General features: G+C 41.5%; 2 protein-coding genes across 2 annotated transcripts in view; both read right to left on the bottom strand.

Annotated features, from left to right (window-relative positions):
- Window positions 1-35670: 35670 nt before the first annotated feature.
- On the bottom strand, window positions 35671-47439 carry LOC309703096 (serine protease 27-like; the record flags this gene model as incomplete). Its single annotated transcript, XM_082527798.1, has 8 exons — window positions 35671-36294; window positions 36581-36729; window positions 37565-37827; window positions 38334-38496; window positions 39499-39519; window positions 40186-40269; window positions 47161-47229; window positions 47310-47439. The coding sequence occupies 8 exons, from the start codon at window positions 47437-47439 to the stop codon at window positions 35959-35961; spliced, it is 1215 nt and encodes a 404-aa protein (XP_082383924.1). The 3' UTR covers window positions 35671-35958.
- Window positions 47440-66623: 19184 nt separating this feature from the next.
- The window catches only part of LOC309697782 (serine protease 27-like), a 9687-nt gene continuing 4221 nt past the window's right edge, over window positions 66624-72089 (bottom strand). The window contains exons 4-6 of the mRNA XM_082519914.1: window positions 68601-68863; window positions 68367-68515; window positions 66624-67467 (exon numbers count right to left, since the gene is read on the bottom strand). Coding sequence (XP_082376040.1) covers window positions 67084-67467; window positions 68367-68515; window positions 68601-68863 — 796 coding nt within the window. The 3' untranslated portion in view covers window positions 66624-67083. The remainder of the gene's footprint in view (window positions 67468-68366; window positions 68516-68600; window positions 68864-72089) is intronic.

The following is a 72089-nucleotide window of genomic DNA, read 5'->3' as shown; positions in this document are numbered from 1 at the left end:
GTATATGCCAAGCAAACAAGCAGTCTAAATTAGAGATATTACGTATCGGTATCGGTCTGATACTGACGTAAATTACTGGATCGGATATCGGTCGAGAAATAAAAAAAATGTAATCCATCCATTAAATATCAAAAAAGCACCTCACAAAACTTGTGAAAAGGCGTAACTCGGCTCATAACCGTAGCACGTAGGAGCAGTGTGCTCACGTGATAGAGCGGCTGTGTGTTTTTGGAGCCTCGCTACCAAACCAGCATTTCATCTCCGAGGAAGTTTTCCCAGAGAGAAGTAAAGCAAGTGTGTAAGTTCATCTCTGAATGTTTGTAAAGCATTCCCGCGTTAAGCTTAACAACCGATATATGGAGCGACTGCCTCTCTCTCCCTCTCTCCTGCTGCCACTTCAATCATGAAACTGATCAATGATCAGCTGATCGGCTTTTCTGTCGTGACTCCCGTCTCTTGTTTGTTTATCGCTCACTTCAAGCCAGAAAGAGGAAACCAGCGGCTGAACAACAGCAGCACGTTTAAGCTTGATAAGCTGTTGTTAGAATTTATTTAATATCACTTTCTACACCAGGATCTTTTTCTAAGTAGCTGACGGCTGGTAACTGTGCAGGGGCGGATCTAGCAAAGTTTAGCCAGGAGGGCCGATAGGGCATTAACAGGGAAAAGGGGGCACAAAGACATAGTTTTCTTTCTTATTCTCATTTAAAATGTCGAGCTTTTAATAAATAATTATCTGAATCTTACACCCAAAGTTTTCATCTGAAGTAAAATGTATAGAAGTCCATTACTGTATATAGTAACTGTTAAGTCTAATATACCCTAGTTGTCATGGTCCTGGGTCGTGTGACCCAGTGTGTTATGTTTAGCCTATTTTGATGTTTATTGTTTGTTTAGGTTCTCTAAGGTAGTCCAGCCATTTGTATATATTACCCTTGCATTAAGTCTCCCTTGCCCTTCGTGTGTTTATGTCTGTGTGTCTTGTACTGTCAAGTTCATGCTGTCAGTTATGTCATCTCCCCTGTACTAAGTTTCCCTGGGTCATGAGTCCTGTATGCGTGGTTATGTTTAGTTCTTGTCATGTCTAATTTCCATGTTTCCTGTTTTACTTTGTAAGTCTGTATTCATTGTCAGTGTATTCAGTTGCACCCTCCTGTCCTGTCGTTAGGTTCATGTGTGTCAGCTGTGATCCCATGTGTGGCCACTTCCCCTGATCATCCCTCATGTGTATTTAGTCTCTGTGTTTCATGTAGTCTGCGTCGCGTCGTCTGTGTTATCTCCCCTACCCCTTGTCATAGTTTCCCAGCCTTAACTAGTCCTAGTTTGTACTTTGTTTAGCCATAGTTTTCCCAGTCTATGTTCAGGTTTTCCCTCAGTTGCTTTGCTGCCTTGTTCCTTAAGTTTTCGGCCCTAAATAAAGGCTCGCCTTCTGTTAAGTCCAGTTTTGTGTCCTCACCTCTGTTTGCTCTTGGGTCCTCCACTCACTCCACACGGTCTGCCCCGGCGGTCCGTGACACTAGTAAGCTATAGTACTTTTTCCTTTGGGAAGATACCATCTGTGCAGTCTGCAATTCTGTTGAAGAAAGATGTTGAATCTATTTAATTATTCTTGAAAAATAATTCATTTCTGTGCATTTTTTTTTCACGCTGCATCAAATTAAAGTTGATTACGTTGATTAAGCATCATGAGGTGGAGGGTGGGGTGTGGTTCCCTATTTTTTTTTTTTTTTTTTTTTTTTTTTTTTTTTTTTTGCTGGAAGCTTGCAACCCTATTAGTTAGGTTGTTTAATATTTCTGCTAAGGACTCTTTAAAATACCAGAATAGGCAGGATGGAGCAGGTTTAAGTTTATTAGATTGATCAGTGTTGCTGAACTATGAAATATTTTGGGTGCAGTGTATTTTTTACATACAGGTATAACAGAATAGCTTTAGTGTTGTTGTTATTTGAACTTGAGTATGAACTTATACAAAATGCAGCAAGATATTAAAAAAACAGTTTTATTGATTAAAAAACACTTTATATCGGATTCATTTCGGTATCGGCAGATATCCAAATTTATGATATCGTATCGGACATAAAAAAGTGGTATTGTGCCATCTCTAGTCTAAACACAGCATAAAGATATGTACAGCATGTGATGCCAGGAAAACTTATGCAGGTTTATACTGGAAAACCTGCAAGCGGTGTTCCTGAAAAGACCCAAGTGAAGTTTGTGGTTCTGGAGATGGTTGGAGGTCTCAAGGGACATAAGATAATGTGCAATTTCTTCACATCCTAAACTCTTGGTGAGGATCTGTGTCAGAAGTAAATGTAGTTTTGTGATGAATTCCTCTGCATACAAAATACACACATACAGGTGTGTATTTTACAAATACACACATACAGGTGTGTATTTTACAAATACACACACACACACACACACACACACACACACACACACACACACACACACACACACACACACACACACACACACACACACACACACATTCAAATCGTTGTTCCCAACCAGTGCACAGCCTGAGATTCTCAGGCAGAAACCAGCCAGCTGTTCCCACATCATGCTTAAAGACAAAATGCAAGCTAGTTTTTGCTGTTAGGGCTTGGTTTGTCTCCGTGTGCTTTGAATTCACTGCCAAAGATTTATTTACATACATCAGGGTTTTTTATACATCTTAGCAGGTTTTCTTTTAAAATGTTTTAACATTCTCAGCTTAATACCATGTTATTTTTTTAGCTTTTAGAATTTTATGTTCATTTTTAATTATTTGTAACCATGGATTCTCAGTGTATCTTATTTTTTTTTATCCCTATTCTGATGTTGCACTTGAGTTTTGCATGGGCTATTTAAATTAATATATGATCTGTTTTTATCATTTCCTTTTAGTTTGTTTTATAGCTTTTGTAAAATTATGATATTATTTTATGCCATGTTATACCCCTAATTAAAGATTGTGAATTATTATGTAGTTTTGGTTTGCATTGTTCTCCTGAATTGGAAGAAGCTGATAACTATTGCATTAGTTAAGCTGATTTGCATTACATTGAATTGCTGACTTGTTGTGAATGAATGATATTGTTTTATGATGCATTATATTGCTGAGTTATAAGAAATACTGTTCGCAGAAGGTTATTGTCTAATTTGTCTGAGTAGAAGAGAACAGAGTGTGCTGGAGTTTTCTGCCCCATTTCAGCAGGAGCAGATAAACAGGGAGCCAAGGTCGTAGCTTAGGCGCTGTGTGAGAGAGAGCATGTGAATGTTTAGGCTTTTTATGATAAGGTGGAGGCACCAGAGGTTATAAAAGTTTGAGCAATGCTCCACCATTTTGAGATTTTGAGGCTGTCTGCATCAGTGTCCATCTCCCACGTGTGTGATCATTAAATCATCGTTTGACTCAACCCGGCCGGACCAGTGTTATTCTTTGTGGTTTTTTCGTAACACTTGTTTTGATGATTGCTATATTTGAACTTTATTCTTTCAGATTAGATTTTAAGATAATTAAGAATATAAGATAATATTTTAGGATAATGAAAACATGATTTATTGTCTGCTTCTTAACACAGAGAATACCATCTACTTTTGCAGCTTATTATAATCTAAAAGTTAATTTTTCCCCCCAACGTTAAAACTGTGAAAAACAGCATTTTGTGGGTTCAAGGGAAGGTGATCAAAGACTCACCCCAGAGCCCTTTAGATCTGCTATTACTCGGTGGGGGATCCCTCTCTCACTTGGCCTTTAGTGATTTTTTTCAGATCACCATAAAGACCACTGAGATGCATTTGTTATAAATCATTAATCGGCTAAGTTTAACAATTATGGGAACACCTAGGGAGATTTTCTGTGCAGTTGAGTTGCTCAGCTGAACATGCTTGTATTTTACCCAGGTTAGTTTTCAACTGCTACCCTTAAAAGTGAAGGTTATTAGAAATTAACCCAAAATGCTGACTTTAATTAATTACATGTATATCTTTTCATGTAATTTACTTACATAGTGTAAAATGTTACATTTAATGGAATCTGGTCAAATGGAATTTACTTGATTGGTGCACAGTCAGTTTACAGTGTACTGATTTGAGGGAGGCTGTGGAGCTACATGTGCAGCAGATGGTGTTGCATGTTCCGTCATGAGCTAACCTGTACAAATCAAATTAGCTTTCATTGTGGATGCAGTTAGCACTAGCAAAGTCTATCTGTTTCTTCACATTTCTGTCATTGTGTCTCTACCTCTCGCTTCTATTTTACTGTCCTGGACTGAAGTTCAGAATTGCAGAAACAAAAGCTAGACACTACCAATTGTTTCCTTTTATACATGGGCTTCAGCCTGCAAGTGTGTATTTCCTGTTGTCCATTGACGCACAACATGTTTGAGTTTTGCTTACGCCATAGTATGTGTGTGTGTGTGTGTGTGTGTGTGTGTTTACTGGTTAATTTTCTTGGCCTCGTTGCATTGCCATTAGCATTCCCCAGCTGGACAAAAAGGAAAGGGCAACCTCATCCTGTCTGAGAAAAGAGGGATAGAGGGTGGCAAGACAGAGCAGGAGGCGGAAAAATGAATGAGCCAAAACAATGGAGCCTTCTTGGTTTAGGCTGTTTTTGAGCCCAGCGATTGTGTTTGTGTGTGTGAGTAAGTGCCAGATGATTGAGAACCGAAACAAGCTGCATGAATATGGATGCAGCAGTCGGAGCTGCAAGGCCAACGGATCTATCATCAGAGACACGACTGATCGAGTGAGTTTAAAAATTCAACAATATCTTTAAAGGTCACTTTAACACTTCTTAGCGGGGAAAACAAAGACTGCGGGGAGGCAAAAGGTGACAGTGAAGGGGAATAATAATTTCCTGACTTTTGGAACTCTGATCTTTAGCTAGTAATGAAAACAGTCTGTAAAAAAAAGTCCCCGTGTGAAGATATTAAGTCTTCATATCTTGCCTTGTTATGTTTCGGTTAATTTTAGAGGTTCTGTGTTTTGCAAGCGCCTTGTTTAGCATAGGCTCATAGGCTTAACCCTGCCTCTCTGTCTTTGCATTTGGGTCCTCACTCCAACATGGCACGGTTGACAAATTGACAGTTCAAACTAGCATACAACTTCTTATACCATCTTCTCAACTTGGTGACATACACAGAGGAGGCTAACTGAATACATGTTTCAACACTAATACACAAAAGTAACACAAAAGCACATCACAGATGCACAAGTACAAATGGACTTTATATAATGGCAGAAGCTCTCAAAGTAGGCGCTGTATGAGGGGATGATCCTGAAGAGATCAGTTATTTTTTCATGGGAAGACCTTCATCATATTAGCTTGCAGCATTTTGTTTGCTAATACTTCATCTGACCTATCAGGTAAACTTCACCTCCATTCCTTTTTTAAAATTTGTAGCTAACAAAAAACCCTTTTTAAAAACTGCTTCTGCTTGAGCACACATTTTACACTTAATGGACTCATGCGTTTAAACTGCTTTACTGTGCTAATTTCATTCATTGTTCCTGGACTTCTTTAGAGCTTGAATCGACCATTACTGTAGAAGGCAAAGACTGTAATTGATCCATATTTCAGCTTTTTAGTCCTTTGACTTCTATTGATTTTTTAAACTTTTTTTTCAGAAATTGAATTAATTTTGGAGTACTAACTTGAAATATTTCTTCCATGCAAATCCAAATTTACCAGTCCTGATGATAGAAAATGCAATTTTTCAGGTTATAAACAAAAGGCCATTTGAAGTTGGGTCTATCAGTGAAACAAATACAGAGAAGATTAATATGCAGATTTTAAACATAAGGGCATCAGAGATCTATTCCCCATGTCAACAAATGTTTTTTTTGGATGGTATGAAATTAGTTTGGGGTTTTTAGCCCTTCATTAGTTTCCCTTAGTCTCATGTTGACAGTCAACAGTTTGTTCCTGTTGAAATAATTAGCATATGTACACGTGGAGATCAGCCACTCCCAAATCTTTTGCCTTCCAACTGCATCACCACTGAATAAGAATATTTTAACAGAGGGACCTGATGGGACTCATTAATCAGAGTGCAAAACACTTCTCATTACTGCCCCGTCTTTTCTTTTTGTTGTTAAAGTTTTCTCCACCAGCTCTATCTGGCCATTTTAAAATCTCACCAACTTACATTTTGGTGAAAATGATTAAACGCATGCACATCATCCTGGGAGCGAGGTAATTCATTCTGAGCTCAACATTAATCAAGTCATCTGTTCTTGTCATTCATCTTTACCAAACAGAGTGCTTTGTCTCACTTCTCGCCTCTGTGACTACATCTGCAAGATCCTTTTTGCTGTGTACCCAGACATATTGGTTTTACTGCCATTTCTTAGCTTTCTTTGTTAGATGCTTTTGAACAGACCTGACCCTCTTCATTTTATCGCTGTTCTTATTTACTTAACTCTACCTTTGCACCAGCTCATGCTGTAAAGGATGAGATTTGGGAATTCAAAAGCATTTCACAACTTCAGTATTCCACTCTAGTTCTTTCATCTAGCCTCCGAATATTTCCTGTCTTGGCGACTGATTTTGAAGCCCCTGAGTATTTTTTCCCCAGTTATGCTCACAGTTGATCTCTACATAAATATCAGATTTACTGATACTTTCAGTGAATGTGAGAAATGCTTCCCAGGCTGCCTTTTTAAATCAATTTACCTGCCCTCTCTGCTTGTGTTGTATAAAGAACAACTGACCGTATTTTTTTATTATTACTTCAGTCAGCATCTTTAATCAAAAGAGATTTCTTTTTTCTCTCTTTTTACTACTATCTTTAGTCTTTTCTGGGACCAGCTCACCCTTTAGTGAGGAAAGCAGAGAGAGCAGCAAGTACTGGGCAGGGATCGAAGACAGTCACAACAATGAATGTTAGAACATTAAGGGTTAAAGTGGAAGTGGGTTGCAAAGCAGCTTGCAGAGGGAGCAATTGTGCAAGCTGAACTTGACTTTTTATGAAAACCTTTTTGATTAGACATCTTAAAACCCAGAGGAAACTGTCAACTTGCACTCATGTCCATCTCATTCCAGATGTTGATTATCTGATTGTGCATGATTATGATGGATGACTGTGTCAGACTAAGACATTACTCAGAGAAGTATTTTCCTTTCCACTTAGATGCTGCAACTATTATTATATGTGTGCAGCAGCAATACATCAGGTGGCTGCAAAGAGCAACTGTGTGTTCATCTGAGACGGAATCAGAGTATGTGCAGATGAACATTTGTTCCTTTAAGCTTTCATATTGCTTTAGGTATGATTGTTGTGCAGGAACATTTAAAAGAAAAGAAAAAAATACATGGCAACTAGTGCAAACAAGCATACAAGGAAAAATACTAGAATTTCACTCACTAAAACTAGAGCGCAGACTTTTTAGCTGGGCTATATCTCACAGCAACATTGCATAAAATCAAGATTTGGATTGCAATGGCAAACAAAGCTTTCTCTGATCCAGCAAAGATTTTCCTTTAACTTACAGACACATTACACCTATCCTCACATATTGAGATTGGAAAATGAACAACAGCATTAATGCAGCAGAGATGTGGTTCATCATGAAGATGATGGCAATCATACACCAAAAGACTAAGGAATGTTTTAAAAAACTTTGATATACAAAAAAGAGCAAACAACAAAAGATCAGTGTATAAGAACATCAGAGATAAGATTCTTTAGAGAAGAGGAGGATTGGAATATGATGTTACATTAGGAAAAATGAAAGTGAAAAGAAACAGAGGCAGAAGGAGCGAAACCATCACTGCTGGAATGAAAGACTGGATGAAGAAACGGCATTTTTGGAGGACCATGTTTGTCAACACCATTCGGCAAGGGACTTAAGAAGAAGAAGAAGAAGTGCCTCACAGCAGGCATTATTATCTTTGAGATGATTTCATTCAAAATCGTCCAAACAAACAACAAACCTATATTTGTCACACAATCATACAGAGTACAACATGTAGTAAAATGCTTGAGTCCAAGCGGTGGACGTAGCCGCGCCATTCCAGGGCTTGGTTTTAGCATGGGGGTTCTAACCAGGACCCTTACTGTATACTGGGTGGGAATCAAACTTACAACTCCCTTTCTAAAGGTGTGTAGTCTTGCCACTACACTGTCTAGCTGCCAACGTTTTGATTTCATTCAAAATCATCTAAATGACACCAATAACAAAGCTCCAAATCAATGTCTTGTCAGCAAGGGATACTGAGTGCATTTCAGCATCAAAGAGTGGGTTTTATTCAGGCTCAGGTGGGTTAGCTTTCAGGCTTTAAAAAAGTCTGTATGAAACTCTTACTTGCAATCATTAGCAACATCTTTGCAAATAAACTTTATGAGGCAATAATGCGAATTTAATAGTCTTCCACTCTGCCTGCGTTCACGTCATACTCACACATTAATGTGTTTTACATCACATTGGAGCTTTGTCGGTTCCTCAGTTATTCACTGGTGGTTTTGAACTTCAGTGACAGTGACCTGTGCGAAGTTCACTGTGTGTGTGTGTTAACATATCAGTGTGTATGCTGTGCAAGTGTGGGGTTGCTTTTTTCACTTTAATACCCAGAGGCTATTCTTTTTGTTACTTTATCTTTTACCCTGACACCCACACATACACATACTGTGTTATAATGAAAATGTTCTCTTTTTCAAACAAAAAGCTTCTCATGCAGATGAATTGATTTTTGTTGCATATCTTTTGTCAGATATTTCAATATGGCACTGTTCACTTCCTCCAAAAGAAAGCTGCTTCTGGTTTTCCTGTGTGGATGTTCACAAATCATTCGGTGAATGAGCATCAAACCCAGAAAGATTAGCCGGAATGCCAGAAAACTTGGTGAAGGCTTTAGGAATGTGACACAGAAACAACAACTAAATATACTATAATAATAAAAGAGACTATAAGTCAGTGTAATGTCCTCCACATTGTGTGTGTCAAAGATTATAGGTTGCCTTTTCAAGAAAAAACATCTAATTACTATTCCTGTACAGAATAATTTATAATGCTTGAATGTCTTTGAATAGAGAGTGAACAGAGAGACTCAGAGCAGATCTCTGTTTAGGGGACTTCTTTATAGGGCTGGGTATCGTCACTGATTTCTAGAATCGATTCGATTCGATTCGAATCGAATCTGGGAAATTTTGCCTCAGACAGTCAGAAATATTATAATTCAGATCAGTACATTTACATATTTTTGTATCTATAAAAAGGAAGCTGACACTTTCCAGACTTTATCAAAGGTGTGAGCATCACAGCAGAGGCCTTTGTGCCAAAGTAGCTGAAGATAAAACAGAAAAACATGAAGGTGATTTTCCTGGCCTGGGTTTTATAAAAATATTCTGCAGTACATCAAAAACGAAAGAAAACCATTAATCAACATATGAACATTACCTCTGAAGTTACAGCGGTTTTATTAGAGACACGGTTAAGAGTTTTGCATTTTGAATAATTTTAAAAAGTTTAAATTTGTTCAGTATTGAACAGCAGAAATTAGGTTTTCTTTTCGGAAGTAAGTAAAAGGGAAAAAAAAACGTCGGCCGACCGCGCTGTAAACAACGGTAGACTTGTGCGTAACAAGCAAGCGAATAATGAAGAAAACAGATTTTCAGACGGGAAACTGTTAGAGAGAGAGAGAGAGAGAGCGAGAGAGAGAGAGAGAGAGAGAGCTGTGCATGAAGTGTGATTTTATTGTGGTGGAAGCAAAACAGCAAAAGTCAGAGTGAATTCATGACGATGTTTTTGTGAACTGCTGGTTCAGTCAGTATTGTTTGGAGAGAGATCAAACTAACAGCTCTAGAATCAGCGCAAAAGACGTAAACACAAAGCGCGGAAACATCCCGCCGAAACATCAGAATCAGCGAGCTGTCGGCTTTCAGCCCCGACCGTGTCCATGCCGTCGGGTGAGAAAGGCGACATCTCACTGATTCTGATCCGCGGGTCCGCGCTTTGTGTTTGCGTCTTTGTGTAGAATCTGTGTACCTGCTCTCATTTACTGTTTTAGCTGTTTGGGTGGTTGTCGAAGTTTATGAGGTTTCACCAGAGATTCTGGCATTTCGGGCAAAATAAATTTATATTTAAAAATCGATTCAGGATTTTAATGAATCGATATCACATTATCGAAGCCAGAATCGATTTTAATCGATAAATCGATTATCAAAACCCACCCCTACTTCTTTATAATTCTTGTCGAAGAGTCACCGACAGAAAAATGCGATTGCCCATACAAGAATGAGCCGAAATCTGGCTTCTCTGGGTGTCTGGCCTTTTTCTTCATGGGGTGAAGAGCTCACTAATTCCAGATGACCTCTGCTGTCCCTGCACATCAAGTGGTGATAATGGAGATGGGGCCCAGCTTTCAGGTAATGGTGATTGAAAGTTGGACAAGTGAAAAAAATCTGAGTGTATCTGGGAGTGCGATTCCCAGAGAGAGGAGGAAAGACAGGCCTTATGGTTAATAAAAAAATACCTCAGTCGAAAGAATATGAATCTAAACCGTGATATCTTCCTAACCCAAGGATTTTTTCTGCTTTTTCAAGCAGGCCTAGTTGAGGTTCAGCTTGACACGGGTGCGGCACAAGTCCAGTGGGACAATCATGTCTGGTCATGCTACAAGGCAACTGCATCGAACACTGCTGGTTTTCTTAATGAGAACAAATCCCTGAGGATGGTTTAAATTGTGAATGTGCATATATGTAAACTACAGAAGCAGTTTGTGTGTGTGCGTGCTATTTATCCCTTTTTTCTTCACTACCTTTGGTCTGTCCCAGTCTCAGCTTTCTTTCAAAATCTTGCCATCCTGTCCCCATCGCTCGATGCATCATCTCCTGAAGTTTCCATCACCAGCTGTCAGGCCTGCCCAGATTTTGACATAAAAGCCAAAGCATCAAACAGTTTGAGCTCAAGCTTCTTGACTGATGTGGCAGTATGTCATCAAACCTTCAGGGCTCAGTGAGAGACAACGGCTTTAAATCTGACCTACAAAACATTTTTCTCATAAACAATAACAATGTGTACTTTTAGTTGTCATAGATATGCTTTTTAAATTCCTAACTAGACAAGAAATGTCAGGATGAAAAGTGATCATTTGTGTATTTAACAAAACAGACACACAGCAACTGTAGGAATGCAACGCAAACCATTAAAAATTCAATTTCCTGCTAGTATTTTATTTTTTCTCTGACAGTGTCAAAGTGTCTTTGTTCTGACTCTTTTGACTTTGTCTCCTAAGCAAGTCTCACAAGTACAGAGTATCAGCACCAGACTTTAATAAATAAGTCAGAGGTTGTCTTAACCAGCAGGACTTTGACACAGATTTCCTGCACACACAATATAGCTACCGTCCTTATTGCTTTCATATTGGCTAAATCTCTCCCTTTACCAATTAGAGTCCCAACTGTCACCTCCTGATCTGGTACAGAAATATTTCCTAATGATCCGCACGTTTGGTTGCCCTTCCTGACACAACCCTCCCCATGTATCTGGAATTGGGAGTACACTGAATTTGCTGTGCTGTGATTTTATTTGCTTTTATTAGATATTGGCTTTTCATTTTCATTTTTACACAGGTTGAAATCATCCAAGACATCTGGTCATGATTCTATAACATATAGAAAAAGCATGACAGCATTTACTTTAATCATCTATGACGATATCTATCTATCTATCTATCTATCTATCTATCTATCTATCTATCTATCTATCTATCTATCTATCTATCTATCTATCTATCTATCTATCTATCTATCTATCTATCTATCTATCTATCTATCTATCTATTTTTTAATATATATATTCTGTGCTCCAGTTTGAACAGACAAATGATTCCTTCATTTTAGGTTGTAAGAAGCAGCCTAGGAGCAGGATGGTTTCAGCTGTCTGGGCTTTAAAAGGAGGGAACAAAAGATTACAGGATGAAGATGAGGGATGAATGAGGAGGAAGAAAGGCCTAAATCCTTAATCCAGAATTTAATTTCCCACTTTAGCCGATATTTAAAGAGATACATTCACACATATCATCCGTTTACTGTGAATCTAAGCGGATGTGTCAGGCCTTTGTACTGTGGGATGATGTAAGCAGCCTGTAATGACAGGAAAATCTGCACCAAAGAAGGAATCGAAGAGTGCTAGGGGTAGAAAGTCCTGAAGTAACTGAGAGTCACTGGTTCACAAGAGAAAAGTTAGGGAAAGAAAGGTTTGAGTTAAAGTGTGAAGTTTTGAGTGTAAATACAATTAACAGACATTTAAGAGATTACTATATATAATATTTCTATTTTAACAACAGTTCAAGCAACCATGTTGGTCTCCACTTCCTGCTCATCCAGCCTCTTCCTCCTCCTCATTCTTCCTGTCACGGTCAAGGCAGTCCTGTGGGTTTTCCTGCCTCTATTTTATCCAAGCTTCAGCTGTCACACCCTCTCAAGGGCAATGATTGCACATTCTGAATACTCCAGCAGTAGAGCAGTATTTAAAGACTGGCTTGTGTATCCATCCTCAGTAAGACTGTGGTAAGTTGGCTTCTGCATGTTAAAAACAAAGCTTTGCTCTGTGCTCCAGGTATCCTTGCTCTCTTGTCTGCTTCCAGTAATTCCTGAAGTTTGCCTTGGTTTGAGACTGAGGCTGAACCTGCTGTAATTCCAACCAGTAATCACTAACCGGCTAGCTCTTAACCCACTTTCCATTACTCTTTTTTTCTGGTGCAGGAGAGTAATAATGTCTAATATTAGTGTCTTATCTATGCTTAATGTTTCAGTTTATCCCATGGTCAGCCCCATGGGGGTAGATGAAAAATGGGAAAAATTTGTATTTCCTGACTAGTTTCAAGTGGTTGTTGGCAGTTGTTGTGAAATTTATTGCTAAAGCCTCATTCATAGAGATCTAGAGATTGGTCAGTAACCCTCTGAGCTCCATCAGTCTTTTATGAAAAATAAACCTTAGGGACTGATGTTACTAACCAATAAGGTTATAAAACGTTTAAAATAATATTGAATTCAGCTTATCGGAACGGGTCTACACAACAGTCCGAGCTTCTTATGTGGACCCTTGGGAAAACCGATTCCTCGTCAACTTTGTCTCTGTTCAACTGCAAGTTGTTAACCTTACCAAAAAAAATTATGAACAAAATTCAGTGTTGGCATTTCATAATGTAACCAGGCTTCATTTACATGAGTGTGGCTAATGTGGAGTTATGTTCAGTGAAAGGGCAGGCAGGGGATTTTCTGAGAAATCAGAAAATCAAGGGCCAAACAGCCTTTTTCTGAAATCTGTTCTACAAAACAGCAGCTGAGGAATGTCAGACATGAAGCAAAATGATGGTGCTGAGCATCTCACTTTACAGCAAAACCAAGGAGGCATTCATCACAGCAGGAGGGTACAAGCGCGAAGGCTCACGGCATCATGTTCACCGTCATTAGGATCCTCATATGGGTTTCGAACACAGGGCATGCCTCTAATGAACATGCCATTAAAGCATAACGGAAATAGTTCATGCATATCTAAAGGTTTACTGTTGGTGTGCTGACTTACACCAAAATAATACATCATTAGGTTGAAAAATGAAAAAAGTTCCGCAAACAGCACACTAGTTTTGCATTAACAGGAGAAGAGCAGAATATATATACCACAGAAAATAGCGATGGTGCAGATTTATTGAAAGATGTGCTTTAGCTGCCACCTGTCTAGGCTGAAACCCATGAGAGGGTGAAATACACAAAGATCCTTCTAGTGCTCAACTGGTCGGCACAGTCAATGTTATACACCAGAGTTCCCTCGTGGCTCTCCTGACCTTGCCAGTGCAATGTTTGTCAGAGGCTGTTACTCACCAGATGGTGACTTCATTGTAGAAACTGTCCCCAGTCTCATTTCATCAGTCCCTGTTGTGCAGTGTGTGCTTCAGTGCTATGTGCACTGGGAAAATTTTGGACTTACTTCTTTAACCCCGACTAAACAGGACATCATATTTCATTTTTAAATTCTTGGAAGTTATGGAAAAAGCAAACAATCTGCTTATTTTTCCCATGTAGATGCTTTATTTCTTTTCCACTGTACTTTTTGAGGGAGGCCAATGTGGACTTGAGCCTTTCTGGACTTGTATTGCGTTGGTTGGGAGACTGTGGAAAGCATGGATTCCTTATCACTGTCTACGCCAGGCTGGAGGTGCATTTTTGAAAGCTCTTTATACCAAGAGGATGGGGCTTAAGCTGCAGTCTGACTGTCATTATGCTTTCCAACCACATTCAGGTATTTTCCATTTCCTCAACACTGCCTGTGCCTGTTGTGGGGACTGCTAATATCAACATACATACTGAAAACCTTGATGTCACAGCAACTCTAAATGTTACAGTCTGCTACAGACATTACTTATAACTTGTTGCTTCAAATAATAAATCGTTAATTAAATGTGTAGATAACTAATTAATTCTATATAGGAGGTTTCAGTGGTATGTCTGCTATGCCACTTTTATGTCAAGCCTAACAACCTGAACAGAGTCTGTTTCACTAATATTAGTTGGATATTTTAAAATTTCCTCCATCTGGCAAATCTGAGATTTGTATTATTTATTTATTTATTTATTTATTTATTTATTTATTTATTAAATTTTTAATTTCAAACTGCTGTTTCAGTTTTATCTCAAATATGAAAAAAAGTTTATGATAGGTTTGTAGCTTAAACCTATTCGCTGGAACGTTCAAGATAATTTAATTACACAGCAAAGCAAGACACGAGTAGGCAAAGTTCGTTATGTTTCTCGTGCACGGGAGAGAACTGGACAAACGCCGTTCCTTTGCTCGACCCCAGTCGCTCTTGTCCGCTCCCCCGTAACACTGCTTATTGAGGTTACATGAATATACATAGGTTCATTAACATATGACGTCTACATACAAACAAAGGGTACCTTGCCTGTGCGTTGTGTAAGTATGTGTGTGTGTGTGTGGGGGGTCAGAGTGTGACCCCATAAACGACTTCCCTAACCCTGCTGGTTTGGAAGTCCAACAGATCATCTAAACAAAAGGCACTTAGACTAAAACAGATATAGACAGTTTATCCTACCATAAAACAATAAGAGAAGGTATGCCCTCTCCCATGCTCCCAGAATGTGGGTCTGAATGCCAGAACACTCTGGAATGCACACCAAGCCTTTGCAGACTGCTAAAGATCCCACATCCTATCACTACACAATCGATTATACACCTCTAAGCATATATGGTTAAATATTTCTAAGCATAAATGACAATAAACAATACAAATCTAACAGTTTATAACAAATAACATGAGTGACTCTGATGAAACACTTGATTGTGATCAAAGTCAAACCTTATTAACACAAGGGTTTGACATAATACTAAAAAAGGTAAGTGACAGAAGTGACAGACAAGGTAAGCGACTCATGTTGTAACTGACTTCAGACGCCGGAGATTTTGGCGGAAAATTAAAGCAAATGGTAGCTTAGAATTAAACAAATTCCTTTAAGCTTCAGTATTACCAAATACACTTATCAATTGTCTTATAACTAACAACATTTGTCTAAATCATCTCCAACACCCTGGAGAACAACGGGGAGAGTTTAGAGGCTCTCCAAGATGACATTGATCAGTGCTTCCATGATCTCGTAATGAAGAAGGCTCAGAGTGCATCTTCCCCGGCCAAATCTGAGACTCCGTCGTCAAAAAGATGTCGCCCGGCAGATTCCCCCGGCACAACATTGCCAGCCGGCAAAGATATTGCTGACATACTGGAGTCAATCGACAAACGATTGTCCAGTTTCGATGCAAGGTTGTCCTTGGTAGAGATTCTTCACCGGGAATTTAAATCCTTGCGAGAATCCCTGGAGTTCAGCCAGCAGCAGGTGGAAACGCTCGCTGCTGAAAATGCCACGCTAAAGGAGTTGGTGAAATGTCTCAAAGACAACGTTACCCAGCTAAATATAGAAAATAAAAAAATAAAAGAGACAGTTATTGATCTACAAGCTCGTGGCATGCAAGGTAATCTTGTATTTTCTGGTATTCCAGAAGCTGCTGGACAAGACAGTGAAAAGCTTAATCAAAACTCACCTGAAGCTACCGGAGGACACGGTGAAGAACATCGCCTTTGATAGAGTGCATCGCATCAGCCCCATGCTGGCTGCGACCGGGAGACCACGTCCTATTGTGGCCAAATTCGGCCACTTCAAACAAAAGGAACAGGTGAAAAGCCGCGGCAGGGAATTAAAAGGAACGGACTTCAGCGTGAACGACCAGTTCCCAAAAGAGATCCTGGATCCTCTTTTTCCCCCTCTTGTTTTTATGCTGCTCACCCTTGTCCTTGGTTTCTTTCTTTTTTATTTTCTTTCACTGCTTCAATCACCTGCTTCCAGACTCATCCACAAACAACATCCTTTATTTCGACATTATACGCACAGCACGATCACGCAAAATCATGCCCTCAACGGCAGCACATTTACATCAGTCAGACAGCACACACAGACATATAGGATACACACACTTAAGCCAAGCATACTCATATTAGTAAATATGCAAACACATAGTCAGACTCAGGGAGCATCTTGCCACACATTTTTTCTCTCTCTCCTTCTCTTTATTTACGAACAAGTGATGTATTCTCTCCACCTGTCTAAGCATCGCACACAGTGTGCACCCCTAGTTATACACAGACATCTATGGGTACACTAAGGTTTGTTACAAGGAATATAAATGGAGCTGGCTCCAGAGAAAACAGGTTAAAAATATTTAACCAACTCAAAAAACTACAAGCAGATGTTGTCCTTTTACAAGAGACCCACAGACCTCTTAGAGGTTCGAATGAACTTAAAACACCTGAGTTTCCTAATGTGTTCTCAGCTTGTTATAATTCTAGACAAAGGGGAGTAGCAATTTTAATACATAAAAATATTAATTTCACAGTACTCGATACAGTCATAGATCCAGAGGGCAGATTCTTAATCATTAAACTATCTATACTTGATAAAAAGCTATGTATTGTAAGTGTATATGGTCCAAATGTTGATGATCCCTCATTCTTTCACGGTTTTTTCAGTGCACTCTCTGAACACTTAGATGGCACACTTGTTCTTGGAGGCGACCTCAACCTTGGACTAAATGAAGACATGGATAGGCTCAATACAGCGGGAACTCAGCGTAATTGGCAGTCCACAAATATAATCAAACAGTATATGAGCGACTACGGCCTTTGCGATTCATGGCGCTCCCTTCACCCCACCAGTAAGGAATATACTTTTTTCTTACATGTCCATCACTCCTACTCTTGTCTGGATTATTTTTTGGTCAGCAGCTCACTGCTGAACGACATTTCAGACACTGAGATTCACCCTATACAGTGGGGCAAAAAAGTATTTAGTCAGCCACCGATTGTGCAAGTTCCCCCACCTAAAATGATGACAGAGGTCAGTAATTTGCACCAGAGGTACACTTCAACTGTGAGAGACAGAATGTGAAAAAAAAAATCCATGAATCTACATGGTAGGATTTGTAAAGAATTTATTCGTAAATCAGGGTGGAAAATAAGTATTTGGTCAATAACAAAAATACATCTCAATACTTTGTAACATAACCTTTGTTGGCAATAACAGCGGTCAAACGTTTACTATAGGTCTTTACCAGGTTTGCACACACAGTAGCTGGTATTTTGGCCCATTCCTCCATGCAGATCTTCTCGAGAGCAGTGATGTTTTAGGGCTGTCGCCGAGCAACACGGACTTTCAACTCCCGCCACAGATTTTCTATGGGGTTGAGGTCTGGAGACTGGCTAGGCCACTCCAGGACTTTCAAATGCTTCTTACGGAGCCACTCCTTTGTTGTCCGGGCGGTGTGTTTTGGATCATTGTCATGTTGGAAGACCCAGCCTCGTTTCATCTTCAAAGTTCTCACTGATGGAAGGAGGTTTTGGCTCAAAATCTCACGATACATGGCCCCATTCATTCTGTCCTTAACACGGATCAGTCGTCCTGTCCCCTTGGCAGAAAAACAGCCCCATAGCATGATGTTTCCACCCCCATGCTTCACAGTAGGTATGGTGTTCTTGGGATGCAACTCAGTATTCTTCTTCCTCCAAACACGACGAGTTGAGTTTATACCAAAAAGTTCTACTTTGGTTTCATCTGACCACATGACATTCTCCCAATCCTCTGCTGTATCATCCATGTGCTCTCTGGCAAACTTCAGACGGGCCTGGACATGCACTGGCTTCAGCAGCGGAACACGTCTGGCACTGCGGGATTTGATTCCCTGCCGTTGTAGTGTGTTACTGATGGTGACCTTTGTTACTTTGGTCCCAGCTCTCTGCAGGTCATTCACCAGGTCCCCCCGTGTGGTTCTGGGATCTTTGCTCACCGTTCTCATGATCATTTTGACCCCACGGGATGAGATCTTGCGTGGAGCCCCAGATCGAGGGAGATTATCAGTGGTCTTGTATGTCTTCCATTTTCTGATGATTGCTCCCACAGTTGATTTTTTCACACCAAGCTGCTTGCCTGTAGATTCACTCTTCCCAGTCTGGTGCAGGTCTACAATACTTTTCCTGGTGTCCTTCGAAAGCTCTTTGGTCTTGGCCATGGCAGAGTTTGGAGTCTGACTGTTTGAGGCTGTGGACAGGTGTCTTTTATACAGATGATGAGTTCAAACAGGTGCCATTCATACAGGTAACGAGTGGGGGACAGAAAAGCTTCTTACAGAAGACGTTACAGGTCTGTGAGAGCCAGAGATTTTCCTTGTTTGAGGTGACCAAATACTTATTTTCCACCCTGATTTATGAATAAATTCTTTACAAATCCTACCATGTGAATTCATGGATTTTTTTTTTCACATTCTGTCTCTCACAGTTGAAGTGTACCTCTGGTGCAAATTACTGACCTCTGTCATCATTTTAAGTGGGGGAACTTGCACAATCGGTGGCTGACTAAATACTTTTTTGCCCCACTGTAGCTGTCAGCGATCATGCTCCTGTATCTTTAACACTAATGAACAAGAATAATACTACGCCAAGAAAAAACTGGAGATTTAATATATCACTACTTAAAGATGAAGACTTTATTAAATATTTTAAAAAAGAATGGACTCTATATGTAGACTATAATGACACTCCTGGATAGGAATGGGTATTGATAAGATTTTCACGATTCCGATTTCATTTTCGATTCTGTTTAACGATTCGATTCTTTATCGATTCTTTATCGATTCTTTTTAAAAAAAGAGAACACTGAAGTCGAATAGCTTAGAACTTTGTTTTATATCTTCTCTTTGAACAAGATAGAAATTTAGGAGTAACATGGCCTTGCAAACCCAGCAGTGAGATCTTAAGAGATCCACAGCCTACGGTTCTTCAATGGGGTGTCACAGGGTCCCCAGGAAAAAAAATATGTAAATGTAAAATAATAAAATATATATTCTTCTGTAGCAATAACAAAGTATAACATAAATTATTCTGCAGCAATTATACAAGGATATCCAGTAATGTCCCTGCCTACAATTAAACACATTCACTTACTGAAAATCGGGGCATCTGCTGTGGCAAATGGGTGCAAGCCTTTTACCACAAACTTAGTCACTGCTCGGTGACATTCGTCTATCCTGGCCTGAAAGGAGACGCTACCGGCAGACTGCAGCGAGAACTGCCAGCATCTGAGCCAGACTCTGTCTGTCTCTCTCATCATGGTCACCTAAATGCACAGTAATGGCAGGTTTTGTAATAAGGCAGATCGCGCTAACATAATATGCACTGTTAGTTGATTATTTACCTGCCGCATTAACGGGAGAGGACGTGCAAACGTTACCACCGCTGCTGCTGGGTTGAGATTCACGAGTCCGGAGCGGAATTAAAAACACGACATTCATTTAAGGTCATCACGTGTTTTGTGAGCAAATGCTTTTGCATATTCGTAGTGTTTCCTCCCTTAAATGAAATATCTACTTTGCAAGTATTGCAAGTTGCCCTGTTGTCATCCGTTCTCGTAAAGTATAACCAAACTTATGAGCGTTTGAGGCGCCATGTTTCCTGCCAGGTAAATGATGCTCTGCAATGTGGTGACATCATTCAGGGCAACTGGAATCGATTGCAAAAATGGCAAACAATTCCAAGGAATTGAAACAGTGGGAACCGGTTCTCAACAAGAACCGGTTTTTGATACCCAGACTTCCATCAAATATGAATTCTGCAAACATTAATCTCCTGCTAAAACCAGGCCCTGTATATCCCTCAAGCTAATTTACCATCACTAGTCAGCATCAGCTCTTCTCTGACAGCATGGTGGGAGTTTCTAAAATTGACGGAGTCTTCATTAATCCCATGCAAACGTACACCTATCTGGAACAACCCTGACATATTACAAAACAATAATATGATAAACTTTTCAGATTGGAGTGGTGAAGGAATCAAATACTTAGAACATATATTAGAAGGAACAGAATTTATTCCATTTGGCAGACTAGTTACACAATATGGGATCAACAAGAAAAGATTTTTAGAATATCAACAAATTAAATCCATAGTAAAAAGGAAATTTAAACCCGGTCAAGCTGAACTACAAACACCACCAAGTGTGGTACAATTTCTTACTCTAAAAAACCCCCAAATTACTATCCAAAATATACAGAATGCTTTCTAAAACAGATGAATCAATATCACTTCCTATTGCAAAATGGGAAGCGGATTTATCAGTTAACTTATACCAAAACTTCTGGTCTCAGATATACTTAAAAACCTTTCATTTAATTAGAAATCCCAGTCTTCAATTAACCCTCTCAGGCTCAAATTAAACTTTTTGTTGCTAATGCACAACCAAGTCCTGCAGTGGTACTTCTGAGTAAAAAAAACCTCATAAAATATGTATGTGGGGTAATCAGGTTGTTAGTTTCTAACTGTTGCAAATCGGCAACGCCTGCCTCGAGAGGGATAATTCAATACAAAATCTTACATAGAGTGCACTATACAGGTCATCAGATGTTCAAGATGGGCTTTACGTCTACCAACAACTGCTCACACTGCCAAACCAATTCACCGGACAATTATATCCACGCTCTTTGGTTCTGTCCACCAGTTCAGAAGTTTTGGCGCAAGATATGTGAAGACTTATTAAAGTGTCTGAAATGTAACATTCCAACTTCCCCCTTAGTGTGTTTGTTGGGCAGCTTGGATAATGTCACTTCAGAAAAGAATATAGCCCATATGATTTTCACTGCCCTATGCATAGCCAAGAAAACAGTCCTCACGAACTGGAAAAATAAAAATAATCTTAATTCTAACCAATATAGAAATTATCTTATAGATTACATTAGACTTGATACAATCTCTGCCACCACATCAGATCAATTGCTCTGGGCTCCTCCTTGTTTTCTCTTTAATAATAATAATGGTTTGGATTTATATAGCGCTTTTCAAGGCACCCAAAGCGCTTTACAATGCCACTATTCATTCACTCTCGCATTCACACACTGGTGGAGGCAAGCTACAGTTGTAGCCACAGCTGTACCAGTAGGCGGTAGGTGAAGTGTCTTGCCCAAGGACACAACGACCAGGACAGAGAGCCCAGGGATATATTCCAACCTGTCCCATAGATCATCATGATGTTGTTTATTCTATTGCTCTTTTTTTTTTCTTCTGCTTGTTTTCTCTTTTTTCTTTCTCAACAGGTGATCCAGGTGATTGATATATGTATTTTTTGTCTGCTTATTTTGTTGTTTTTTGTTTTTTGCCCTTTATCCCCGTCACTCTTCCCCGCTGTTTTTCTTTCCCTCTTTCTTCCTCCCCTTTCGTTTCCCCAGTCAAGTCTGTCCCGTATTTAGCAAGTGAAATAAAATAAAATAAACAATAAAAGGTGAATCAAATAGACCATTACGGCAAGGCTGGGATGGTCCATTTGGTAAAGTAAATCCGTTGGGCATCTTTCTTCCCCTTTAGACAACAATTCTGATGGCAAAAGAGCCAAATGGGACAGGCCAAAAAAAAACAACAACTAAAAAATATGATCCTGGCTGGCAATACAACAAAGCTCAAAATGAGTGCATGACTAATGCAAACTGAGCATGGTACAAACTTCACTATGATCATTTTAAAATCGTCTTTCAAAACCCATCTTACAAAGGAGTGATAGTCAGCAACATCATCACAGGAAGATCTTACTACAATAATACAAAGCTAATAGTTTAACAAAGTGTAGAAAGTTACATTCACTGGACACTTTATTAGGTACACCTTGCTGGTACCAGGGTAGACCCCATTTCCCCTTCAGAACTCTTTGTGGCACACGGAAAGTGCTGGAAACATTTATCAGATATTTTGGCCCATATTGACATGACAGCAGCACATAGCGGCTGCAGGATCTTTAGCTGAATATCCATGGTGTTACCTCAACATTACAGTGAATTCATTGTCATGTTCAAGAAACCAGGTTGAGATGATTTGAGCTTTGTGACATGGTGTGTTATCCTGCTGGAAACAGTCATCAGAAGATGGATGCATCTTCTCATGGGTTGCTAAAAAAATGCAACACCAGCAGCTGCTTTAACTGTTGATACAAGGCAGGATGGACCTGTGCTGTTGGTTAATACTGTCTTAATATCACAGCCGAAATCGAGACTCATTAGACCAGACATTTTTTGCAATATTCTTTTAACTTTGGTGACCATGTGTGAATTGTAGTCTCTGTTTTCTGTTCTTAGCTGACAAGAATAGTACCTGATGTGATCTTCAGATAATGTCGTACAGCTGCTTCATGTTTTGGTATGTTCTGCATTTAGAGATGCTCTTCTTCTTATACTTTTGTAGTAATGAGTATTTGAGTTTCTGCCTTTATATCAGCTTTAAGAAGTCTGACCATTGTCCTCTAATCACCAACTTCAACAAGACTCTTTCATCCAGAGAGCTACCACTCACTGGATATGTTATCTTTTTCTGACTATTCTCTGTAAACACTAGAGATAGTACATGGTACATGGACATTGGTAGTTTCTAGAATACTAAGACCAGCCTGTCATACACCATACCACTCAAATAATACTGCATTCAAAGTCACTTAAATTACCTTTCTTCTCTATTCTGATGTTCAGTTTGAAGTTCATCTTTCCATGTATAGATGCCTAAATGCACTGAGTTTCTGCCAAGGGATTGGATGATGAGATATTTGACTTGATGGAAGCTGAACAGGTGTTCCCATCAAAGTGGTGTCCATATATCTATGTGTTTGTTGCCTTAAACACTGCTGCCACAAGGAGATGTGGGACAGCATTATCTCATTTTCTTTCTCAAGGAAGGGTCTAGGGTATTCTGCCAAGTGATATTTAGAAAAAACAAGCACACAAACACATTTCTTCAGAATTTAAAGTATTTAGTCAGTATTTGCTATGGGTGATACTTGTTAAAAACTGTTAAGTACAGCGAGCAAACTCAAACACAGGGCACAAACAGGAGTAGGTTTAAAGGGTCTATATTTTAGAGGATAGTAATGAAGATCGAGTGGTTGGGAGGGCCGTGAGGGGGGCTGGAGGTGAGGCAGAGGGAATTGTGGCAAAGAGTGAAGTTGGCAGGTGAGTGATGCTTGCAAGTGGATAAACTGGTAGGCCAAGAAGTAGAGAGCTGCTGGCAGGTAGCAAAAACAGCAGAAAGATGGAAAAAAGGAGGTAAGCACAAGACGCTAAACTTATGTTGGCCCAACAATGTTTTCTGACACTTGAGGTGGCGAGGGGTGGTTTCACAAGCCGGGCTTGATATATTGCAAATGATGAGCTGCAGGTGTGCCAGCAGGAGCCTTGATGGAAACCAGATGGAAGACAGAAACAATGAAGGGTATAGCACTGGTTACACAGAGCACAGTGACATTTCACTCAGTTAAGAACATTCAAAAGCAAAAAATAAAAATAAAAATTAAAAACAAAGACTGTTCAACAAAAAGATGGGATTTTATCCTATGAAGTAATACTTGTTCTTTGCATTGTACTGAAACAAATCGAATGAGCATATGTTTGTTTTCCACGGTCACTTCACTCCACCTCCCTTCTGTTCTTCCACTTCCCATCGTGAAGACTAAAGGAAATCCTAAAATTACGTCTTTTGCACAATATCACCTCCAGTGCACTCACTTTATCAGCAAGGAGACAAGACACTCATCTTAAATAGAAAAGCTGTAGAATTACAAACTAAGGACCATTATTGTGATATTAAGATAAAAGTGAATACATAAGAAATAGTTTATGAGCATATTAAGCAAAACTTTCATGCCTCCTGTTCCAAACTGGCAGGAAAAATGTTCCGACAAAAATATAGCTTTTTTCTTGGCTAGCACTTTCAGGAAATGAACTATGCTTTGGATCCCATTAATCAATCAGTCACGAAGGCATCATGGCAGACAGTAATCAGCACAGTCTGCTCAGAAGAAAGTTAAGAGCAGTCGGGGTGGAAGGGTAACACTTTTCCTTAGTGACATGACTCTGTGCATACAAATATCCAAAGCTAATTAATGAACCTGCCAATCACTCGGCATGGAGGAGTACCGAGAATAGCAGTGAAATGGAAACTAGGTGGGAAAAACAAATGGGAACTAGGAGCCACATGCAAAACTATATAATTCAGTTAAAAGGACTAGATGTTACAGTCCCTGATAATGCATTGCTTTAGATTGAGAGACTCTTGAGGGATGGCTGTTATGAGGAAAGGCAGCCCAGAAACTTTGCCAGCAGCACACGTCGTTGTGTGTCTCAACTTTCGGTCTTTTACCCAGGCTAATCTGCCATTTTCCTTCCTTGGTTAGATTTAGGGATTAGAGATCGATCTAGATGAGTTGACCACCAGTAAAAAAGAAATTAATGATGCTTTTACTTAATTCTATCAGGAGCTGTACAGAGGTTGTCAGATTTCTTTTGTTCTATTAAAATTCCCAAACTGTCCGAAGACCAAAGAACTGTATTAGAAGGTAAGGTCACACTAGCTGAAGTTAAGCAGGCAATTGGTACTCTTAGATTGGGCAAATCTCCAGGTAATTTCCTTCAGATTTTTATAAGGTGTTTGTAGACGAATTAGCTCCAAGACTACTGTCGGTGTATCAAGATGCACTTCAAAAGGGGAGATTAACACTTAGTATGCGATCGGCAGTGATCACGTTATTACACAAAAAAGGGAAAGACCCACAGCAATGTGGGAATTACCGCCCAATTTCATTACTCAACGTGGACAAAAAGATTATCTCCAAGATACTAGCTTTGAGGCTTGAGAAGGTACTTCCTTGCTTGGTCCATAGGGATCAGGTTGGTTTTGTGAAAAACAGATGTTCTGCAGATACTTTACGTAGGATATTGCATATATTCTGGAAGAGCAGGAATAATTTAGATCCCGTCGTCGCCTTCTCCTTAGATGCAGAGAAGGCCTTCGATAAAGTTGAGTATCCCTTTCTGTTATATACGTTGAAGAAATTGGGTTTTCGTCCCATTTTCAGGCAGGTGGTATACACAGATCCAATGGCTACAGTCACTACCAATGGGATAATGTCACCCTCCTTTTCGTTAAGTCGGGGCACTAGACAAGGTTCACCCTTATCACCTCTCATTTTTGCCCTGTTTTTGGAGCCTCTGGCTATTGCACTACGTGAATGTAAGCAGATCAGAGGGGTGGATATGGGTCAAGAAGAACATAAAACTTTTTTGTACGCGGATGACATTTTATAGATTTCAAGTAACCCAGAACAGGTGGTTCCTGCAATCTCCTCAATTATTGATTCTTTCTCTGCAATTTCTGGCTACACCATAAATTGGTCCAAGTCCGAAGTTATTTCCATTTCTAAACTGTGTCCTCCAGCCATTAGAAGCTCATGGCAGTTCAAGTGGATGCCCGAGGGTTTGACCTACTTAGGGATTAAATTGACCCCTGGTTTAGATAACATAATGCAAGTAAATATCTCCCCAGTAACTCAAAACATTCATCCGCTTTTGCAGAATTGGGCCAAAACGAATCTGTCCATTCTGGGCAGAATTAACTTGGTGAAGATGATTATTGCTCCTAAATTCCAGTACTTTCCCCAAATGTTACCTATAGCAGTCCCACATAACTTGCTAAAGCTTTATAATACATGTGTGGAGGGTTTTGTGTGGGCAGGCAAAAAGCCATCCTTTAATCGGTCCAAATTATATGCTGCAAAAGATAATGGTATCATTATGCTTTCTCTCTCTCTCAGGTAGTTAAGATAACTAACTCCCCTACGGAGAAGACATCATGGGTTGCGATTGAGGAAAGTCTTGTGGCTCCCTCATCTTTAGAGGCCTTCCTCACTCAGAGGGGAAGACCAGTACCGTTTAAAGATCCAGTATTGGCTTTTATACAAGAGACCTGGTTTAGAGCTCACCAATTTATCCGCGCTAGCCCCTATCTTACCTCTAGAACCTCTATCTGGTATAATAAGAAAATATTAATTGGTAAGAAACCGTTCAGGTGGGAGGCTTGGGTGAGGGCAGGTATCAAGCGGGTGGGTGATTTATTTGGGCAGAGTGGCATGAAACCATTTGCGGAAATCAAACAAGAATTTTTTATTTTTATTTTTTTTTTTTTTTGCCTGTCCCGTTTGGCTCTTTTGCCATCAGAATTGTTGTCTAAAGGCAAAGAAAGATGCCCAACGGATTTACTTTACCAAATTGACCATCCCAGCCTTGCCGTAATGGTCCATTTGATTCACCTTTTATTGTTTATTTTATTTTCACTTACTGAATACGGGACAGACTTGACTGGGGGAAAGAAGGGGAGAAAGAAAGAGGGAAAGAGAAACAGCTGAGAAGAGGGACGGGGGAGAAGGGCAAAAGACAAAAACCAACAGAATGAGCAGAAAAAAAAAAAGCATATATCAATCACCTGGATCACCTGCTGAGAAAGAAAAAATAAAACAAGCAGAAGAGAACAAGAGTACTAGAATAAACAACATCACAATGATATATGGGAATATGACAGTAAATACTAAATATTAAACATTATCGTGCAGCACATAAGATCAACAGAACACAGTGTGCTTTGAGGGAGGAGCCAAAAAGGGTGTAGTTTGTGGGTGTGATCACCCGTGTGTACACCTGTGAGCATGTGTGCGCTTGTTTTTTTTTTAAAAGGTTCCTTCATGTAATGATCTGCTAGAGGGTGTGGGGGGGGGCCACAGCCCCGTCCTCCAGGGCATGAAGCAGGTATGGAGGAGATCAAAACTCCAGACATCCAGAGGCCCCCAGAACACAAGAGACCAAGGAAGACCAACAGAGGGGCAGCCGCACCACTGTCCCAGAAAGAGCTGAGGAGAGTCCAGAGCGTTCTCACTCCCGAGGCGTAACATGTGGACGTTTTGTCACGTCCCGCGGCGTTCATGAGGAACGCGAAAGGAGACCTTCGGCGTTCTTATGGTACGCGGCGGGTTATGGCTGGAATCCAGTGCAATGACGCTCCCGCGGTAGTAGACGTTCCAGACCTGTATTCCAGCCCTAAACCTAACCTTATCCCTAGCCCTGACCATAACCTTATTCCTGACCTTAACCAGGACTTTAATGATGTTAAATAGCGTGTTTCTAAGCGATTTGAAGAAAAAGAGCGAACATGTGTAGGTTCAGTCCAGACGGTTCTCATATTTCCTCTTTTTCCGAGGTCGTCATTTAGGAACGTGGTGGGTAGCCGAAAACGTAATATGGTGACGATTTGTCACCTAGCGTAAAATGTTACGCTTTGGGAGTGAGAACGGGTTGGGAGAGTCCCAGATGAGGGCTCACTCAGCAGCCGCGGAGCAGAAGCCAGGGGGAGTTGCAGTGACGCGCCCGTGAGCTCCACCGGCAGCCAGCCGTGCCTGAGTGACCGAGCCCCAGGCCGAGAGGCCGGGGGCACCCCACCTCCGAAGTGGCCCGAGCGAGCCCCAGGCTCCAGGCCCCGATAAGCAGCCGCCAAGGAGTGAGCCGGTGTGTACCTGGACGCCCATCCCCGGACACAAAGAACCACCAACGCACCGATGTCTGAGGGAGTCCGCCACTGGCAGGGGAAGTGGTGGTAGGGGGAGATAGGCCTCCAAACCTTGGAGGGCCTGAGATGTCCCCAGAGAGGTGGCGCCTGACACCCAACCTGACATATAGACACAGACATACAGGCACACACAGATACAAACATCCATTCCCACCCTCATGCTCTCATATGCACTTACTCCACACTCAACTAACGTGGAGACAGACATAAAGAGACGCTGTACACACGATCACACTCCCCAAGCGTACTCTACAAACCGGTTCTAGGTACCCTTGCCCCTGGAGGGGGGAACTGCACCCAGACCCAGGTGGTGTTACCCTTTTCCCTGCGGTGGGAGGAGGCAGACCGCCCCGACTCCGCAGCAGCAGGGAGGCCCCACACTCCAGACCGCAGTCGGACGGCCAACTCCTCCTCCTAGCCCCCCCGCTCCAGCAGGCCGCAGAGAATGGGGGTGAGAGAAGACTCCAAACCTCCCTCCACCCGCTCATTGTAGTGTTGATACATGTGTGTTCTAAGGTGCATTTAAAACCCAGGGGGGCATGGAGCTACCTGCCAGAGAGCAGCAGGTAAGCGTATGGTCCCTCCTGCTAGCCCTCAATGTCTACGTGTATTTAAAATTGAGAGGTGGGCAACGACGCCAGGGGTGGGGTGTACACCCTGATAGTACTTTGGATTCCGTGTATCGTGCCCACCCCCAAGATCCTATATGTATGTGTAATGAGAGTGTGAGTAATGTGAATGTCTAAGTTGTGGGATAAAATTGAGGCAGAGGCAGCCAGAAGGGGACAGAGGGGGGGATAGCCTCCTCTTCACCCTGGTGACATACCCCTACCCCAAGGTCCTGCATGTGTGGGTGGTTGTGGTGGAGCGGGAAGAGGGAGGCAGCTGGAGATGGGGAGGGAAGGAAGGGAGGGACAAGTGACCCCTCCCTGGGGCCAGCTCCCCCGCTGACCCCAGTAGGCACCCCCATACTCCGCGACCCGCCAGGGAAAGGGGGCCCAGGCCCATCCAGACCGGGGCCCAGTGCAGCAGCGCCTCCCAGCCCCACAGAGCCCGGGACAGTCCACCCAACCCCACCACAGAGAAAACTGCACCCACCCCACCATCCACTCATCTTCCAGACTACATAAGACAATAAACACCCAGGCTGAGATCTTCCTCCACCTCTCCTGTATCTCCCCCTCCTGCAGAGAGTTCCTGAAGAGAGGAAAGCTCCTGCAAGATGTGATAATCTCCCCCACCAGTTGAAGAGCCCCCCAGGTGGCTCGCCTGCTCCAGGGCTGGGCCCCCATGCACCCACCCGCCCACAACCCCGGCAACACACCAACCAGGACCCAAGCCCCCGAGGCCCGGCCCGGGCCCCAGCCCAGAGACAGAGCGCCCCCAGAACCTCACGCCCATCCCGGACCCACCCAGGGGCAGCCAGGCTACCAGGTCAGTAACCCACGTCCGTCAGCACAGACCCTCCCCTAGCCCCGCTGCACGCAGCCGCAAGGAAACAGTCACCTGAGAGCCAACAGAGCCCCTAACCGGACATAACAGCTACCCCGGGTTGAGCCCCCCAAGGAAGATGCCTCCGGGGAACCCCCCGACGCCCTAAGCCTGTCCCTACCCCCACACCAATCACAACAGTGAAGGCGGGACCAAACTATGACCCCCCACCCCCACTAGGTGATGGAGCTGATCAAAGGAGCCCAGAGCAGTTGATCTGACGTGGTGGCAGAGGCTGTATCAAGACTAATGTAATCTAATAGATAATTTCTATATTGGTTAGAATTAAGATTATTTTTATTTTTCCAGTTCATGAGGACTGTTTTCTTGGCTGTGCATAGGGCAGTGAAAACCATATGGGCGATATTCTTTTCTGAAGTGACATTATCTAAGCTACCCAACAAACACACTAAGGGGGAAGTTGGAATGTTACATTTCAGACACTTCGATAAGTCTTCACATATCTCGCGCCAAAACTTCTGAACTGGTGGACAGAACCAAAGAGCGTGGATATAATTGTCCGGTGAATTGGTTTGGCAGTGTGAGCAGTTGTTGGTAGACGTAAAGCCCATCTTGAACATCCGATGACCTGTATAGTGCACTCTATGTAATATTTTGTATTGAATTAATTGAAGACTGGGATTTCTAATTAGATGAAAGGTTTTTAAGCAAATCTGAGACCAGAAGTTTAGGTCTAAGTTAACTGATAAATCCGCTTCCCATTTTGCAATAGGAAGTGATATTGATTCATCTGTTTTAGAAAGCATTCTGTATATTTTGGATAGTAATTTGGGGGTTTTAAGAGTAAGAAATTGAACCACACTTGGTGGTGTTTGTAGTTCAACTTGACCGGGTTTAAATTTATTTTTTACTATGGATTTAATTTGTTGATATTCTAAAAATCTTTTCTTGTTGATCCCATATTGTGTAACTAGTCCGTCAAATGAGATAAATTCTGTTCCTTCTAGTATATGTTCTAAATATTTGATTCCTTTACCACTCCAATCTGAAAAGTTTATCATATTATTGTTTTGTAATATGTCAGGGTTGTTCCAGATAGGTGTACGTTTGCATGGGATTAATGAAGACGCCGTCAATTTTAGAAACTCCCACCATGCTGTCAGAGAAGAGCTGATGTTGATGCTTTTAAAGCATTCATGTCGTTGGATGTTTGAGCTGATAAATGGTAGGTCTGAGATCTCTAGATTGTTGCAAAGTGCTTGTTCTACATCTAGCCAAGGTTCATCTAAGAGGGTATGTTTTAGCCATCCTGAGATAAACTGAAGCCTGTTAGCTAAGAAGTAGTGCTGAAAGTTAGGCAGTTCTAGTCCTCCTTCATCCTTGGTCTTTTGTAGTGTTTTTAAGCTTATACGTGGGGGTTTATTTTTCCAAAGGAATTTGGACATATATGAATCTAGAGATCTGAACCAATCTTGTGGTGGTTTAGTTGGGATCATTGAGAATAAATAATTTATTTTTGGTAAGACCATCATTTTTATAGCGGCAACCAATCAAACAAGAATTTATTCTGGATCCAAGGGAAATTTGGAGGTTTATATGGAGGTTAATAACCCAGATCCTTCATCTAGTATTCAGGTGTTTGCAGCTCATGGTATTCTATGGGATCTTCAGAGAGGCACACTCTCCCAATTTGGAGGGGCTGTATGGGCTCATATTGTGGTCATAAATATTTTGTACTTGTAAATCAGGATTTGTATGTGTAAAAGGAATTTGCGTGTGTGTAAAAAAGATTTGTGTGTGTAAAAATAATTTGTGCGTAGAAATGACAGTCTTCACTAGTGGGGATACTTACAAAGCTTTCTTCTTTATGAATTAGCATACATGTTTTTATTGAGCATTTGAAGAACCAGCAAAAAAAACCAGAAACTCTTGTAGAGGACATAAAGTCAGAGATGGACAAGGAGCAGGTGCATCTAGTACAGGTAGAGCTGCTGCAAAAACCCACAGAGCTCAGCAGCCAGCGCAACAAATTCTGGATCCTTGGCTTTTAGTTAGCATTAGCAGCACATGCTGCGTCCGATGTGAAAGGACTTTATGCTGTGCACTGTGACTCACAGCAATGCTCCCGGGTAGGGCTGGGCAAAATGATTATTTTCCTAATCGATGAATCTAGCGATTAATTTTTCGATGCATCGATTAATCTAACGATTAATTTTTCAATCAGATTCGATTTCGATTTGATTCGATTATCAATTATTTCCCCATTATTTGACTTGTATAGCAATTTCACATTTACTTTCACTTTACTAAAATAAAGTTGTAGTAGTCGTACAATCTTATATAAGAGATAGCATTTAACAAGAAATGAAATATGCAAACATATATAAAATTGAGGAAAAGTTAACAAAACATTTAAAATAAATAGCAACAATGGTGTCTTTAAACAAACAAAATGTAACATTCACTTTGATATCTGCAAAAAAGTGCTCTTCATTCACAAAACAAAATCCATTTTGTTCCCGTTTCTCACATTTCTGTGTGTGTGTTTGAGTTCAATCATCAATCATGTTAATTACATGAAGTAGTTATGGATTGTAGTAGTTATGCATTGGAGATTTAATAAAAATAAAATCCACAGTAAAATTGCAGTACAATCTTCTGTTTTTAACAAAAAATTAAATGTTGTGGAAAACAAATATGAATAAAGGAAATCATAGCAAAAAATTAATAAAATATAAACAGCAACAATGGCGTCTTTGAACAAATAAAATGTAACATTCACTTTGCTCTCTGCAAAAAAAGTGCTCTTCGTTAACAAAATATCCATTTTGCTGCCTTCTCTTCTATTTTTGTGTGTGTGTTCAATCACGTTCATCACATGAAGTAGTTATGCATTGGAGTGGAGGAATGTTAGCATTTCTACATGCTCAGCAGTCAGGCTTGCCCTTTTTTTTGGTGACAATGTTTCCAGCAACTGAAAAAAGCCTTTCAGATGGTGTTGATGTGGCAGGTACAGCCAGATATGATTTGGCTAAAGTAGCTAGTGTGGGGAATCTTGTTGCATTATTCTTCCATCATGTAAGGGGGTCATTATCCCTTGGAATAGGGGCTTCCCCAAAATACAACAATACTTCTTTCCTCACTGCCTCATTTTCTCCATCCCCAACCTGGTCAGTGTTTTCATTAAAATCTTCCTCCTCAGAATCTGTACCCAATAGTGTCCAACACAGATCTCTTCTTTGTTGGGGGACTTGCTGAGGCTTCCTGTCCCACATGTTCCTGCTCTAACTGTGATCTCTGCTCCCTTTTGAGAGCAAGTGCCTCCCTCTGTATTCTTGCTTGCAGTTTCAGAGCATCTTCTGGAGAAAGGAATTTCAGTTTACGAAAACGTGGATCGAGGGCAGCAGCAATGAGTGACACATTTTTCCAACCTGCTTGAAATGCAGATACTTCTGGCTGCGACCTATACAAGATTTCCTCTTCTGCACAGTTCTGGAAAGAGTTCACTGCAGCAGAATCAAATTATTTGTTTTGGGTGGATTTCAGGAGACCTTTCAGCAGACCTCTCACTGAGAACATTAGTGGCTTGCTCATAAGGCTTGAGCACCTCCTTCAATTCATCCAGAAGAATCCACTGATCATTTTTTCAGATCTAGGTACTGTTTCCCACGCTGTGTGACTTCTGGATCTGAAAGCGTCGCAACCACTGGCCTTCTCTGTTCCAACAGACGTTCAATCATGTAGTATGAACTGTTCCATCTGACAGTGACATCCTGGATTAGTTTATGCTCAGCTGTACCCATCTGTTTTTGCTTCTGCTTAAGTTTGGTGCTAGCTGGCTCACTTTTCCTGATGTGCTTTACAAGGCCCCGTGCAGCTGATAGTGCCTTATCAATCTTGGGGTCTTTCAGTGCATAATTTACAACCAGTTGAAGTGTATGCCCGGCAAACCGATAGGACACCACTCCAAACTTCTCTTTCAGGATGTGAAGAGCTGAAACTATGTTACTTGCATTATCATGCACAATGGCAAGGACATTATGCAAGGAAATGTGGAATTTTTCTGCCACCTTCTCCACCCAGGAGGCAAGGTTTTCTGCAGTGTGGCGCTCTTCAACTGGCAGTGTTGCTAAATTGAAGGAGAGAAGATCCCAATTGTCATTAATGAAATGACAAGTTACCCCTAAATAGGACTCTGTGACCAGACTTGTCCAAGCATCAGTGGTAAGGGAGATTTTGGATGTGGCCTTTTTTAGTTAATTCCTTAGTTTCTCCACAGAAGTTTCATACTTTCTCTCTATCATGCTTGCAAAATGACGCCTAGACGGCAGAGTGTAACCTGGTTGGAAAGTGGTCAGCATTTCTTTGAATTCCTCACCTTCAACCACAGCAAGTGGTCTCATGTCTTTTAAAATCATAGATAAGACGCTCTCGGTAAGTACAGCCACCTCCTGGGGGGTGCATAGTGTACTTCTTCTCTGACAGTAGTCCTCCAGACGTCAAAAGCGTATAGTGTAGCTTTTATTTTGGAAAGAGCCATTTCTCTGTAATAAACTCTCTTTTCCAAAGATGAGTGATTTCTCGATCAGATAGATTTATTTTTTTTTATTATTTTGTTGTTTCAGCAACATTAAATTTAAAAACTGTACCTTTGAGTTAAAATATATATTTATACTTTTAATAAATGACAAATTAAAAAGGCATGAACATTTTTTTGTATCGAAAAAATATCGAACCGTGACACCAAAATATCGAACTGAACCGAACCGTGAATTTTGTGTATCATTGCACCCTACTATCTATCTATCTATACCATGTATGTGCCTCACTGTTATGCCATGTGCCTTCATAGCATAACAGTAAGAGATTAATGATAATCACCATCACCGTTTAGCAGGTGGTGTATTATCCTTGTTAACATTTTTCCTGTGGCCAATTCGCTGTCTCACATTTTTGTCTTTCTCCGATTTTGATAAGGGATGATCAAAACGAGTCGGAATGCGCCTGCACGCATTCCGACTCGTTTTGCCAGCATGGGCCAGAAATAAAAACCAACTAAACAGCAGCTGCTACATGTTACTGCTAAGCATCTTAAATGATTTTTGCATTTACGGAGGTTGGGTGTTTATCTCTGTCTATGAGTGAGTGTATGTCTACGTGGATTGGGGGGGGGGGGGGGGGGGGGGGGGGTGTCTGGATGAATTAAAGGGTAAAAACCAGCGTTAGTAAAAAAATTGAAAACTTATGGTGGTTTGTCTTTTTCAGAAGCTGCTCCTGGATGTCATCGTTTGAGGTGCTGGTGCATAGCCGTCGTGCTTTTATGATAGGCCATGTCCACCTCACAAAGCCGGCAAATGACTGATTTGCTTTGTTTTCGGTTAAAATATCCCCTTATTGTAGAACTGTTCGGGTGGAGTGGTTTAAGTCAACTGCGACTGCCTGACTAATGTTTTTACGTCGACATATTTTACGCGTTGACGTAATCGATTACGTCGACACATTGTCCCAGCCCTACTCCCAGGTCAGCCCTGACTTTGTGTTAAACTAATCCTAAAGTAATAATGGTATTTCTAACCATTGATATACCACAACTTTATCCTTTCAGCAGCTACTGAAAGTTAGGGGACCTAGCTTCTATGGGATATTTATATAGAGATCCTCCAGCTTCAAACTCTATTACCCTTCAAGAACCTGCAGTTCAAAAGCACCCCTCCGACAGCCAAACCCATCAATTCTCTGATTGGATAGTTAAATTTGTGATTGACATGACATTGACCAATGAAATAAAAGGGTCAAAAATTATTTTTAAACATATAAATCCTGATGTGCAAGTATAAAACTGATTGACAAGTACAAAATATTTATGACCACAATTTGAACCCATAGGACTGAGGCAGTGCTGGGAGAAGGATCTGGGAATTCAGATTTTAGAGGATAGTTGGAGGAAGCTGGTTTAATCGTGGTGTGTTTGCTCACATGAAGCACAGTCTCAGCTTATCCAATACAAGTTGCTTCACAGAAATTACTGGACTCCCAGTAAGCTAGTCAGGTTGAAGTTTGCTGACAATGACACCTGCTGGAAATGTCAGGAGGAAGCTGGGACCCTAGTTCACATGTTGTATGCATACTGGAAAAATGATTACTTGTGGTATGGGATCATTAACCTTGTGAACAATCTTTTTAATCTTAAATGATTAAAATGAAGTAAGACAAAGTAAAGCAATTCACCATATTTTAGACAGTAGAGATAAGTAAACATGTTACATTTTCAGATAAAAAGTTATTCTGTGTTATAATGTCTAATATGCTCACTGACTCAACTTTTTTTTTAGTATTTCCCATTACTTTCATACCTAGTGCTTCATTTATAAAAATTTTAGATTGTGTATTCTCAAATACTCAAATCCTAAATTGGGTAAGTTGAAACTGAAGCTCCCCCATAAATCTATTGGAATAAAAAGTGTAGCCTTCACCTCTAGGTTATAAAGTTTCATAAAGAAAAATTATTTCAAGCTTCAATGCTGAACTTGAGTAAATGTGATGAGTTAAATTCCATCACTTCCAACAAACACTTGGAGCAACACAACAAGAACACAGAGAGAGGTGAAGTGAGTGAAGTGGATCAGGTTTTCACCACTGTCAAACACACTGTCATCTATCGGACAAGTGAAGTCTAAATCACTATCAGTGCCTGGCGAGGTGAAGGTAACAAAGCCTGGTGATTTGCCGGTGATGGTGTCGCTGATCCATTTCTGGTACTGGGACACACGAGTGTAGATCCCAGGTCTCATAGGCTCAGCACAGCCATAACCAAAGCTCACAACTCCACTTTGGACCCAGACTGATTCTTTCTTTGTCATAAGTGGTCCCCCGGAGTCTCTCTGTAAAAAGAAATTGATAAAAGTTAAGACAGATAGGCGTCCTGTAGAGGTCCTGACTTGTCTCAGTAAGATCAATCCTGGTGAAGTATGGATCGTGTCAACATGAAACAGATTATTTGCATGTCTGAGTAAGAGGCCATGGTGCAGTAATGTAACAAGTAGTGTAACAAATGATTTCTACATGAATTAATGAAGTAACATGATGCATTACTTCCTTAAAAAGTAACTAGCAGCATTTGTTTTATTAACATCCCACTCTATCTTGTAAACAAACAGTGGGTGTTACCTGACATGAATCCTTCCCTCCAGCTTTTAACCCAGCACAGATCATGTTCTCTGTGATCTCACTGAAGTCTTGATAGTAGCATTTGCACTCGTTGCTTCCCACTATTGGTACATTCACCTCCTGCAGGATGTTGGAAAGTGAACCATCACCTAATTGGAAAAAATTCAAATGCAAGAGCTTTTATTAAAGAAGCCAGCACCATCTTCTTCTCCCTCCACTGTGGATCATCTGCCTCAGTCTCATGCTATTCTTAGCATTCTTTCCTGCTATGTCCTCCTCTACACCCATGAAGCTCTTTTGTGGTCTTGCTCTTTTCTCTCCTGCATGGCAGCTCCATATATTCAATACCCTTTGTCCACCATGTTCCCTCTTGTGCACCTCTTCTCCACTGTATAAACCATATGTCTAACTATGTCTCCAAACCGCTCAACCTGAGCTGTCCCTCTGATGGTCTCATGAATGAAAATCAAAACATCTTTAGCTCAGTATGTCTATGAAGGTTCTCAGTCATCCAGGTCATCATAGTCTAAGGAACGTGGAGACAAGCGTCTGGACTTCTTTAAGTTGCTTGAAGAGGTTTCACCTCTCATTCGAGAAGCTTCTTCAGTTCTAAGGTCAAATGATTGAGAGTCCCAGATTTAAGCCTTGTGGGAGTAACCCCTCAAGAGTGTCCCCCCTTGGCTCATGTGATTAGATAGAGGATCATTAGGGGGTCCATTGTCCCTCTTGGGGGGACACTGCCACAGGACTTAAATTTGGGACTCTAGAACTGAAGAAGCTTTTCGGATGAGAGTTGAAACGTCTTCAAGCCACTTAAAGGAGTCCAGATGCTTTTCTTTACAAGCTCCTTAGACATCTTTAGCTCAGCTTCATGTCTTCTTGTTAGAGCCACCATCTCCAAACTGTACATCATACTATTCACTATTCTTTTTGAACCTTGATAAAGTAAGTAAAGTAAAATAAACTAAATTTTTTGTAACTTACTTGCCGTACTACCAAAACCAGTGACCCAGCTGCTGGTCCCACTGTAGAAAGTGCTGTTTTCAGAGGCTAAACAGATGGGTTGAATGTAGTCTGTGAAATTCACTGGAGCCGACAGCTTCAGGAGGCATATGTCGTTCTCAATTGTTAAAGGGTTGTAGTTGGGATGGCAAACAATGTTTTCAAGTGTCTGTGTCACCTCATTTGGGTTTAAACCTGACTGGCTGTGGCGACCCAGATGGACCTTTGTGAAGGAGAGTTCAAGTCTTGACAAAACGGAAAAAAACGGAAAAAAATATATAGTTATTTTCATAGCATCTTATGTTGACCATTATAACAGTCACCATAGTAACAAATGCAGTAATATATATATATATATATATATATATATATATATATATATATATATATATATATATATATATATATATATATATATATATATATATATATTCCAGTTGATGGAAAGTTTCTCATCTGGCTGTGATTTAATGTGCTATTTATATAGAGTCAAATCAAAGCAACAGCAACAGTTTCTTCAAGGCCTTTTATTCATGTTAGTATTAGCCATCAGTCATTAGAACCAAAAAAATAGCTTAAAAAAAGGGACCACATGATAACCAGACAAGTGCAAAATTATCCATTTTCTTACAAATCACAAGTCTAAAAAAACCCCCAGAACTTTTTGAAGTCAGGAAACAGTGCTAACTCCTGCAACACCATGCAGGAACATTATTATTACTAAAAATGGAAACTTACAATGGTGACTTACAATGAAATGCAGTGAGCGGCCGTCAACACCCACTGGTCGGTGATGAGGGACCCTCCACAGGAAAAACTGCCAAAAATGGATAAAGCTGCCTGCCAGGGCCAACTTCCTGGGGGTGCATCTTGACCTCCTACAATTCTGCTATGTTTTGCAGTCATGCCGCATGCTGATAAATAAAAATGGATGCAAGTTAAATGGTGAGTACGCTGATAAGCCACAATAAAAACCACTTACTGGTAAAGCAAAGAGCATTCCTTATTGTTTTAGGCGTAATGTTTGGCAATTTATCTGTCATGTTGTTTTTGATTGTGTCTGCCTGCAAGCGCCTTTACTAAGAAAGATGCAAAGATTCTTAAAACATGCTGATTGTACAAAAAACTCCACTGACTGTAAGTCAACTTTCAAACCTCCCCAGACTGCAGCTTTTTATTCAGTTTGGTGCTGATATTTGTGAAGATTCTTGTTTTTTTGCAAACAGGGCTTAATAATACTATATTTTAGGTAGACTTCCTGCAGTATTCTTCAGATTTTCAGAGAGAGCCAGTTGTAATTTAAAATGCAATACAATATGCAACATTTTATTGGTGGTGTAAAAATGATCATGTCTTAACTCATGTAGTAGGGTTAGACAAATATATTTGCTCTGTTTGGTAACTTCAATCAAAGCTGTGACTTGGTCAGTATATTACAGATATTCGGTCCTCTCCAAATTAAAATTTTCAAAGTCAAATCTCAACAACAGTTGCCTCAGGTTGCTTTGTATTGTAAGGATAAAGACCCTACAGTAACAGGAAGAAACCTCCGACAGAACCAGGCTAGGGGAAGGACGGCCATATGCCACGAGTGGGTGAGAGTGAGGGGAGGGAGACATAACAAGACATTCAATCCTAAAATATGTTGGCATCGTATCCTGTCCTTGCTGTAAAACCAATATGTTTAGTCATTGTTTATAGTTTCATAACTTTGGCATTTAATATTTAACTTAACAAAACGTCTATCCAAGGGTGTAGACTGTAGGATTAATGTCAAATGAAAAAGACTCCGAGCACTCCTTTGTTGCTGAAACAAATGGGAGGAGTATCGTCTATTGTCTGCAGCTGAGAGGAGGAAATAATCATGTTGAAACCTGAAGCTTGCAGAATGTGTAAAATTGTTCTTGGATGCTTACCAGGCTGCTGTGAATCAGCATCTGAAAATTGAAACAGCGATAACTAGTTAAAACAGTGTATTGCACATCACGATTTGCTTTTGTCAGCACGTGTCAGAGAGAGAGGAAACAAATATGTAAAAATTGAAATTGGACCTGCTCACAGAATTTTAGGAAAAGTGAGTGATTTAAAAACTAAAACTGTCCTTTCAGGAAATTTAAAAGTGTTTTTTCCAATAGCAAATTAAATATATTATATTATACTATATTATGTTATATTACATCTTATGATATTGCCCATGTAATTTAAAAATTCAATTTCTAATATCGTTTGTCTGCTAACAATTCAATTTTATTTATTTATTCAACAGCAATCAAATCAAAGATTTTGTCATTTGTACTTGTGCCAGTATCGTCTCTTCCCTTATAAACACTGGTTTTTATTAGGTTACTGAATTCAGCTCTGCCGAACACGTGCTAAACACATACTTGCCAGTTTATTGATGAATAAGTTGGAAATGTCTATATAAAATAACACAATGTGACTTTCCTGTCCTTACAGGGAATATGCCAAGTGAGCCCTTTAATAGTAACCTGGCAGAAAAAATGTGACTAATGTTTAATGTTTTGTATCTCTGTATTAATCTTTCGCTCTTCTATAGCCCATAAGAAAATAGTGTAGTACTGCAAATAAAATCAATTTCTCACCTTTGCACAAGAGAACGACGATCACAGAGAAACAGCACACAAACTGTTGGAGAGACATTGTTAAGTACACCGGTTTTAATTTGACTTCAAGTATTAAATATGGAAATCCTGGTGAGCTCCACCCACGAGATCATGCCTCCACACTTGTCCTTGCCCTCACTGACCACTGGACCTACATAAGCAACAAAAGACAAGGAACCAGGTCAAACAAGTTGGGCTTGGTGCTGTTGTGGAAGTTTCCATTTAATAAAGCCTGCAGACAAACGGTGAGTGGAAGCTAACCTCCTTTAATCAAAAAAGAACAAAAATCCAAGCTTGGTGAGAGGAGCCATTGCGGGAAGAATGACTAGCAGAGTCTCTCCTGAACCCAGCAAAGTCCTGAGTTTAAATGCCTTCTACAGAAACAAAAAGCAGTACAGTGCTGTTTTCACACATTTAGTCCTCCCCCAAAGAAAAGTTCACACACTCTTGTTACCTCTCACAGTGTTGAAGAGACAAAAGACTCTTCCTGTGGGAGATCAGATAAAATCACCCAGCTGTTTAAAGGCATGAATAAGGTGTGAGACATTGAGACATGCTAAAACCCAGTGGCACCAAAGCATTATACAATAAATAACAATGCGTTTACACGAGAACAAAGTTCATATTCAAAAGATGAATGGATGAGTGAACATGAATGAAATAATTACCCAGATTATTTTCCTGAGAAACACTTCCTTCAACCAGCAGGTGTGAATATGAGACCGTATCTATGTCATGACATGGAAAATCTATGGAGATAAAACATTAACTAAACTATAAAACCAAGGTAATGTTTTAATTATGACATCATTCAATACTTTGATTATTTTTAGGTATGATTATTTCATTTTCATTTTCTCATTTGAAAAGCTGCATATTGTAGATACATGCTCAATAAAGTGAACTACCGTATTTCCCGGACTACAAAGCGCACCTGAATATTAGCCGCACAAGCTAAAATCAGGGGAAAATCCTGTTTTGTACATACATTAGCCGCACCTGACTAAAAGCTGCAGGTGTTTCAATGTTGACTTATCATATGTAAGAGAATATGCACAAAGGGAATTGTCAGGAAAGAGATGGCTGTTTGGAGACACATCCCTTTTATTAATATTTTGAAAAACAAGTTATGGGTACATATTTGCATAACTTTTTAGGTATATGTACAAGTAGCGGTAATTACAAGTACGTATGTACCGTGCTTCATAAATGGATAACAAATGTAGTACATAAAAATAACCTACAGCACACCAGAAAAATAGATTCAGACTACCTTTTAGGCTCAGGTGCAGTGACACGGCTTTAACAAGAAGAAAAGTCAAGTCATTCACCACCATCTTCCTGCGCACTAAAACCACCAAAGTCCTCTTCTCCAGTGTCGGATACGAACAGGCTCAGGGTGGCTTCGTCATCCACTCTCCGCTTCTCTCCTTCGTTGTCACTTTCAAAACCAAAGAAATCCTCGTTGTCAGTGTCAGAGTCGAACACCTTCAGAAGGGCCGTGGCGGTGTCCTCCTCTCCATCATGCAGCAGTCCAGCCCTTCAAAATCCGTTGGTGATCGTGGATGTTTTCACACTTTTCCACGCTGTCAGATTCCACCGGTGGAGTTGAGCATAACTTGCTTTTCGCAAGTTTATGGCCGCTCATCATCCACGCCTCCTGCTGAAGGTGTAGCGCTACTTTGAAGTTTGTTTTTCGCGCTACTTGTACGGCACTATGTTGCCTGGCGGATGGACATGTGACCAACATACTACTCTTGAACCCCAATACTGTGTGTCTGATCACATGCCCTTCCGCCAGGCAACGTAGTGCCGTACAACAGCGGAACAAACAAAACAAATCGTCTTACGATATGACAAAAATCATTTACAATCCATAGAAAAGCCGCACCTGACTAAAAGCCGCAGGGTTCAAAGCTTGTGCAAAAATTAGCGGTTTATAGCGCGACAATTACGGTATTTCTTCTGTCAAAAGGAAGGACTTACTGTAACATACGACTGTTGTTATGACGTGTTTTTTCAGGACTTAAGAAATGGGCTTGGATTTAGTCTAAATATTTGATGTTACATTATATAACCACTTTGATGCAAACTAATTTGTCTATTCTTGTGTGATGTCATGAATAGAATTTCTGAGAAAAATAATCTCGAATGCATTGCCATTCTGCAAAAGGAAAAACAAATAATATGATGTATGTTTGAAATGTTACACCCATTTAAAGAGTAGATGTATTGAGGCTTCATTCGTCCACAGCTGGCCCTGAACAGAATGTAATGTCTGTGAAGGTTCTCAGTCATCCAGGTTATCGTAGTCATAGGAGCTTGCAAAGAAAAGCGTCTGGACTTCTTTAAGTTGCTTGAAGATGTTTCACCTCTCATCCGAGAAGCTTCTTCAGTTCTAAGGTCAAATGATGGGGAGTCCCAGATTTAAACCTAGTGGGAGTATCCCACTCACATCCTGGGCCATCTGACCTCAGGAATTTGCATGATAAGGTGGGGCCAGGTTTCACAATGAGCGCACCCGAAACCCTGGCTGATTGGCACCCACACCCAGTTTCACACCTTGGCTCAGGCGATTAGGGGATCATCAGGGGGTCCTTTTGTCCCTCTGTGGGGGGATACTCCCACTAGGTTTATAGGGCTTTGGAGCGTGATGTCACGGGGGTGGGCGTGGAAAGGATTTTGGCCCGATCCGCCATTTTGGGGGTCTAGCGCAAGTGAAAAGGGAGCGAAGGCACACACAACAGCCATGGTTCGTATTTGCTGTGTGGTCGGCTGCAATGTTCGATCACACGACCGGCAAGAGAATAAGGTTGAAAATGGTTTATCTTTTCATTCTTTCCCAACCTGGAAGCAACATGAGGCAGCTCGTGTATTGATGTTACCAAACGAAGGCGTCCAGCCTGGATAGCAGCTGTGAGAAGAGCTGACGTGCAGTTCTCTTCCATCTCCAAATATCTGTTGGTGCTCCAGACATTTTCATTCCGGTAAGTTCTAAATATGTTCATATCACTCTTTATAGCTTATTAGTATTATTTTCTATGCGCTCTGAGCTCATAGCAAATTAGAACAAACATCCTACTGAGTGATTTTGCAGAACTACCTTCTATCTATAGAGATGCTAATTATTTGGCATTATTGCAGCAAACCAGCCTATGAAATAGATGAAACACATCGTGACTGAGTTCCAGCGCTACACAAGGGACCTGCTTCAAACATACCACCATGCCAATCAGATTACTTCTTCCATGTGAGGGTGAAGAGGTGACCCTTCTGGATAAGATGGTGAAGGTTTGCTGCGTTTGGTGAACAGTGTGATAATAAAACCAGGGAAAAATGAAACCTGCTCCTGTTAAATGTTCTTAAGTCTTGTGCTGTTAAAATTGCTGTATTTTTTCAAAAGATACAGTAAATAAAGTAATGTTAGTAGTGGGTGATATCATGTAAACACTCATGATTTTGTGTAAACATTTTGTCATTTGTAAACTATAAATGACATGGATTCTACACTGTAACTGATGTGATGTTCTATAAGGTGGTTTTAATAAAAAAAGAGGCAAAAATTAGTTTGTTTCTTTATTCAACTTTTGAACAGTGGTACTCAGTATATATTCAGTAAATGCAAATTATTTACACGGCAGTGTACTACAGGCATAAATGTAGACCCCTAGATAAAACATTATGGGTCATTCCCACAACCCACAGCTTTACTGTGTTCCAGCAAAGTATCCAATAGCAGTGACAACTCCTCCAAAGTAGCAGGTGGGATTTTTCTGTTTTGAGGACGGCTCCTTTTCCCTGTCACTACAGATGGTCTGTTTATGTTTTGATCAAGAGCCTTTTTTTGGGCAGCTGAAGAGGAGAAGTCTATCTTATGGCCAACCTCTGGCTGTATCTTGGTCATATTACCCAGCAAAACCCAGTATGCAGGTTCATCTGTAACAGTCCTTGTGCCACGGATCAACACTGTTGCTTCTACATTAAACAGAAGAGCAGTGACGTGGGTGCAGGTCTCTGCGACTCCGGCCATACAGGTGCAGTGGGCGGCTTCAACCTTCCCTGTGATGCTCACAGTGACCCATGGCTGCAATGCTGGTTCATTCAGTCTTTGAGAGTGCAGGACCTGAAACACACACAGACAACGTTCATTTAAAGACAAGAACTATGAGCCAAGGCCGACAAATGTGTTTTATCTACTTTATCATAAATGTAACAAAGTGTTTAGAAAGTTAGCACATACATGTAATTTTTCATTTCTTTATGTGTCCATCTATAGAACGCTGCATGTTATAGTGTAAATCTGCCTGCAGAAAATGAACCTAAAGTATGTACCGGTAATGCAAGGATGTCATCACTTTAGAGATGGAGAAAGCATAAAGTGACAATTATGAATCCCTTAATATGATAAGGAGATTCTGCAGGTCATTGATCAATATATAAAATTAAAATAAACTGTATTTTTAGTGACACAAGATACAAACATGGAAGCAAGATGTTTAATTAGGATTTATAATAAACATTAATAAATTACTGCAATTTCTTTAACCATAAAGAATAACAGTCCTTCAGGAGAATGTCACAACAATGCACTGAACTCACTATGTTATCCACCTAACAGCCTCCACATCTTCTCACTGTAATTTCCTCTCATGAATGAATTTATGCTGCACTAATCTGAATGTTTGCAGGGAAATCAAACGCATTTCACTCGCAGTACTCGAGCTGACTTACCTTTGTTTGAATGACGACTTGTACGCGCTGATTCCACAAATAAGGTACGAAAATATGTCAGGCTACATCAATAGCGGTTGGTCTTCAGGGTTTCTACTCCACGGCCGTATTTCATACGGGTCCACATTTCCAATGCACGCTATTTTCTGCAAGTACCGCCACTTTGCCTCTGAATGAAATCGGTCTCTATACAGTTCATTCTCTTTTGAGCTGCTTTTAAGCATCTTTCTTGTAGTCGTCGTTCCAACACAGTGTGTTTGGTTTGATTCGTAGACCCCGAAAATGGCGCTGCGCTCCCATAATGCATTGCGGCGTGACGTCAACTCCAAAGCCCTATATCTGGGACTCTCCACCATTTGACCTTAGAACTGAAGAAGCTTCTCAGATGAGAGGTGAAATGTCTTCAAGCAACTTAAATAAGTCCAGACGCTTTTCTTTGCAGGTAGGAGCAGTGGTTGAGATTGATGTGGGGCAGGTGAAGAATAAGTCATAGTCAAAGCCCGGGGAGGTGTAGGTAACAGCCCATATGGAAAAGATATATATAAATCTTATAAAGTTTGTATCTGTCTTGTGTGAAACTTGTATGAAAAGCATATAAGTGTGAAAACAGATATAAGATCCCTTGAAAAATTATATAATGAAACTTGTATGTTTTGGATTCTTACTAAAACAATGTATGAAAGTAATGTGAAAGTGGCCACTTTCATGAGTAAATCATGTAAGCCTTATATGATTTACTCATGAAAGTGGCCACTTTCATGAGTAATCACATATAAGTTTTTACTATTTCTTTTCCGTATGGGAAAGCCTGGTGGTGTTCCGGTCACGGTGGCACTGATCCAGTTTTGGTACTGGGACACACGAGCGTAGACTCCTGTTCTACTAGGTAGGGTGCAGCCATCACCAAAACTCAGAACTCCACTCTGGATCTAGATACCTATATTATTTTTTGTCACAAGTGGTACCCCCGAGTATTCCTGTAAAAAATGTGTAAGTTCTTAAAACAGACTTAGATCAGTTGAACATCTCATGGAACTTAATTTCTACTAAATGCATAAAATGGTTCTGGAGCTGTTCGTGTTAACCGTCAATCAGACACACATAACTTGTACTGATTAGTTATAGTATCATCCAACACTCTCACCTTCACATGATTAAATCGTTTTTAGTCACTGACAGAGTATCACAAAACTTGAAATAAATCTAAGTGAAATGATGTATGAATAAATGAACTTGAACAAATAAAGGCCTCATTTTCACTCGTGCTCAGTGTGGACTCGACTCTACTCAGTTTTGGTCATTTTGTCGTACAGTTGATTGTGCATTGGGTCATTATAGCAATGGGGCCAAAAGTCCAGTGACATCATTTGTATACATCACGGCCAAAAAACAACCAAAACACAACAATGGAGTATGGGAAGCTCATCTTGCAACTGGAAGGTTGGCAGTTTGATCCTCTGCTCTGTTTGTCTCGGTCATTGTGCCCTTGGGCAAGAGACTTCACCTATCGCCTACTGGTGTTGGCCAGAGGGGCCGATGGCGCGATATGGTAGCCTCGCTTCTGCCAGTCAGCCTGCTGTGGCTACAACTGTAGCTGCTTCCACCAGTGTGTGAATGAATAGTGGAATTGTAAAGCGCTTTGAGGGTCTCGAAAAGCGCAATATAAATGCAATCCATTATTATTATTATTATTGTTATTATTACCACTACTTTGAGGCGATGGTATACCTGCTGCTCAGTCTATGGCATTTTGTCAGACTCAGGGACCATGGTACTGGTTTCTGTTTAGCTTTTTCTCTTTCTCTTTCAAAAACGGCGGTTTTCATTACTGTTAAGGAGTCCCTCTCATGACTCATCGACCTACACCACTGACTGGCCTATCAGTGACATGCAGTCTGTTGACATCACATTTACGTATCGATTTCCCCCGCTTGGAATACTGGCTGAGTAGGTACAAAAAAAGTACCTGGCACCAGGTACTACCACCTAATGAAAACCCTGAAAACTGAGCTGAGTCAAGTAACTGCTAATGGAAAAGGGCTATAATGTTAATAATCATAAACACTACAGAAAAACAGTGAGTGGTTGAAAGCTGATACTCAATGCAGTCAATTAGGCTTTACATTACAAATAAGCACAAAGTGGTAGTCACCTGACATGAATCCTTTTTCAATCCAGCACAGATCAGGTTATCTGTTATTGCAACCAAGTTTTGTAAGTCACAATTGCACTCATTGTTTCCCACTATTGGTACATTCACCTCCTGCAGAGTCTCTGGGGTGGAACCACCACCTAATTGAGAAATTTTAAAAGAAAGAGCATTTTTACATGTATCACTAATATAAAAGAAAAATATATATTTTATAAATTACTTGATAGGTCACCAAAGCCAGTGACCCAGCTGCTGGTGCCATTGTAGAAAGTGCTGCCTGCTGAGGCTAAGCAGACTGGCTGAATGTAGTCTGTGAAATTCACAGGAGTCGACACCTGCAGGAGGCACATGTCATTCTCATATGTTAAAGCATTGTAGTCGGGATGGCAGATGATGTTTTCAAGTGTCACAGTAACTGCATTTGGAGTAATGAAGTGAGCAGCTGTCAGCACCCACTGGTCGGTGATTAGGGACCCTCCACAGGAAAAAAAAGCCAGCATTGGCTAAAGATGCCTGCCAGGGCCAACTTCCAGGGACTTCATCTTCACCTCCTACGATCCTGCCATTTTTATTAGCTCTGCCACATGCTGACAGAAGAAGACACAAAAGTTCAATAGTGAATACGATGATCAGCCTGGAACTGTAAATTACTAATACCATTTACACTGTAAATTTCAAAAGATTATGAAGGGAAGCAGCAACTACTCAAAAAAAGCTTTTCATTGTTTTAGTTGCCATCTTGGCACATATGTAGCTCAGACAACAACAGGTGTGGGTTTAAATAAAAATAAAATAAAAGACCCAGCCAAAATTGTTTTCTTGCTGAAACAAATGAGTTACAGTAATGTTTGTTAACTGTATTTACAGCACATCTGAAATGGGGAATCGTGCAAAATTGTTCTTGGATGCTTACCAGGATGCTGTGAATGAACATCTGAAAATTGGAACACAAAGACCGATATATCAAACCAGTGGTATTGCACGTCATTACTACTGAAATTCTATTTAAACCCAACTAATGTGAAATTACTTCACTTTAAAAAAAAAAATTATGTAAGTAATTAGTACTTACTTAATTAGTATCATTAACTACTATTACTTACAAATTTAAAAGAGAAATTAGATAATGAAATAGAGGTGACAAGAGCAGAACTTAAAAATGTCAAAAAATTATCTATCCTATCTTACAGAAATGTACAGGCAGGATACATTTCATAGTATCCAGAAATATATTTTTTAGAGTATAAAACTCTTTAACATCTGTAGTTAAACTTTTCACATTTCATGTGAAAAGTTTAACTACAGATTTTAAAAGTTTAACTACATTTTTCTTATGACATAGTTCACATTTCATGTAAACTATGTCATAAGAAAAATGTTTAACAATGCAAATACAACTTAAACTTTTCTCTCACCTTTGCCAAAAAGATTGATCATCACAGAGAAAAAGCACAGGAACCGTTGGAGGGCCATTGTTGATTATGCTGGCTATAGTTTGTTGGTTTCACCCACAGCCTGATGCACCCAGATCTGACCTTCCCCCCAATGACCACTGAAATAACAATAGTAACAAAAGATAAAGCAACAAGTCAAATAAGTCGGTCTGTGTGCCGATGTTTGATAAAAGCTCAAATGATTCACACATTCTTGGAAATACACACTGGGATTCATAGAAATTTTATGTAAGAGAAGAAACTATTCTAAAGGCTGTGGTTGGAGGTTGTTTTCTCCAGCCTGGAGGTGGATGTTGGTGTTACTATAAAATCTATCAACCTAACATGCATAATTTATGGCTTTAAAACATTAACTAGTATGCAAAATAAGTAAGCAAGTACGTTTTGATATTTTCATTTGTTTTTGGTTTTTTTTAGATTAAGGCAAAATAATTTCATTAAGGCTTGGCATGCTTGTAATACTGACAAACTCAATTGGTGCCACAAGTGAAAACAGCATACTGCACATACATACAGTCCCGATCAAACGTTTAAGATCGCGTGAAAAATGGCAAAAAAATCATATTTGCATGATTGTATCTAAATAAGATTCCAAGCAGAGCTTCAAAATGCAACAACAAGAAATGAGAGTGAGACAAAAAAAATTTAAGCATGCAATTTTTTGAAAACAACCCTTAAACAGAAACAGGCTATGAATCCACATTTCTGCACAGATTTAGCGTTTTAAAGGCATGTGATCTTAAACTTTTGATGAGCTGTAAAACAGCCTGTCTCAGTTCACGCATTCTTTTCAATAAATTGCATGCTCAAAAAAATATTTTGTCTCATTCCCATTTCTTCTTGTTGCATGTTGAAGCTCTACTTGGAACCTTATTAAGATCCAATTATGCAAAATATGATTTTTAGCTATTTTTTAAGTGGTCTTAAACTTTTGATCGGGACTGTACAACATATGTTGTAAACTTCTTTCAAAACCTGTATTGATGAAAGACCAAATTATGGTGAAAAATCCACCATATACACGTTTTTACTTTTGGCTCTAAATAAATTAGAAGTATTTAGCTGAAGTGTATTTTATTTGTGTTTAGTTCTTTTTTTTAACTTGTAGTTCTAAATTGGAAGATTATTGTGATATTGAAATATAAAAATAAAATTGTATTTCGCTCAAAATAAGCGTCACACTTGCGGAAGCCAGTATACCTGCCGAAACGCCATGCATTTATCGAGACTTTCAACCCCAGGTAGGCCAATTATGGATCTTCAGATCCACATTACGTCAGCAGCTCCACCGTGAACCATGTTAAAAACAAACACCACTCACGCCTCATAGACGACAGCTTACAGTCCTGCGTAAAGATGAAAGTGACTTCGTTGCAGACGCTGTGCGCAGAGGTTCAGGAGCAGAAGTTCCATTGAAAACATACCACTGCAGACCTGGTGCTTTTCAGCATCTCTTTATTGACCACTTTTCACACACGGTTGTTGTACGCATACAGTCGGCTGTAGCTTTTCAGCTCACTGCCCGACACACACCAACACAACAGCAGAGAGAGCACAGACTTTAAGGTGGCGAGGCGTGATTGCGGGTGCCGCTCAGGTGCGTCCGACTCCCATGCAGCGGCGCTGCAGCCCCCCCGCCACACACATTAACCAGGTAAAATACATATTTAGGCAGAATTTTGCAAATATCTATTTTTCATCTTTTAGCAGCATAGTGCTTTTTTTCCAATTATTTTTTAAAAGTCAGGTCAAGGCTCCAAAAGCCCAAAGGCGATATAAGGGTGGCGGCTCACAACAGTTTTTGTTTGCTACATGGATCATTTTAGTTCAGCTGGGTGTCTTTCCTTTTGTTATATTTCTTTAAGAGTTCAAAATGTGTTAATTACATAAATAAAATGTAATTTTCTCATTAGCACTTCATGGATTTAATAAGCAACACACTTTAGTTATTCACACAAAGCATAAAGGTAAAAAAACAATACAGTGGGGCAAAAAAGTATTTAGTCAGCCACCGATTGTGCAAGTTCCCCCACTTAAAATGATGACAGAGGTCAGTAATTTGCACCAGAGGTACACTTCAACTGTGAGAGACAGAATGTGAAAAAAAAATCCATGAATCCACATGGTAGGATTTGTAAAGAATTTATTTGTAAATCAGGGTGGAAAATAAGTATTTGGTCAATAACAAAAATACAACTCAATACTTTGTAACATAACCTTTGTTGGCAATAACAGAGGTCAAACGTTTACTATAGGTCCTTACCAGGTTTGCACACACAGTAGCTGGTATTTTGGCCCATTCCTCCATGCAGATCTTCTCGAGAGCAGTGATGTTTTGGGGCTGTCGCCGAGCAACACGGACTTTCAACTCCCGCCACAGATTTTCTATGGGGTTGAGGTCTGGAGACTGGCTAGGCCACTCCAGGACTTTCAAATGCTTCTTACGGAGCCACTCCTTTGTTGCCCGGGCGATGTGTTTTGGATCATTGTCATGTTGGAAGACCCAGCCTCGTTTCATCTTCAAAGTTCTCACTGATGGAAGGAGGTTTTGGCTCAAAATCTCACGATACATGGCCCCATTCATTCTGTCCTTAACACGGATCAGTCGTCCTGTCCCCTTGGCAGAAAAACAGCCCCATAGCATGATGTTTCCACCCCCATGCTTCACAGTAGGTATGGTGTTCTTGGGATGCAAGTCAGTATTCTTCTTCCTCCGAACACGACGAGTTGAGTTTATACCAAAAAGTTCTACTTTGGTTTCATCTGACCACATGACATTCTCCCAATCCTCTGCTGTATCATCCATGTGCTCTCTGGCAAACTTCAGACGGGCCTGGACATGCACTGGCTTCAGCAGCGGAACACGTCTGGCACTGCGGGATTTGATTCCCTGCCGTTGTAGTGTGTTACTGATGGTGACCTTTGTTATTGTGGTCCCAGCTCTCTGCAGGTCATTCACCAGGTCCCCCCGTGTGGTTCTGGGATCTTTGCTCACCGTTCTCATGATCATTTTGACCCCACGGGATGAGATCTTGCGTGGAGCCCCAGATCGAGGGAGATTATCAGTGGTCTTGTATGTCTTCCATTTTCTGATGATTGCTCCCACAGTTGATTTTTTCACACCAAGCTGCTTGCCTATTGTAGATTCACTCTTCCCAGTCTGGTGCAGGTCTACAATACTTTTCCTGGTGTCCTTCGAAAGCTCTTTGGTCTTGGCCATGGCGGAGTTTGGAGTCTGACTGTTTGAGGCTGTGGACAGGTGTCTTTTATACAGATGATGAGTTCAAACAGGTGCCATTCATACAAGTAACGAGTGGGGGACAGAAAAGCTTCTTACAGAAGACGTTACAGGTCTGTGAGAGCCAGAGATTTTCCTTGTTTGAGGTGACCAAATACTTATTTTCCACCCTGATTTACGAATAAATTCTTTACAAATCCTACCATGTGAATTCATGGATTTTTTTTTCACATTCTGTCTCTCACAGTTGAAGTGTACCTCTGGTGCAAATTACTGACCTCTGTCATCATTTTAAGTGGGGGAACTTGCACAATCGGTGGCTGACTAAATACTTTTTTGCCCCACTGTATATGCAGTGTTATCTTCATTTTAGACGTATTTGCGGCTCCCAGTGTTTTCTTTTGCGTGGAAACCAGGTCCAAATGGCTCTTTGGGTCTTAAGGGTTGCAGACCCCTGATCTAGGTGATATTTTCTTTTGTGACCCACTCCTGTTGACATTGCATTTTCATTTTATTTAGAACCATTTTGATCACCTTTCCCATCTTGCAGCAACTTACTAGTATGATGCCAGTTGGGCTGATAAGTGATAAAGTCTGCTTTTGTTTTTGTGATTATTGTTTTACTCTGCCCATTCTTTGTTTAAGCTAGGTAATAAGAAAAATGTGCAGTAATTCAAATAAATGTCAGTCTTCCTCACCTTTGCATAAGAGAATGATGATCACAGAGAAACAGAACATCCGTGGAAGAACCATTGTTAACTACACCTAACTTTGACTTCATCTACTACATATACCTGCTCAGCTCCACCCACAGGATCATGTGACCTAAGATGGCCTTCACCAAGACAAATAAAATGAAATCTACAGCTGTTTTTGCTTTGTTGTTTATAGACACCTCAATCACCACACATATATGATCACCACACACACAGACATTCACATTTGTTCAGTATCAGCTGTGACGCCATTTAAAACGCCGTTTTCTTGAAATTATGCAGGGCACTCCTCATGGTTCCCTCATCCAATTACTTTTAACTCCTTTCACCCAATCAAGGAAGAAAGAAGTGCAGACCACACTAATTCATCACTGATTCGCCTTGCTACCTTTTCGGTACCAATGCTTGTCCCAGTATTCACTTGTATTATAATCCTACTATGCATTTTGATGTGTTTAACACATGATCAAGCAAACAAACGACAGAATACTTTACGTCTTACATCTTAGCAATAATATTCTGCCATCATGCACTATCGTTTCGTGCTAGTTCTGTTTACTTTTCTCTTCTTTTGTCTCCACTTTTTCCACCCATATTTGGAGGCCCTGCAGCTTCGTGACAGAGAACCGACATCCCAAGTAAGCTGAGGATGAAAAGACGGGGGTGTTGTTGCTGGAAAAGGAGACGTTATGTAATCATTGGAAATCCCTAATAAGATTGAGGAACTAATGACCCAGTCACAGAGGGAGTACGGGCAGTGTAGCATTACGATGCTAACAGAGTCCTGGCTAACACCGGACATGAATGTGGCGCTGCCTGGTTTCCAGCTGCTGCCGGTTCACAGGACGAGAGACAGCAGTGAGAGGAAAGGAGGGGGACTGGCAGTGTTTGTTAAATGACAGATGGTGTAACCATGGGTACATCGCTATGAAAGAATAGCTCTGCAACAGATACATTGAGCTGTTAGCTGTTAGCATGCGGGGAGGCAGTCTGTGACTCTCTGTGGTCAGCAGACTGCAAACCCAATCTCTGAGAGCCCTTTTTATAATATCAGGGGACTATAATGACACATCGCTCGACTCCACACTGTTGACCTTCCAACCATACATACATTGGGTAGACAGGTCAGCTTTAAAGAAAAACAGTAAAATGTACAACAGAATAGGGGAGTCGAGGAGAAAAATGATAACTCTACTCAGACTGAACTCCTGATAGGGGATCAGTGTGAGCATCCAGTCATGCGGCATGACTGCGCTGGTCCAGTCGACCTGCCGTCTGTATTGGGTAGGGGACAAGCAGCAGAGGCCTTTGGAATGGGGGACGGGGGTGAGTGCGTAACTCTGGTAAATGGTAAATGGCCTGTATTTGTATAGTGCTTTACTAGTCCCTAAGGACCCCAAAGCGCTTTACACAACGCTTTACACACACATTCACACACTGGTGATGGCAAGCTACATTGTAGCCACAGCCACCCTGGGGCACACTGACAGACGCGAGGCACCACCGGACCCTCTGACCACCACCAGTAGGCAACGGGTGAAGTGTCTTGCCCAAGGACACAACGACCGAGACTGTCCAAGCCAGGGCTCGAACCGGCAACCTTCCGATTACAAGGCGAACTCCCAACGCTTGAGCCACGATCGCCCGAACTCTGTACGTGCATGCATGTGTGTATGTGTCCTGTGTTCAGCTTGACAGAGTGACCTTCCAACCAGTAAAGTGAAAGTCAACAGTCCGCAGCCGATGCAGGTGACCTTGGGAGGATATGGGCATAGAGAGTCATAACACAGTCTCATGATCAAGAATCGGGCTCTCCTGAACCCAGGCTTCTCGTTGAGAAAGGGGTGCCAATTGTGTTGAGGGACCAGTTAATCAAATCAATATTCTTTAGGTTTTAGAGAACAAGACCGAGAGACTCCCTGAGGATTCAAGTTAGACGAGACTAGACAAGAGAAGCCAAGCAGGAAAGAAAAGTTCAGAGCCAAAGCAAGAGGATCCGCTGGCACAAGTTGGATATGACAGTGCGCTTTTATTCACGAATGACTCAGCTCTGGGTGTTACTATGGATTAAATTTTTGATATTTTAAAAATCTATTCTTGTTAAACCCATATTGTATAACTAATTTGTTAAACTGAATAAAGTCTGTTCTTTCAAATATATGCTCCAAATATGTTATTTCTTTACAACTCCAAATAGGAAGTTAATTACATTATTGTTCTGTAGTATGTCAGGGTTGTTCCAAATGGGTGTACGTTTGCATGGGATAATTGAAACTTGGTCATGGAAACTCCCAACATGCTGTCAGAGAGGAGCTGATGTTGATGCTTTTAAAACATACATGTTGTTTTGATGTTGGAGCTGATGAATAGCACATCTTTTATAGGGGAGAGATGATGAGCTGATGGAGCTCAGGCATGTGTCAGCCTCCCCACCACACCCTGAACCCACTGTTCCACCCCTCCCCTGCAGCTGAGCCACAAATCATACCCCGCCACAGTATGTTTTAACCACCCTGAGATAAATCGTAGCCTGTTGGCCAAGAAGTAGTGTTGAAAGTTAGGCAGATCAAATCCTCCTTTATCCTTGGCCGTTTGTCACATTGTTAAACTAAAATACGCAGGTTTATCTTTCCAAAGGAATTGGAACTGGAACTGACGATTCCAGAGAACTAAACCAGTGTGGCGATGGTTTACTTGGGATCACTGAGAATAAATAATTTATTCTTGGCAAGACCATCATTTTTATTGTAGCGACCCAAGTGATATGGGTAGAGATTTCCATCTAGCCAGATCATCTTCTACTTTCTTTAAGTATAGATAATTTAATGATTGCAAATCTACCCTCTGTGTCTACAGCTGTATTGAGTACTGTGAAATTAATATTTTTGCATATTAAGATTTCTAATACTCTTTGCCTAAAGTTATAGCAGGCTGAGAACACATTAGGAAACTCAGGTGTTTTAAGTTCATCTGTAGCTTTGGCAGGTCTACGAGTCTCTTGTAATAAAACAACATATGCCTGTAGTTTTTTTAAGCTTGTTAAATATCTTTAATTTCTTCTTTCTGGAGCCGGCTCCATGCATATTCACATGAGACAATCCTTAATGTGCCCCTAATTGTTTGTGTTTAACTAATGTTGGATGCTACATGTGACGTGTGTGCATGCTAACTTATATGAACTAGCATGTACATGCTTGTGTGTGTGTGTGTGTGTGTGTGTGTGTGTGTGTGTGTGTCCTATATGTCAGCGTGTGCTGTGAGGCTGTAGTGGATGTGCTGACGCTGAGTGCATGTGTGATCATGCCATGCAAATGTGTAAAGATCCAGGGTGTTGTGTGTCACTGCGTGGGAGAATAGGTGATCAGTGCAGTGAAAAAAGGGAGAGGGAAGAGACCTGTGAAAAAGGGCAAGTGGGAGGGATGAAACATAAAAAAAGAAATTGTGATTAATGTAACACTGCTGAGCCCATCTGAATTTAGATGTGTCAGATCATGCGTCATTCCAGGATTTCTTTATGGAACTGGTCGTTCACGCTGAAGTCCGTTCATTTCAGCTCCCTGCAGCGACTCTTCACTTGCTCCTTTTGGTTGAAAAGATTAAATTTGGCCACAACAGGACGTGGTCTCCCAGCACCCGGCCTCTTAGCTCCGATACGATGGACTCTGTTGAAGCAGATGTTCTTAACTGTTTTTTAACTGTTGATTTAGTGTCCTCTCCAGGAGACTCTGGGATATCTGAAAAAAACAAGGTTATCTTTCATGCCACAGGCCTGAAGATCAATGACAGTCTCCTTCATTAATTTTTTTTTATTTCCTTCACCAAGATGGGTCACATTCTCAGTTAGAGACTTGACCAAGTCCCATATTGAGCCGTTTTCAGCAGCGAGTGTTTCCACCTGCTGTTGGCTTAATTCCAAGTATTCTCTCAGGGATTTTTTAAAAAATTATTTGGTATAACTGAAACTTAGAAAACATTTGTTTATTTTAGAGCCACCATTCACTTCGCAGCCTTATGCACTATTAATATACACGGGAAATACTTATAATACTACTATAATGCTTATAGTATAATACTTACATTAATACATATATTTTGATAGAAGAGCTTATATGTGTGCTATGTTTTAGTCACAAACAGAGCTTAAAAGATCACATTTTATCTTACTTTTATTTTTCTTGTCATATAAAATTTTCTAGATATTTGCTGTTAGTTATGTTCTTTTATCTTTTATTTAACAATGCAGACAAGTCACTTTATACTTGATAATAATAAGCTTGATGATACTGTCACTTGAAACCTTAAAACATGGATGATGACAGGAAGAGAGAGAGAGAGGGAGCAAAAAAAATATAATGGCCATCCAATCAATAAAATAAAAAATAAAATAAAATAAAGCCAATGTAGCTTCTGTTTGCCTGCATTCCCTTATGGTGATTTCACATTATAAAGTAGTCTCTTACACTGTTATTAAATATGGATCTCCAGCCTGCATCCATGCACTTCATGGATGATTTTTGTGGTTTCCAGTAGCTTATGATATGAATAGTAGCATTTAACAGGGTACATATTACTCTAAGCATGGCTTGAATAGGCTGGTTTCTACTACAAATCTATTCTTTTTCATATAAAAGCAGCGCTCTTACTGGGCAAGTTTGCTTTGTGTATGGAGTGGAAAGGTGATTTTCCAGTGTCTGTATTGTCTGTATTCTACTTTAATTGCTTGAAGATTTGCGGCACTGCCTCTTTGTGTTTAGTTAATAAAACAATGTTGTGCATGTTTCTTCTCTTATGTGCTTGTATCCTTTCGGCGGGGACTGGTCTGCAGTGCCATACAGGGAAGGCGAACACACCTGCACGGCATCCGTGGACTTAAAATCTGTACTGGGTCCTATCATGTTGTTGTTGTTGATATTTGGTCAGCTGGCGGCTGAAATGCTGCAGCTGTGTGTGTGTTTCTGAACAGCAACCGTGCATAAAGTATGCTGGAAAGCAGTAAAATGTGATTTGGTCTGCCATGGATATATTACAGTGATGCCGAAACCCAGGAGGGGGGCGCGGCAGACCCAGGACCAGACCAGCAAAGGGAGGAGCTGGCAAAAAAGGTGGCCGAATTGGTGGCCACACACAAGGAGCAGGTGGCGGTGTATCGCTGCTGGGGGGAAGAGCCACAGGACTGATCCAAGCGCCACCTGCAGTTTATGGCAAGTCTGACAGTTTGGGTTGGTTCCTGGCTGACACCGCCGCCACTACCCCAACAGTTCTGGCGGTGGAGGGCCACCCATGCCTGCCCGCAGTGTGCGATCAGCAAAGACGCAGCCTGCAGCTATATATGTCCCCACTCCACGGGTGGGAGAGGCTAGTGGCCAGCAGGTGCCTGCGCTGATCCCAGCGCCGTGGAGTAACTACCGTGCATGCGACCTGCACCAGCAAGGAGCAGTGGAGGAGCCGGAGGTTCAGGAATGGAGGTTCCCATGCCAGGGGAGCCTGCACGTAAGCCCGAGGTCGGCCGGCGGGTCAGACCAGCCTCACCTCCACCAGAGGCTGTAGCGCCTCGTGGTCTCGCGTGCTGCGTGCGCACCCGGCTGCCTGTGAGCCTCGGCTTGCCGACACCGCGCTGTGACTGCTTGCTACACGGTCGACCACCGGACCAGCTTCACCGTCGCTACTAGAGAAGTAGTTGGCCATCCGAGCTGTTATCGCCTGGTTGCTGGACCAAAGAATCGCCCCTGGCTCACACTGTTTTGTCAGCCACTGTAAGAGAAGGTTTTCATGGATACAACATGTTTTAACTTTTTACACAAATGTTGTCTTCAATTTGTCTTTATAGATTTATAGATTCATTTCAGTCATTTACAATAACTTGCCTTCAGGAACTCGGGGCGGACCTCATCCACACCAGGGGCTCTGCCACCAAGGAGTTCTTTAACTGCCTCAGTGACCTCACCCCTGGAAATTGGCGGGTCATCCCCCTCATCCCCACACTCTGCTTCCTGCTCAGAAGACGTGCCAGTGGGATTAAGGAGGTCCTTAAAGTATTCCTTCCACGCCCAACAATTTTCTCAGTCGAAGTCAGCAGTGCTCTGCCAGCACTATACACAGTGCAGGTAGAGCACCGCTTACCCCACCTGAGACGCCTGATGGTTTGCCAGAATCTCTTCGAGGCAGTCCGAAAGTCTTTTTCCATGGCCTCTCCGAACTCTTCCCACACCCGAGTTTTTGCTTCAGCCACTGCCTGAGCCGCATTCCGCTTGGCCTGTCGGTACCTGTCAGCTGCCTCCGGAGTTCCACAGGCTAACCAAGTCCAATAGGATCAACCGTTCCTCCCAATCACGCACCTCCAGGTCTCGCTGTCGTTACCCATGTGAGCATTAAAGTCTCCCAGTAGGACAACAGAGTCTCCAGGTGGAGCACCTTTCAGCACCCCACCCAGGGACTCTAAGAAGGCTGGGTACTCTGAACTGCCACTCAGCGCCTAAGCGCAGATGACAGTCAGGACCCATTCCCTGACCCTAAGGCGCAGGGAACAAACCCTCTTATCCACCTTGATCATTAATATGCAAATTCTCATGACCATTGATCAAAACCCACTGATCAATGGCCATGAGTACCATTGACAGAGATTTGGGCAATGGCTGCAACCACAGCATTGTAAGATGGTGAAAGATGTACCCTAAGGCCCCTTCCTCGATTCAGAGATGGTCTTTCCCTAATCACGTAAATGGCCTCCTTGATTCCACGCTCAAACCAGCGTTCCTCCGTGTCCAGGATGTGTTCATCCTCATCCTTGTAAGAGTGTCCACTTGCCTGTAGGTGTAAATAGGCTGCAGAGTCCTGGCCTGACGAGGTAGCTCTTCTGTGTAGTGCCATACGCTTTACCAGAGGTTGTGTGGTTTCCCCGATGTATAAATCCTGGCAATCCTCCTGGCACTTAACAGCGTACACTATGTTATTCTGTTTGTTTCAGGGGACCCGATCCTTGGGGTGGAGCAAGTTTTGGAGTGTTTTGGGGTTTAAAAGCCACGGAGACACGATGCTTAGAAAAAATGCATCTCAACTGTTCTCATACTCCTGGCACGTACAGGATCACTACAGGTTTTCACTTAGGCAGTGGTTGTCCTTCTCTCCTGGATCGGCTGGAGCTTTCTTTAGGCGCCTTCCGAGCTTTGACAAATGTCCAGCTGGGATAACCACATTTACTCAGGGCCTTTTTGATGTGATGTTCTTCTGCTTCCCTGACTGTGGGGATGGTGTTCGCTCTGTGTTGTAGCCTCCTGATGACACCCAGTTTATGCTCCAGTGGTTGATGAGAGTCAAACCTTAAATACTAATCCATATGCGTAGGCCACTTTTCATATCCTCCCTGGTGAATTTGATGTGTTGGTCCACCGATTTAATGTGATCTGTGAATTGTGGTAGGTCATGAGATTTGATTTTTTTTGGTTTTAGAACAGAATAGAATAGAATAGCTTTTTATTGTCAATGTTACAAGAACAATAAAACACAGTTTGGCATCTCTCAGTTGTGTGTAATACACAATAACATAAGTATTTACACAATAACACAGGCTTTAACATTTACACAAGAAAGATATGTACAAGTTATACATACACATGCATACGTACAGATACACCCATACATACTATCAATATACAATTGTACTTAGTAGTCAGTATAAGCTTTTAATGATATGTTTGCATATGATAGAATACTGCATGATGACCTTTTTATGACTTAGACTGTTGTCCACTACAAGACTTGTTTTATACATTCTTTCTCACAGCAATAATAGCTGAACAAGCTGTTATTATTTCACTCCTGCCAGGAAGAGGAGAGCTGGATACTTTTATCTGCACTCCCTAACAAGAAGAGGGGCCACGTCCTTCAGAATCACACACACACACACATACACCTACATACGCACATACATACGCACTAATATTCCTCTTTCTATGAATAGACGTATTCACTGTTGTATTATTTTTGTATAGAAATAAAGACAAGTGCACGAACAGAGCGCACATCACAGGGCTCCCACTCTGGTGTGAGCGTTCTGTGATCGCCCTTGCAAGTAAAAGCTGCAGCGTCTGTGTGTTTCTACCTTTAGATTCTTAGCTGAAGAAGTGTCTTTAGAATAAATCTCTTGACACATACATACACACAGACACATCTACACAGATATGGGAATTTGCATATTACTGATCAAGGAACTGACCTCCCAGCTGTTTTTTCCTTCATGTGTTTCAGTTCACTATCACCTACAGACCTTGTTCCCACAATACCAAACCCGACGCTCTCTCTCACCAATTCACCGCCTCCAAGGATTCTGCTTGTGACTCTCCCATCATCAACCATCCTCTGGTTTTCTTCAGCCCCTACCTACACCAAGCCGCCCCTGGTCTCATATTGCTGTCGACTTCATCACTGGTTTGCCACCTTTGTCAGGTAACTCTGTCATTCTGACCATCATTGATCATTTTTCTAAAGCTGCTCCCTTTGTTGCCCTCCCTAAGCTTCCTACGGCCCTAGAAACTGCCCGGCTCCGGACAAACCATGTCTTCCGTCTCCATGGAATCCCCGTTGACATAGTTTCAGACAGGGGCCCACAATTCACGTCATATGTCTGGAAGGTGTTTTGTTCCTCCCTGGGAGCTCAGGTCAGTCTTTCCTCTGGCTTTCATCCACAGACTAACAGCCAAACTGAGCGGGCCAATCAGGAGCTTGATGCGGCCCTCCGATGTGTGGCATCCACCCACCAGACCACCTGGAGCAAGCAACTTCCATGGATTGAGTACCCTCACAATGGCCTCACCTCCTCAGCCACCGGAGTGTCCCCTTTCGAGGCGTCCCTGGGCTTCCAACCACTTCTGTTCGCTGCCATTGAAGGTGATCATTTTGTGCCTTCTGTACAGCAGGTGTCAGCGCGCTCGGAGAGAGCCACACGAGATGCCCTTCTCCGCATAGTGGAGCGGAACAAATGCCTGGTGGACCGCCATAGGACCCTGCCACCGACTTACGCACCCGGACAAAAGGTTTGGCTGTCAACCAGATTCATTCCGCTCAGATCTGAATCCAAGAAACGGTCTCCTACCTTTATTTGCCCATTCAAGATTGACTCTCTGGTTCACCCGGTAACAGTCTGCCTTAAGCTGCCCCAGAATATGCGGATTCACAATGTTTTCCACGTGTCGCAAGTGAAACCCTGTCTCTCCAGTCCTTTGTGCCCTCCTTCCAGACCCAGGTGTCAGGGGCCTGGGGCATGGTTTGTAATACCTGGTGGATTGGGAGGGCTGCGGGATGGAGGAGCATTCATGGATCCCATGGGCGACACTTCTGGACAAGAACATGGTGCAGGCATTCCATGAGGCACACCCTGAGAAGACTGGAGGTCGCCGGGAGGCTCCCGTTGGGGGAGGGAGTACTGTCACGGTCTGGATGATCAGCAGGACGCCAATCACCAGCTTCTGCTTTTCTCTCTTTGTTCTCTCTTTCTCTCTCTCGTTGGTTAGAACTCATTGCGGGTTGACGCCCTCGGCCCATGCCCCTCGTAGGAAGAAACATCTGAGCCTCATTAGTGTGTCCAGTATTCAATCCAGGGAGCGACTCCTGTTCTTATCGGGATCGTTGCATGACTCGCATTAGTGAAGTCAAGCTTCAGCAAGTGTTCCCTCATGTCTTAGTGCTTTGTATTAACAAGGGTTTCTTTTTGTACATACTCCCTGGATTGTTTCCTCTGTGTTTCCCGTGACAAGTGTCGGAGAGAGAGACTGATTTCGTGTGTGGATTGTTTGGAGAGGCACAATTGCTTTTTCTCCCGGATTTCCCTGGAGTCCTGTCCCCTCACCTTTTGTATATAGCCCAGGCCTGCACCTAAAGCTTCCGGTTGCGCCGTTAGATGGCTGCACCGACGAGAGCTCCCAGTCATCTCAGCAAAAATGTTATTATTTATTTTGTACTGCTTTCAATTTCTGTGCGCACAGCGCGATCATACACTCGGTATGACAGACAAACGCTTCTGGAGCTACGTTCGTCAGCCAGTTCGGACTTTACTGCGGGTTTCGACTCCGTGGACGCTCTGCTGCCTGGGATCCTTTGTTTACTCCCGCGACGTCGAGGGAAAACAAAGAGGGGGAAACGCGCCGGAGTTTTGTGCCGAACGCGACAGAGAAACAGCAAGCCACCTCTTCCCAGCATCCTGCTCGCAAATCTCCAGTCTCTGGACAACAAACTTGACGAGCTGCGTGCACGGATTAAACACCAACAAGACATCAGGAACTGCTGCGTTCTGGCCTTCACAGAGACATGGCTGGAGCCCAGTGTCCCCGACTGCGCCATTACTCCGGATGGATTCACTGTTTACCGGGGAGACTGAACGAAGGACTCAGGCAAGAAAAGGGGAGGAGGGGTGTGCTTTATGGTTAACTCCTTGTGGGCTAGAGATGTGTGTATCTTAAAAACTTACTGCTCTCAGAGTCTCGAGCTGCTGACCGTTAAAGTCAGGCCTTTTTACCTCCCGAGGGAGTTCAGCTCAGTTTTCCTCTCAGCTGTTTACATTCCCCCACATGCTGATAAAGCTACTGCTATGGATGAACTGTATGACATCATTACTGAACTTGAGAACAAAAATCCAGAAGCTGCCTTTATTGTGCTGGGAGACTTCAACAGAGCCAACATGAAGAAGGTTCTCCCCAAATGCTATCAGCACATCTCCTTCCCCACAAGAGGTGATCAAACATTGGACCACTGTTACACTCCATTCAAAGTGTGCTACAAACCCCTCCCCCGCCCAGCTTTTGGTAAGGCAGACCATTGTTCCATACTGCTGCTGCCTGCGTACAGACAAAGACTGAAACAGGAAAAACCAGCTTCCAGGGTTATTTACAAATGGGACAGTGAGGCTGAGGAGGTCCTGCAGGACTGCTTTGACACAACTGACTGGCAGATATTTGTGGATGCAGCTGATGGCAACATCAATGAACTCACAGACTCTGTCATTGGATATATTGGAAAGTGCATGGATGATACCATCACAAAAACCACTGTCCGCATATATCCAAATCAGAAACCCTGGGTAAATAAAGACGTTCGCGCCAAGCTAAAAGTGCAGACCTCTGCCTTTAACTCCAGGGATGCTGATGCATATAAAGCATCCAGGTACGACCTCCGAAAGTCCATAAAAAAGGCCAGAAAGGACTACAGGGACAAAATGGAGTCCAGCTACCACAGCTTTGACACCAGGCGACTGTGGAATGGACTGCGCTGCATCACTGACTACAAGAAGGTCAACACAGTCAGTGTTCAGCCCACTGCATCTCTTGCAGACGAGCTTAACAACTTCTATGCTCGTTTTGACGCAGACAACAGAGAGCAGATACTCTACCATCAGGAGGACAGTGAGGCTGCAACTCTAACTCTGAAAACAGAAGCTGTGAGATGGACCTTTAAAAAGGTAAATCCTCACAAAGCTCCAGGACCAGACGGCATCCCAGGCCGGCTACTCAGAGTGTGTGCAGACGAGCTGGCAGAGGTGTTCACCAACATCTTCAACCTCTCCCTGAGGCAGTCAGTGGTCCCCACGTCCCTCAAAGCATCCACCATCATTCCCGTTCCCCGAAAATCAGTGGTCTCCTGTCTGAATGACTACCGTCCTGTTGCACTGACATCCGTCATCATGAAGTGCCTGGAGCGGCTGGTCAAAGGTCATATCTGCTCCTCCCTCCCTGACACACTGGACCCTCTTCAGTTTGCCTATCGGACAAACAGAACCACAGAGGATGCCATCGCCCTGGCAACGCACACCACCCTCACTCACCTGGAAAAAGGGAATACATATGCAAGGATGCTCTTCATCGACTACAGCTCGGCATTTAACACCATCATCCCCTCAAAACTTGCCACGAAGCTCGTCGACCTTGGGCTGGGAACACCGATCTGCAGATGGATTCTAAACTTCCTCACAAACAGGCCCCAGGTGGTGAGAGTTGGTAAGCACACCTCCTCATCACTCATCCTAAACACAGGTACGCCACAGGGTTGTGTGCTTAGCCCCCTCCTATATTCCCTGTTCACACATGACTGTGTTGCTAAACAAGAGTCCAACATCATCATCAAGTTTGCGGATGACACAACCATCATAGGCCTCATCACAGACAACGATGAGACGGCCTATAGAGAGGAGGCGATGGCGCTGTACGAGTGGTGTCTGGAAAATAACCTGACTCTCAACATCAGCAAAACTAGAGAGATGATAGTGGACTACGGGAAACGACCAGTCAGAGAACACCAGCCCATCCACATCAACGGTGTCAAGGTCGAAAGGGTCAGCAGATTCAAGTTCCCTGGAGTCAACATCACTGAGGACTTCTCCTGGACCCTTCACACAGACACTGCTATCAGGAAAGCTCGCCAGCGGCTTTACTTCCTGAGGAGGCTGAGGAAGTTTAGCATGAATGCCAACATCACCTCAAATTTTTACAGGTGTGCAATTGAGAGCATGCTGACAAGCTGCATCACAGTTTGGTACGGAAGCTGCTCTGCCAGCAGCCGTAAATCACTACAGAGGGCGGTGAAGGCAGCAGAGCACATCACTGGTACGAGGCTTCCTGCCATTCAGGACATTCATCTCCATCGATGCCTCCGTAAAGCACACAGCATCATCAAGGACCACAGCCACCCAGCACATCAGCTGTTCTCCTTGTTACCATCTGGCAGACGTTACAGGAGCCTGTCTGCTCGGACTACAAGACTTAAAAACAGTTTTACCACCAAGCCATACGACACCTCAACCACAACACTTAAACACACACAACACAGCACTCAGAAGCTACCCTGCAGCTTCACAAGTACTCTGTTTAATCTGCACTGGTCACTTCACTTTATTGTCATTGATATTTATATTTAAAAGTGCAATACTGTAATTTTCTGCTGCTCATTCCTGTGCAATATCCCATCTGCCCTCCCGTCATATTTCTTTTCAAGATTTTCTTATTTAATCACTAGTGTACATATATTTATATATATATTTAGTCATCTTTTCTCTTTTACCATGTCTCTCTAATATTTTGCTCCTTACTATTTTTCTATTTTCTTTATTATTTTATTTTATTATATTTTTTCCTATTGTATCATGCTGCTGAGTGACTGCTGCTCGTCAAACACATTTCATTGCAATGTTGACCCTGTGCTAACTTGCATATGACAAATAAAACTGAAAACTAAAAACCTTTTTGTATACACACCTGGTGGACGTTTGTAAATAAATTCTCTTGTGTGCATCTGACCTCTGAGTCCTGCGTGTGAGTCCTCCATGTCAACCGTAACAGAACTACCTACCCTCTTCCTGTAACCACTTCCTGGGTCTCATTTCAGGGGCTCAGTATTTTTGTCACTGAGCAGTGACAAAATAATCTCATGATAGTCTTTCTGGTTTAGCAAAACCATGCATCTACCCTTGTCTGCCACAAGGATGATAATGTTGTTGTCATTACTAAGTGATGTGAGTGCCTTCCTCTCCTCCATGCTGATGTTGGATGCTAGGGGCTTTACATTGCTGAGACAGGCTGAAAAATTCGTCCGTAGTTGCTCTGCTTCCACGTCTGCAACATTGTTATTTCAAATTGCTGTTTCTGTGGCTGTGTATAAGATTGGGGAAACCTGCAGTCAGCTGAGACTGAAGAAGTCACTTGGATAAGTGATGAAATTTTTCTCTCACTGAAAACGCTACGTCCAGATGAACAGAATCAACTTTTTGAGATTAATGGTGAAAAGCATAAGCCTGTGGTCAGGTCCGTTTCTAATGCCACACATACATATTTAATTTGTTTTTTGTTTTTGTTTTTTTCATTTTCTCATCTTCTCTTATTTTTCCATCATCGCATTAGAAAAAAATAGCAGACTTTCTGATACAAAAACTGATGGTACAAATGCTGTTAAATGTATGATGCTGGTTTAGCAATGCCTTCTCTATGAGGAAAAGTTATGTTGCACAATACGTTTCGAGGCACTCTAATGTAAAGAAAATATCTAGCTGGCAACATCAAGCTTGTGAATGATAGTCCTACCAACTCAACAACGAATACTATTTATTTAAATAACTCAAAATAGAATACAAAAGAATGCAGCACAGTAAATAGTATTTTAAAATTGCATGTTTTAATCATCAAAAGTGTAAGCATACCAAAACATGATTTGAACAGACCACAGATATATGCCCATATATAACGTGTTAACATTTAAAGAGAATTACTAAATAATGTTTAAAATGTATTACTTCAAATTTGCCAGGCTGTAGTTTTAAATCATTACTGAAGTCATGGAAATACATCAGATAAAGATTAGCCAATCACTGTAATTGAGAAACAGGATATAAGAAATTGTTGCCATTTTCAGATAAACAAATATTTCATGTCCAAATGTTTAAACTGTCCACTTCTTCTTCTCTTATGGTATCAACAGTTAGTCTAATTTCTACTAATAACTGTTTCGTTTCCCTTGTGAAGTGCCCAGAAACTTAAAGCTGTCCCATAAATCTCTTGGAGTAATGATTATTTCAACTTAGTATTTGAGTACAGGACTAGTAAATGTGTTGAGTTACATTCCACCACTTCCAAAAAACACTTGGAGCAACACAACAAGAACACAGAGAGAGGTGAAGTGAGTGAAGTGGATCAGGTTTTCACCACTGCAAAACAAACTGTCACTGTCACATGGGGTGGTGGGTGGTGTATCTGTAGTGGGTGGTGTTGATGTGGGGCAGGTGAAGATTAAGTCATAGTCAAAGTCCAGGGTGAAGTAGTCAACAAAGCCTGGTGGTGTTCCGGTGACGGTGGTGGTGATCCAGTTTTGGTACTGGGACACACGAGCGTAGACTCCAGGACTATTAGGCAAGGCGCAGCCTTGACCAAAACTCACGACTCCACTCTGGATCCAGATACCGCTATTATCTTTTGTCACAAGTGGTCCCCCCGAGTCTCCCTGTGAAAAAAGTGTAAAAGTTGTTAAAACAGATTGAGATCAGTTGAACATCTCATGGAGCTTAATTTCTACTAAATACATAAAATGTTTCCGGAGATGTTTGTGTTAATTGTCAATCAGACACACAACTTTTGCTGATTAGTTACAGTATCACCCAACACACTCAACTGCACGTCACTACATGATGTGATGTCACTGACAGAAATTATCACAAAACCTTTGGGAAAACCTTTATAGAATAAATTAAATACATCTAAGTGAAAATAATTACGAATTATGAGTAAATGAGCTTCAATGCAAAGCCTCTTTTCCACCAGTACCTTCTCAGCTTGACTCTACTTTACTTGGTTTCTGCCATTTTGTCGTACAATAGAGCACCACCTGCGTTGTATCATTAAAGCAACATGACAGAAAGTCCACTGACCTGAACACAAACTAACCATGGAAGGCTTCGAGGGGATTCTCTACCTGCTACTTGGTCTATGGTGGCTCTCGGACCATGGTGTTGGTTTCTGTGTACCCATTTCTGTTGTTGCATGCCTTCAAAATGGTGCTTTTGATTACTGTTAAGGAGTGACTCTCATGAGTCCTTGAGCTACACCACTGACTGGCCTATCAGTGACATGCAGTCTCTTGATGTCACATTTTTGTATCGATTTTGTTTGCTTGGAATACCGGCCGAGCAGTACTAAAGGAAAAAAAAAAAGTACCTGGTACCAGGTGATAACACCTAACGAAAACCCTGAAAACTGAGTTGAGTCAAGTAGGTGCTAATGGAATAGGGCTATAATGTTAATAATCATAAACACTACTACAGAAAAGCAGTGAGTGGTTAAAAGCTGATAGTCAATGCAGTCAATTAGGCCTTACATTACAAATAAGCACAAAGTGGTAGTCACCTGACATGAATCCTTCCCGCCATTTTGCAGTCCAGCACAGATCATGTTATCTGTGATTGCAGCGAAGTTTTGTAATTCGCATCTGCACTGGTTGTTTCCCACTATTGGTACATTCACCTCCTGCAGAATCTCTGGGGTGAGACCACCACCTAATTGGGAAATGTTAAAAGGAAGATCATTTTTACTGAATCATTTATCACTAATAAAAGAAAATACATATTTTAAAAAACTTACTTTCTAGGGTACCAAAGCCAGTGACCCAGCTGCTGGTGCCACTGTTGAAAGTGCTGCCTGCTGCGGCTAAGCAGACTGGCTGAATGTAGTCTGTGAAATTCACAGGAGTCGACAGCTGCAGGAGGCACATGTCATTCTCATATGTTGCAGCATTGTAGTCGGGATGGCAGATGATGTTTTCAAGTGTCACAGTAACTGCATTTGGGTTTGGACCAGACGCGGTGTTGTGGCCCAGAGTCACTTTTGTGGTGTGAAGATCAGCACTTGAATGAAAGAAAAAATATAGTTATTTTTATAGCATTGCATAGTGATCATTATCATTGAACTACCGTCACAACCAGGTAGCAACAGATGGTTGTGAGATTTTGATGATAAATATATACAGTGGCTTCCCAAAGTATTCGGCCCCCTTGAACTTTTCCACATTTTGTCACATTACAGCCACAAACATGAATCAATTTTATTGGAATCCCACGTGGAAGACCAATACAAAGTGGTGTACACGTGAGAAGTGGAATGAAAATCATACATGATTCCAAACATTTTTTACAAATAAATAACTGAAAAGTGGGGTGTGTGTAATTATTCAGCCCCCTGAGTCAATACTTTGTAGAACCCCTTTTTGCTGCAATTACAGCTGCCAGTCTTTTAGGGTATGTCTCTACCAGCTTTGCACATCTAGAAACTGAAATCCTTGCCCATTCTTCTTTGCAAAACAGCTCCAGCTCAGTCAGATTAGACGAACAGCGTTTGAGAACTGCAGTTTTAGATCTTGCCACAGGTTCTCGATTGGATTTAGATCTGGACTTTGACTGGGCCATTCGAACACATGGATATGTTTTGTTTTAAACCATTCCATTGTTGCCCTGGCTTTATGTTTAGGGTCGTTGTGCTGCTGGAAGGTGAACCTCCGCCTAGTGATGTGACGTTCTGTATCGAGGCTTCGAAGCGTGTGTCGAGTAATGGAGGGGGCGTTTCCGCGAAGCGCGTATCGAGGCTTGCTTCATTTATGGGAGGAGCTGAAAATGATGACGTCCGAAGCCTCGCTGCCCGGCTGTACCACGTGACTGGTTCAGGAAGCGGTTCGAACTGTACCGCGAGCTATGACAGCGATATACACCCCTCAGACTCCATTCAAAATGTGGGTGTTTGATGGAGAGTTGCGGTTAGTGAGAGAGAGTTAGAGACAGTTTGGAGAGAGGTTGGAGGTTTATGAGAGTGAGGAGAGAAAGTCAGGAGAGAATGGAGCCAGCTACGAAGAGAAGGATGTCCTCCCCTGTGTGGGAACATTTTGAGCTTATATCTCCCAACAAGGTATGTAAATTTCCACAGAAGATGTATTTTCATAATACTGATGGTGCAATAAAACCTATGTTAAGCTGTCTGTACTTTTGTACAAGGTGAGGTGTTTGCTATGTGCCAGGGAGCTGGGATATAACAACAACACCTTATCCATGCAGCAGCGCCTCTTCTTTCTCAGGAGACTGAAAAGATTCGGCATGAGCCCCCGCATCCTCAGGACCTTCTATCACTGTGCCATTGAGAGCATCCTCACTGGATGCATCACCACCTGGTATGGCAACAGCACCGCCTACAACTGCAAAGTTCTCCAGCGAGTAGTGCGGTGCTCTGAACGGATAATTGGAGGTGAGCTTCCCTCCCTCCAAGACATCTACAGGAAGCGCTGCCTGAGGAAAGCGGGGAGGATCATCAAGGACTCCAGTCACCCCAGCCATAAACTGTTCAGACTGCTTCCATCAGGAAGGAGGTTCTGCAGCATCCGGTCCCGTACCAGCAGACTGAGAGACAGCTTTTTCCATCAGGCCATCAGACTGCTGAACACGTCATAGACACCTCAGCTTCACTACTGGAACTTTAACATTATGCACTCCATACTGTACAGTAACGCCACTGTTTTGCACATGTCTCAACTCTGTATATTTATTTTATATATTTTATTTATTGTTTACTCTATTTAATTTGTAAAATATGTGTATACACACACACACACACACACACACACACACACACACACACACACACAAAATATTTAGTATACACATCCAGAAATGCATATACTATTATATATTGTACATATATTTATTAGTTTCAGATGTAGCCATTATCGTATTTTGCTTGTTTACATTATTGTATTTGCACAACTCTGTTGCTTGTGAAGCTCGCACACAAGAATTTCACTCACATGTGCTGTACCAATGTACCTGCACATGTGATGTGACAATAAAAGTGATTTGATTTGATTTGCTTAGGCACTATAGAGCTATGCATGAGAATAAGGGGAACACCGATTGTGGAGCAAGACCAGGTGAGCCATCAAATGCCATGATAATATAGCATGCAGTAATGTTACTAAATGATATAACAATATTATACAATGCAATAAGTTATGTGTGTGATATTTCTATTTGTGCTTTGTCTTTATTGTCTTTCCCCAGGAGAACAATCTCAAATAGATGAAGACCTGGTTAGCATGGTGATTGAGGACTCCCAGCCATTTAGCATTGTGCAGGACAAAGGATTTAAAAGATGTGTTAAATCATTAAATCCTAGCTATGTTCTCCCCACTAAAAGGTCATAAAAGCAGTGAAAATGTAGTTTTTACAGAATAAAATGTGAACAGGCAGGACTGAGGCTCAAAGCCTCAGTGTGTAGCTGTCCATACCTCAACGTTACAAAAGCACAACTGCTGTCCACACCCCAACCACACCTCACCTCACGGTAAATGATCATTTCCATTTTAAACATTTCCAAATGATCATTTTCCATACTGCCAGTATAAATATACACAGTATACTGCATCACTACAATATACATGTTTTACACACTCCTTTTGTTGTTCACATTTACAGGCTGTGTGCAAAAGGCCTCACTCTTCAAATTCATGCCAACTACTATTTTTACGTCCAGTAGGTGTCCTACTAGAGCAAATGAAGCTTCAAGAAGCTTTGCACTGGAGTGAACCACTTGGATGAAAAGCTTCAGTGCTTCATGAAGCTTCATCTGCCCATCACTAGCCGTCACAGAGCAGCTGTATTTGTACTGACATTAGATTACACACAGGTGCACTCTATTTAGTCATTAGCACTCATCAGGCAATGTCTATGGGCAACTGACTGCACTGAGATCAAAGGGGGCTGAATAATTACGCACACCCCACTTTGCAGTTATTTATTTGTAAAAAATGTTTGGAATCATGTATGATTTTCGTTCCACTTCTCATGTGTACACCACTTTGTATTGGTCTTTCACGTGGAATTCCAATAAAATTGATTCATGTTTGTGGCTGTAATGTGACAAAATGTGGAAAAGTTCAAGGGGGCCGAATACTTTTGCAAGCCACTGTTTAAATTGAATCATTTCATTCAAACACTGAAGAGCCGTTGTAGTCCAAGAAAATGATTTTGATGGATGGGCATTTCCTCTATCCCTGCATGTGCGTGTGCACGTGAGTTGAATGGTGAGGCTTAC

Source organism: Aulonocara stuartgranti, assembly GCF_965226115.1.
Source record: "Aulonocara stuartgranti genome assembly, chromosome: 3".
NCBI classification, from domain to species: Eukaryota; Metazoa; Chordata; class Actinopteri; order Cichliformes; family Cichlidae; genus Aulonocara; species Aulonocara stuartgranti.
This window is presented reverse-complemented; position numbering and strand designations above follow the sequence as displayed.